Source organism: Diadema setosum, chromosome 2, assembly GCF_964275005.1.
Source record: "Diadema setosum chromosome 2, eeDiaSeto1, whole genome shotgun sequence".
NCBI lineage: Eukaryota > Metazoa > Echinodermata > Echinoidea > Diadematoida > Diadematidae > Diadema > Diadema setosum.
In genome coordinates, this window is record NC_092686.1 from 13987120 (window position 1) to 14059208 (window position 72089).

Genomic DNA, 72089 nt, shown 5'->3' on the forward strand with positions numbered 1-72089 from the left:
CTCATTTGTACCACAATTATGTTATTGTATCTTCTCCCTCTGTATCGTAAAAAGGAGAAATCCAATTCGCTGTTCACGTAACACCCTCTGTTGTATCTATTAATGCTAATGGCAATCAATGTCATATAACATGTTGCTTTCAGACAAAAGGAGATATACTTATTGAGAGACGAATAGAGTCAAAATGAAAATTAAAAGCCTGCGTTATTAGCAAACGAGATGTTTGGCTAAAATTGAGGCAAACATAATTCCTACCCACAAACATAACCTAATCCTAATCCCAATCCTCAGATCAAACGAAACCTAAAACCCTACCACAACCCTAAGTCCTTGATGAGAATAAGACCGGAGTGCTGTCGCTGAAAAAACTGGCGTGTCACCGCATCCGCCACTTAACGGACGTCTAAATAAACCCAAATTAGATGATGAATATTGAAATTCCAGTCCAAGTTCAATTTATTCTCGTTGGCGATATTGATATAGCTAGATATCATCGTTATGAATTAACTATCTACAACTTCTATAAAGGAAACAAGTATTATGACAAAAAGTATGGAAGTTATACACTGACATGATTGTGTATACCAAAAATGCGTAGAACTGCAGTTTGATAGCAACACTAAAACAGAAAAAAAAAAGAAATGCATAGTACGCAGATTATGATAGGGGCCAAAAAGAAGAACAATGTAATTTTAAAACGCTAACACTGTCCGGTTTGAGATACATAGTTACATCTGTCGTTAAGAAAGAAAGGAGAAAAGAGAGAGAAAAATAAAGAGGAAAATCTAAGGGTATACTTCAGAGGGAAAGTTACCAAAAGATAGTGGATGACTGAATTCAATGGTACTTCTAAAGCTCTTGAGCTTATGTTTTAGGAGAAAGTGTTGGTTACGCCATAGCTAGGCGCTAAATGAGAAGACTACAACCATTCGTTACCGAAGGATACGGACAAAAAGAAAATGTCCCCAAAAATATAGAAATTCAAGTTATTTCAACCTTTCTAACACGATGAAAGAACACTTGACTGGCCTCTTTGAGAAAAAAGAAAAGGTATAACAATGATAATAGTGCCATGTTAGCATGTTTTTATTAGTAACTAGTAGTGAACCTTGAAATCCTTTCTTTTTTATAAAAAGTACAATGAATTTTTCTTTATTTCAATTGCAAATGTATATTTGCAACATTGGAGTTGATATGTGTAAACATTATGTTAAAGGTGCATTTTTACCAACCATAAATTAAACCAAGCATTATAAAGACAGTCAACTATAGTTGACTGTCTTTATAAATATATATATATTTTTTTTTTATAAATATATATTTTTTTTTTTGAGGAATTATGATCATGAAACTGTATAAAAACGCGGTCATTCGTCTGTAGAATTAACTAGGCAGTCAACAGGCTTTCAGTCCCTATTCCCTTCATATCGTACCTTTTGGGAGTATTGTCAGTTCTGTTCGTATGAACAGTTTGGAATTTCAACCATGTTGACGGTTGACGAAACAAGAAAGAACCATATTTGTTTTGCAGAGGACCACCCATTCTCCTTTGTTGTCTGACACAATGACACTATTTCACTAGGAGGGTAATAAAAGGTTTACCATTGTATGGGATTATAAAACGTACACTGATAGTAAATGTTCGATATATGTATTTGGTGGATCAGCAGGTAAATAAAAAACGAGAGCTGCTATAGAAGGGTCCAGATAGTCTATTGCGTGACAGGTAGCAGAAGACCACGAAGACACTTGCCTAAAAAAAAGTCTCTGATCTATCACTCGCTGAAAAAAAAAAAAAAAAAAAATGAAGAACATTTGGATTGCGTGCCTAGTCCTTCTGGTTGCCGGATCTCTGTTCGTGAAGGAAAGCGGTAGGTAGAATAGATTTATTTCATTCTAATGAATCTCACAGATCGTTTTATGTAGTAACAATACCTTCAATATAGTCAGTTTAAAGTCTCAAATATGAGTATCAATGCAATCTCACGACACATACATTTTAGTCTCCACCAACCGTAAATAGAAACACACACACACACTCACACACACAAACACACTCACACACTTTTGAGGTGAATTGTTTCATTGCATTATTTCATGACGTTGTATAAACAATTTTTAAGCGCGGTGTACGTACTTAAAGATGAAAAAGGCACTGATTTCATTTGTTGCTCCATTATTGTAGATTCATAAAACCTATTTTCGTGTCATCTTTTGAAGATTATAAAGTATTTCTGTGATAATTGGGTTGTTACGTGGAGACTTTCCCTTTCTAAACCCTTTCTAAGATTCACCACTCCTCTATTTTAACTCAAGGAAACACGACTATGGAGAATTCTGTAAAATGTCCATAACATTCACTCCTGTTTTGATATTCTTGTTCTCCTCCTCATTCAACAGATGCACAACGAGGTAAGTTAGTGTTATTAACTTTCATAATGTATTAGTATTTCACAGCAACTTCACAAAACTCATTATTTCAACGTTACCCTCTAATGTTACTTAATGTTTTTGTTGCTCGCAAATTCCTTTACTTATAAAGTCTTAATATTCTTATTTGATAGTCTAATGGATTTTCGACAATCTTCAAGTCAGACACATACGAAACGTAACGTGCAGGACAACGAAAACATGCATGGAACTCTGACCATAGACTATTTTCTTGTGGTAATTCTCTTGTGGATCCATAAAAGCTTAGAACAAATGTAAAACAGAGACCATACTATCAACTTACTGAACTGAGGGGCTGTTCATCTAAGCACCAATGTGGGTAAAATCAATGACTATTTCCTTTCTCTTTTTTTCCCTTTGGTCAGCTTTCACTGACTGACTCAATAAACATGGCACCGTATAAACGCATGTATTCTGTGGGAAGATTGGGTTTGGGTAAATGATTGAATGAAATTCGTTGAATCGTCTTGTAGGCTACAAGTTTTGGGTTATTTATGAGGACTGATGTTAGCACTACTGATGTTTGTACTTCATCATATATTTGTATCAACTCGTTTTTCCGGAACTTAAGTATAGATTATCATTATTGACGAAAATATTACGATAGTTATTGAGAAACATTCATTCTTTAGGGTGAATACATGCCTTTGAGTGACAAATTGCCCTTCGACGTAAATAAGCACTGAATTGATCAGTGTTTTAATAGTGGCCATGATAAAAGAAATCATGGGCGTACATACTCGAGCACGATTCGAACCTGGAACCTCCTGATCCTGATCATGCTTATTTACGTCGATATAGGGCAATTTGTCAATCAGTTGCTCAAGTCGTGTGTGGCCACATCGTTTCTTAATGGCATACAGTACTCACAGCCTTTTCTTCTTTCTTGGGCAATAAATGTCATTTGTCACTAAAATATTGATGGGAATTTCCATAAGTGATAAGAGAGTACACAGTAGTTAGAATATGGTAGTATAAGACTATTATAAAAGCAAGGTATGTAGAATAAAGTATGGGTGCTATGAAAAACAATGATATTCAAAGATATAATTTTACAACAGTCAGTCGCATGATATTCTCTGGCAATAAGGGTTTTACCAGGGAGGTGAGAGGATTTTGTCTCACCTCCCTGGTTTTACCAATCACATAGATACCAAGAAGTGTAGTTAACTAACAGAGTTTCTAATGAATTGTTAAAGATCATGAAGATAGTATTTTGCGGATTGAGACATAATTTGCTGGCTCGTATCCACTGAGTGACATGTAACTTGTAACTTGTTATTGATAACGTGAAGAGGAATTTAGGGGTCTCTATGAGAATAGAAAGGCTAGAGTCATGGCAAATAAAGGGAGAGAGAGATTTTAACACAACATCTATGAAAATTGTTGATGTAAATAACATGTAAATGTTGGAATAACACCAAAACCATTGTCATTCATCGTGGATGCGTATTGTCATTAGATACAAAATATTGTCTGCTTGTTAGGTAATTCCTGGACCACTCCAAACCCATTCCAACGAGGCCGTAATGCTGTGACTTTTTTAGCAAGATCTCATGGTTGATTATATCAACGGCTGTGGAAAAGTCCAGGGATATACAAATCGAACGTGAAAATTTGCTTTAGGAAGTGGTCACCTTTTCAATAGAAGTAAGACATGAGTGGTATTGAAAGTCAGATTAAAAATAGATTAAAAAACACGACTTAAGAACCTATGTTACTCTTTAAAAAAATTTTCAAGTTTAAATTGAAATTGGGTTATATACAATTACATAAGCATTTTCTTTGTATTAGAATAACTTTCGCAATATTTGTGACAGAGGGCACCACGTCAGACATGCACTCTATGAAAAATACGTTAAACTTTGCATGTTAAAAGGTCGGATCTATGAAAGTGCAAGTTGCACTTTCAAAGATGTTCCCATTGTGACACTGGTGCAAAGTAGCACCTGGGTGTGACATTGGAAAAGGTACAAAGTTGAACCAATTTTTCTTACATTGTAAGTGACAGACTATCTATTAGTTTATGCACAAGAGGGTTCATAATACAATCAATTATAAGTCTCACTAAATGATTTCCACTACGATCATAATCCATGCTCTTTTTATCTGTTAATTTTGAAACAATATCTATAATCAAACAATATTCATTCTATAATATTGAAAAATATATAGAGTTCGGGCTTGGTATTCGCAAAATATTAAAGGGATTTCTAATTTACATGCTTATTTTCTTTATGTATAACTCTCTAGGTGGTGGAGGTGGTCATGGAATTCAACGGCTGTTAGGATCACCGAAAGGCGGTAGGTCATATTATCCTTTAATTTTTCTAATCATGCGTGCTGGCAGGATTTCATACCTTATCTACATAAAACATGCGAAAATTGCCGTTTGAAGTACTTTTTTCCAGAATTCCCAGATATTGTAAGCGCTCACCATAATTTCACACAGTCTATCGGGAGTTGTGTTTCTTCCATTCTAAATCTACAAATGGACAAGTTTAGATCAATCAGAAACTCTATTATATACCAATTGAATTGTACTGACTGTATAACAAAACAAGAACCAACTCTTGTTTCATACAATGTAATCAAGTTGGTTCATAGTGTATTAGTTATTGAGAAACAATTATTCTTTAGAGTAAATACTTACTTTTGAGTAACGTAAAACACTTTTTTTTTGGCATTAAATGCATTTTGCAACTCAAATATCAATGGGTGTTTCCCCAAACATGTACAACTTGATGCCATGATAATTCCATGAACTTTACTGTTTACATGAACTACACCGAATTTAGTAAATGACAGCATTTTAATCGGAGTGTCATCAAGTACAACATTACCTGACCGTACTTTCAATTAGATTGTTAAAAAGCATAAATGTAGTACTTTGCACACCAAGAGATAGCTTCCTAGCTCACATCCACAAGTAGCTTTATTGTAACATGAAATTTAAGAATGGAAAAATTTTGGGGTCTTCATGAGACCTAAAAATAGAGGTATTGGCAAATACAAGGAGAGAGAGCTTAACAGTAGATACATGGATATCGTTGACCTGAATTACAGAGAGTGTAGAATGTAGCATGATAGGCTATATTAGGATACACTTCAAACAGTTGTCACGCATAACACTTGCATAATGAATGCGTTTGATGATAGTATAACGAGTTTTAGATCTACGACGCTAATTAGGAATATTTTATTGCTTCTGCGCACGAAACGTTAACGGCGTCCAACCCTGACTATTTTCCGCAGAAACAAATTGTTTTCTATAGATGAAGTAATTCTTCTGAACAATTCCAGAGCCTTTCCCCCTCAATCAGCAATGCTGTGACTTTTGATATTGAGCAGTATGTCATAGTTGATTTGGTCAAAGGCCTTGGAGAATTGAGGAAATACATTAATTTAGTTAAGTGGTTATGATTATCTGTGTAAGTATTCTCTAAAGAATGGTCATTTCGATATATAGGCTGAAGATCGAGCTTCGGAGATTTATATTAGCCTTTTTAAAACTTTAAAAAAAAAATAGAATGGATGACCTACAATTACATATACATCTCATAAATATTTCATACCCGCATATTGAGATTAAAAAAATATATATTATCCAAAGTAAAAAGAAAGTTGCTCACATGTGCTCATAGTGTGCCATTGGAAAATGGGCAAAGCTGAATAAATTTTCTTCAGAGTTTATTACAGTGATTGATTGAGTATAAGCTTTTATACAGGGTGATCTTTACGAATGACACTTTTCTCATAATATAACGTGACTTCAGTGCCATAAATATAAGTATAATGTAATATTCGACTGTACATAGATATGAAAGTATCATGCCAGATTCGGAAAGAGAAAAAGATTGCTGAAAAATATATTCTCGATAAGGGTGGCAGGTTGGTCACTTTAATACACCGGGAAATAATGAAGAAAACGAACTGTACAATTGATGGTGTTATAATAATGTCACCTATGAAATGCGTGTGGCACGTTATGGGAGCCGGGGGAGTGTTTTGCTGTGTTATGAATACATCGTCCTTGCTGCCCTTTCTTCGGATTGTTAATAAAAGTTTTATTCATCAATTCTCTGCTCTAGGTGGACATCGTGGAGGTATTCAACGGCTGTGGGGCATTCCTGGTCCAAGTATTATTATTATTATTATTATTATTATTATTATTATTATTATTGTTATTGTTATTATAATCATATAATTCATCTATACATACGTGCTGGCAGGTTTTCGTGCATTGTCTACTTGTCAATTTCTGGTTTGAAATATTTTTACATAATTTCCAGGGTTGTTGTTTTTTGTTGTTGTTTTTTGTAACCGTTCCCCTTATCTTTACCCAGATTTTTGGAAGTTTTGTTATTGCAATATTAAATGTTAACCCGTTAAAGAATTTAGTCCCGAATACACTCGGGCAGGTGGGAAAAGCGTGTTGTAAGAAGATCAGCCCGTCCTCAATGGGTTTAAAAAATATGCTCTTAATACATCATTCACAAAATCTGCTGCTGCGAATAGGGCCTATACATGTATTACATCCCGTCACCGCCGTCATGATTTGTCACCTACTGGTCAACAAGGGACTAAAGAGCATGAATTATTATGAAAATTACAGTGATGATAATGAAACACTATAGACGGAGAAACAAAAATCGAAAATGGTGACAGATTCATCACTATAAACACTAGGAAGGAAATGAATTGTATATATGATGATTCTACAATGCAACCAATAGGTAGGTATTGCACCATTTTTCATAGTGTTTTTGCTGTATTGTGAATATATCCACTATGCTGTTCTTACTTTTGATGATAATTAATCAAATTTCACCGATTCTCTTCTCTAGCTCCTCCCCAAGATATTCGATCTTCTGAAGGCGGTAGGTGATATTATCATATCATTTTCCTATAAATACGTGTTGACTGTTGTTTTTTTTTTTTTTTTTTTTTTTGGGGGGGGGTTACCCTGACTTGTGGCCAAAATTATTGTTTGAAGTTACTTTTCCAAAATTTACAGATATTATAAGCACTCCCGATAGCTCTACCCTTTGAAATAAACTCCCTCTTCATATTCAGAATGCCTTATCTATTTAATCATTTAAAATCCTCAGAACTAATTTGATAAATCAGTTGTATTTTTTTTTTCTAGAGCCGCACACAGTCAGTTATTTATGATTCTATCACTGAATCACATATATTGTTTTTTTCTTTTTCTTCTTTTGTGACTGTAATTTTGGTTTTTCATTGTTCTAATGTCGTAGTGTTTTCTAGTCTTTTTGTATGAATAGCAACAGTGCCCTTGTAATTATTATTTTCATTATTGCTATTATTATTATCACCCAGTCTACTCGGAGTTGTGTATTTTCAAGTTTTCCTATTAGCTACATTAATCAGAAAATCTGCTACTGAGTTTCTAAGATGGCAAAAAGCAATACCAATACAACGTCTATCGGACGTGAATTTGCCCTACGTCGCGCAACTGATAAAGAATTATTTTGTCATGTGTTAATTTACACTTAACGCACACAAGCACTCTCACACACTTTGACGGCTTGTACACATGTCATAATGATCTTGCTACATCATCAACGACGTTTATCGCTCATGACATCACAACGGCTTTCAATGAAAAAGCAAATAGAGTGTGATAACATTTCTGATCTGCCTTGTTGCTCTTCTGGTTGTCTCTTGTAGTGCGAATGCAAGACATCATGAAACGAGAAGTGCATGATGCTCCGGAGATGTCGAAAGTGAAGAATGCCGACATCTCCATGCGTGACGTCAGCGATGTGGGCAATGACTGAGGTGACGTCTCCGTTGCACATTGGGCTTGAACAGCGTTGCGAAGCCCGCCACTGCAGTCATGCTTTGTCTCCTACTGGCCAACTGGGGCCTATACTTACAGCATGAATTATTATGGAAATTACAGTGATACTCATTCAACACTACAGACAACCGGTACTGAACATAAGAAGTAGGGGCCTACATAACTTTTTTTTTATGAATTACTTCATGTTTTTGTTACTTATATCAATAAACGAAAGCAAACTGTAATACTTGTCCTTCGGTTTTCTTTCTTCGTGTGGCGTATTGTTTGTTTTTTTCTTTCTTATGCCATGCAGTGTTATATTGTCTCATTTTATATTATTTTTATCATCTTCCTGTGAACTGTTAAAAAAAAAGAGAGAGAGAGATCAATTCTCTGTTCACGTAACATCCGCTGTTGTATTTTTGAATGGTAAGGGCAACCAGTGTCATATAACAGGCTGCTTTGGTGACAAAAGGGGCTATTGAGAGACGAATAGAGTCAAAAGGAAAATAAAAGGGAGCATGACGAGTCTGTGTTTAATAGCAAACGAGATGTTTAGCTAAAATTGAGCCAAACATACAATTTATTCCCACCCAGGCATGGGCGTAAATCCTGAGGGAATGGGGGATGCACCCCCCCCCCCCCCCTCTGAAATGGAGGAGGGGGGATGGCCTGTACAATCACCCCCCCCCCCTGACATTTTTTTTTTTTGGGGGGGAATGGAGGAAGCAGAAATGTGATTGTGTCAATTTTGGCATGTTGCATGACGTTCGTACGCCCGCCTTCAGACAGGTAACAGAGCTGAACAGTATTCTATCCTGTAAGATAGTGGATAATGTATACATAATTTTCTCAAGCGCTCGCTCGCTACGCTCGCTCGCGAAGTCAGTAATATCGACATAAGGCATAGTCCAGACGTTGACAACGTCAAATAGTATAGACCTACATGTAAGCATGCTATGCCGCGAGCAACTCAGGACCATCTGCAAATTATGTATGAAAATAAACAAACAAACATAACAAAAACCACACAGCCATATTGAACCCCCCCCCCCTTCATTTCCTGAATCATTTCTGAAAAGATGATGACTCTGATGACTCAGTCAGGATACATCTATGGGCATACCCAGGGATGATCAGGGAAGTCGAATCTATCTGGGGGGGGGGGGGGCAAAGGGGCATTTACCCCGCCCCTACGGAAATGTTGGGGGCAGACAAATCATTTGTCCCCCAAGCAATTCCCGAGATGACGTCAAATCTCGAACTTTCTTTTTGGAAAATTGTCCACATACAGCCAGAACTATGCACCGGATCGTTGAATTGCAATCATAAACATGCAAAATCTCCGCTACCGGATCCCTTTCGATAGACTTTGTAAACTTTTGAGATTGACGTATTTCCTTATATTTTATCAAAGAGTGTGCAGCAGATCTTTCACTTACAAAAGCTCCCTCATATGCAGAGGCGTCGATGGGGTGGGGGTGGTTCCTCCATAAAAGTATTGGGGACAAACATATCATTTTGCTCCTCCTCGTAACTCCAGAGATGTGGAAATGTTCTTAATTTTTTGATAGAAAACTGTATAAATATTTCACCCAAAGATGGCTGAATTTCAATTCTGAAAATACAAAATCTCCCGCACGAAAGAGGGGGATAGGCCGAACCCCTTCCATACCCTCCCTGTTCAGTCCTTTTTACTTAATACACTTTAAATTGACAGATTTTAAAATGTTTCACCTAAAGTGTGCACCAGGTCTGTTACTTCAGTTTAAAAAAAAAAAATGCAAAAGTTCCATTGGTGGGAGGAGATATCTAGATACTTTCAATTAACGGAGGGTTCCCCCCCCCCCCCCCACCAAAAAAAAAAAAAAAAGTATACACTTCTGGGATTGAAATTTTCCCAGATTACATCTTAAATGTGTTTACGAGATATTTTCATCTGAATTCTAAAAATGCAAAACCACCCTCGTATGCAGGGGCGTCGATCCTGGAGGAGGGGGGGGGGGCGGACGCGGGAGGGGGAGGAGCAAGCATATCATTTTGATCCCCAATGATTCCCGAAATGTGGAAAATTTTCTTGCGTTTTGTGAAAGAAAACTGTCCAAATATCTTATCCAAAGTGTGCACCAGATTGCAGAATTTCAACTCTGAAAATACAAAAAAAAAAGTCTCTCTCGCGTGGGAAGGGGATACCCCATCCCCCTTTCAATCCTTTTCCTTTTTTCTTTTTAGATTGACAGATTCCCAAATGTTTTATCTTAAGTGTGCACCATCAGGTCTGTCACGTCAATTACAAAAAAGAACACAAAAGATGCACCGCGGATGGGAGGGGATAATCTTCTTTCAATCAACCCTTTCCCCGCTTTGTTTCCCGTTAAAAACTTTAGTACACTTTGGGGATCGACAGCTTTCCAAATTTTCCATCAAAACTTTTATTTGTATTTGTATTCTAAGCATGCAAAAGCCCAATCGTATGCAGGGACGTCGATTCTGGAGGACTAGGGGGAGGGGCAAACATGTCATTTTGTCCCCAAATAATTCCCGAAATGAGGAAAATTTGCTTGCGTTTTGTCCAAATATCTTATCCAAAGTGTGCACCAAATTGCTGGATTTTGATTCAATAAAATGCAAAATCTCTCGTGTTTTGGAGGGGGATAACCCCCCCCCCCCCCCGTGCCCCTTTCCATAGCCTTAGGACATTTTTCAGATTTACCAAAAAAAAAAAAAAAAAAGAATTCTGAATGATTCTGAGTGCACAAGACTTATCACTTATATTCCGAAAACTCGAAAGTGAAAGTCGAAAGGGAATAGCCCTTTTAATCAACTCTTTCCTCGCTCACTTCCCCCATCAGAGATCAGTTATTTGGGGGGGGTTTCCCAAATATTCCATCAAATATGCGTAAATATATTGCTGCCTTAAACAAGTGGGACTGTTTCAAGACGTCAAAACGCGCAAAAACATGCATCAAATTGCACCATGTTCAACATTAAAATGCAAAAAGTTCCCACCGTGGGAGGGGGAAACCCCCTTCCAGCCCCCACCCGCTCGCTCCGCTCGCTCGCGTTCATGATGTTCAGCGTAATAATTAATACAAGAAGTTTATTTAAATGATACCATTTTATAACAAAATTGTTTTATAAAATCGACATCAAAATATATTGCTACCTTAAACAAGTGGGATTGTTTCAAGTCGACAAAACGCGCAAAAACATGCATCAAATAGCACCATGTACAACATCAAAATGCAAAAAGTTCTCACCGTGGGAGGGGGAACACCCCTTCTCACACCCTCTCCCTCTCCCCCCCCCCCTGCCTCCCTCGCTCGCTCCGCTCGCTCGGGTTCAATCGCGTTCATCATAGTTATTATTCAGTGTAATAGTTAATACAAGAAGCTTATTTAAATGATACCATTTTATAGCCAAATTGTTTTATAAAAATCGACATCAAAATATATTGCTACCTTGAACAAGTGGGACTGTTTCAAGTCGACAAAACGCGCAAAAATATGCATCAAATTGCACCATGAACAACATCAAAATGTAAAGAGGTCTCACCGTGGGAGGGGGAATCTCCCTTCCAGCCCCCCCCCCCCCCCCCCCCAAGGCTGCGCCGGTCCGGTTATGGGCTTGTAATATTGGTAATGGTGACTATCGCCGATCATCCCCCCCCCCCCACTCCTCAGTACGGATTTACGCAGTTGCCACCCACAAACGTAACCTAATCCTAATCCTCAGATCAAACTAAACCTAAAACCCTACCACAACTCTAATCCTAACCATAAGTCCTTGGAGAGAATAAGACCTGAGCACTGTCGATGAAAAATGGCGTGTCGCCGCATCCGCCACTTAATGGAAGTCTAAATAAACCCAAATGATATGGTGAGTATTGAAATTCAAGTCCAAGTTCAGTTTATTCCCATTAGTCATATAAATAAACTAGATATCATCGTTATGAACTAACTATGTATAGGCAAATAGGTATTATAACAAAAATGGAGCATGATGAGCCTGTGTTATTAGCAATCGAGATGTTTTGCTATCAATTGAGCCAAACATAATTCCTACCCACAAGCATACTAGTAACCTAATCCTAATCCTCAGATCAAACAAAACTTAAAACCCTACCACAACTCTAATCTAAACCCTAAGGCCTTGGAAAGAATAAGACTGGAGCACTGTCGCTGAAAAATGGCGTGTCAGGTCCAAGTTCAGTTTATTCCCATTAGTCATATAAATAAAGCTAGATATCATCGTTACGAATTAACTATGAATAGACAACTTTTGCAGAGGAAACAAGTATTATGACAACAAGTATATAGGTCATACACTGATATGAGTTTGTATACCAAAAAAGCTTACAACTGCAGTTTGATAGCAAACACTTAAACAGAGAAACAAAAAAGGCATATTACATGCGATTATGACAGGGGCCAACAAGAAGAACAATGGACTTTGTAAAACGATAACACTGTTTGTTTATACACACTTATATCTGTTGTTAGGAAAGAAAGGAGAAAAAAGAGAAAAATGACAAGGAAAATCGAATGGCATATTTCAGGGGGAAAGTTATAAAAAAGATAGTGGATGACTGAATGCAGCAGTACTACTAAAGCACTTCAGCTGATGTTTCAGGGAAAAGTGTCGGTTACGCCATGGCTATACACGCTCAATGAGGAGTCTGCAACCATTCTTTACTGGAGGACATGGACAAAAAGAAAATGTCTCCAAAAATATTGAAATTCAAGGTATTTCAACCTTTCTTTAACACCATGGAAGAGCACTTGACTAGCTTCTTTGAGAAAGAAAAGAGGTACAACAATGATAATACTGCCCCGTTAGCATGCTTATGTTAGTAACAAGTAGAGATCCTTCTAATTTTTATTTTTAAAAAAAGGAAAGATTTCATGAATTTGTCTTTATTTCAATTGCTAATGTATAGTTGCAACAGAGGAGGTGTACATCTGTTAAACTTAAGTAAAAGGTGGATTTTTTTACCAATCATGAATAAAAACAAAATTATAAAGACAGTCAAAGTTTTTTTTATTTTTATTTTTCAAGAATTATGATTATGAAACTGTAACGCGGTCATTCGTCTGTAGTTATTAACTAGGCAGTCAACAGGCTTTCAGTCCCTATTCCTTTTATATTTTTCTTTTGGGACAATTGTAAGCGCTGTTTGTATGAGTAGTTTGAAATTTCAACCACGTTGTCCGGTTGACTAAACATGAAAGCTCCATATTTGTTTTGCACAGGACCGCCCTTCTGCTATATAATTTGTTGTCCGGCACAATGACACTATTTCACTAGGAGGGAAATAAAAGGCTCATCATTGTATGGGCTTATAAAAAGTGCACGGATAGTAAATCCTCAATAGATGTATTTGGTGGATCAGCAGGTAAGTGAAACCGAGAGCTGCTAAGAAGGGTCCAGAGAGTCTACCGTGACAGATAGCAGAAGACACTTGCCTTCAAAAAAGTCTCGGATCTATCACTCGCCAAGAAAAATGAAGAACTTTCGGATTGCGTGCCTAGTCCTTCTAGTTGTCGGATCTCTGCTCGTGAAGGAAAGCGGTAGGTAGAATGGATTTATCGATTATGTCCTCTTTATTTCTTTGTCATGAATGAATAATTTCACAGATCGTTTTATGTGGTATTATTACCTTCAATAATATAGTGGCTGTAAAATTTCAAGTAAGCGTATCATTGCAATCTTACGCCACATACATTTTAATCTCCACCAACCGCAAATAAAACACACACACACACACACACTTACGTTTTTGAGGTGAATTGTTTCATTGCATTCTTTCATGGCATTGTATAGTTTTAAGCGCGGTGAACTTCAACATCATTAAGGCACTGTTTTAATTAGTTGATCCATTATTGTCCATTCTTTAAACCTATTTTCCGTGTCATCCTCTGAAGATTTAGTGTTTCAGTGACAATGGGTTGTTACGTTGAGTCTTTTCCTGTCTTAATTCTGCCCGCTTGTATAAAGATTCACCACTCCTCTAGTTTTGCTCAGGAAAACACGAATTTGGAGAAATCTGTAAAATGTCCATTACATCCGATCCTATTTTGATATTCTTGTTCTCCTCCTTTTTCAACAGATGCACAAGGCAGAGGTGGTAGAGGTATGTTAGTTCTATCAACTTTCATAGTGTATTCGTTTTACACAGCAACATCACAAACTCATTATTTTAACGTTACTCTCTGATGAAGCTTTTTACTTAATGTTTGTGCTGCTCACAAATTCCTTATTTATTGTAATGGATTTTCGACAATCTTCAAGTCAGACACAACGTGTAGGACAACGAAAGCATGTATGGAACTCTGACCATAGACTGTTTTCTTGTGGTAATTCTCATGTGGATCCATAAAAGCTCAGAACAAAATGTAAAACAGAGACCATACTATCAACTTAATGAACCTAGGGGCTGTTCATCCAAGCACCTATGTGGGTCTACTTGATTTGGGATGCTGCGGCATCAGCTCGCATAATTCAATTCACAAAGTTCGATCTAACGGAGTTAATTTCAGTTAATAAAGGATGCAAGAGCCCAATTTCCGATTCAGTTACTGTACGTTAACATGGTAAAACATTCAAATGATTTCCAGCATTCGCGTAAAATCAACGACTATTTTCTTTCTCTTTCTTTCCCTTTGGTCAACTCTCAATGATTGACTCCATGACCTTGGTACTGTATAAACGCATGTATTCTGTGAGAAGATTGTGTTGGGAAAATGATTGAATGAAATTCGTTGAATCGTCTTGTAGCCTACAAGTTGTAGTGGTATTTATGAAAGCTGATGTTTGTACTTCATCGTATATTTGTGTCAACTCGTTTTTCCAAAAATTAAATATAGATTATCATTATTGACTAAAATATTACGATAGTTGCAACTGATTGACAATGATAGTTACTGAGAAACAATTGTTCTTTGGAGTGAATACATGTCTTTGAGTGACAAATTGCCCTACATCGACGTAAATAAGCACTGAATTGATCAGTGTTTCAGTAGTGGCCATGATAAAAGAAATCATGGGTGTACATTGTACGCAGGATTCGAACAGACGACCTCCTGATCATTTCAGTGCTTATTTACGTCGATGTAGGGCAATTTGTCAATCAGTTGCTCAAGTCGTATGTGGCCACATTGTTTCCAGATGGCATACAGTACTCATAGGCTTTTCTTTTTTCTTTGGCAATGAATGTAATTTGTTACTAAAATATTGATGGGAATTTACCAAAGAGAGACACAGTAGTTCAAATAACGGTAATAATTATAAGACTATTTTAAAAGCAAGGTATGTAGAATAAAGAATGGGTGCTGTAAAAAACAGCTGTAATTCACAGGTATAATCTTACAACAGTCAGTCACATGACATTCTCTGACAATAAGGGATTTACTAATCATATAGATACCAAGAAGTGTAGTCAATGAAAACATTTCAAGCGGAGTGCATTAACTAACAGCGTTTCTAGTGAATTGCTAAAGAGCATGAAGATTATTATTTTGCAGATTGAGAGATAATTTGCCGGCTCGCATCCACTTACTAACATCTTGTAACTTTTCATTGATAACATGAACAGGAATTGGGGTTTCTATGAGAATAGAAAAGTAAGAGTCATCCGCTAAAAATAGGGAGAGAAAGAGAGAGCGCTTTCAACACAACATCTATTAAAATCGCTGATGTAAATAACATGTAAAAAAAAAATGGCATAACAGACTATACCTTAATGATACATCAAAAACAAAACATGGTTAGGTAATTCCTAACGTACAAATCGGACGTAAAACAATTGCTTAAAGAAGTGGTTACCTTTTCAATAAAAGTAAGAAATGGGTGGTACTGAAAGTCAGATTGAAGATCGATCAACAACAAAAAAAAAAACGATTTCAGAACCTATATTACTCTTAAACAAAATGAGAAAAAAAAAGTTTAAGTTGAAATTGGCTTATATACAATTACATAAGCTTTTTCTTTGCATTAGAATAACTTTTGCAATTTTTGTGACAGAGGGCACCACATAAGACATGCACTCTACGGAAAATAAGTGAAACTTTGCATGTTAAAAGGTCGGATCTATGAAAGTGCAAGTTGCACCTTCAAAGATGTTCCGATTGTGACAATGGTCGTAAAGGTGCAAAGTAGCACTTGGGTGTGACATTGGTAAAGGTGGAAAGTTGAACCAATTTTTTGAGATTGTAAGTGACAGACTATGTATTAGTTTTTGCACAAGTGGGTTCACAATACAATCATTATTCTCACTAAATGATTTCCACTACGATCATAAGTCCATGTTCTTTTTTTTTATCTGTTAATCTTGAAACAATATCTATAGTCAAACAATATCTATTCTATAATATAGAAAACAATATGACTCTCGGGCTTGGTATTCGCAAAATATTAAAGGGATTTCTAATTTACATTCTGTTGATATCAATACTATCAATCTCTAGGTGGTGGCGGTGGTCTAGGAATTCAACGGCTGTTAGGACCACCGCAAGGCGGTAGGTGATATTATTCTTTAATTTCTCTAATCATGCGTGTTGGCAGGATTACATACCTTGTCCACATAAAACATGCGAAAATTGCCGTTTGAAGTACTTCTCCAGAATTCCCAGATAGTGTAAGCGCTCACCATATCTTCCCCAGTCTGTCTGGAGTAGAGTTTCTTTCATTTTAAATCTACATATGGACAAGTTTAGATCAATCAGAAACTCTAGTATATAATAACTGAATTGTACTGACTATATAGCAAGACAAGATTCGACTCTCATTCCATACAATGCAATGCTAATCGAAAACAGATGTCATTTTGCCCTACATCGCGCAAGTGGTATAGAATTTGTTTTCTTACGTGTTTAATTAAACTTTCGTAAATATATTATGCTCTCTCACACGCTTTGATATGCTTGTGCACACATATATATGAATGATGTCATGTCTCTCACGGCACCACATCGGCTTTCACTGAAAAGGCAAAGAGAGCCTAGTAACATTTCGGATTCTGTCTTGTTGCTCTTTTCTTGCCTCTGCAGTGCGAATGCAGGACATCGTGAAACGTGAAGTGAAGGATGCTGCGGAGGTTTCGAAGATGGAGAATGTCGATCTCACCAAACGTGACGTCAGTGATGTGGGCAATGAGTGAGGTGACGTCTCCGGTGCAGATGAAGTTTGAACCGTGTTTGGGAGTTTGGAAGCCCGCCACAACCGTCATGCTTTTCTCCTACTGGCCAACTAGGGCCTACCTACAGTATAAATCATTATGAAAATCACAGTGATAACGATTAAACACTTCAACTGAAAATAATAAATACGGCCTATAACTTTTCATATAAATTACTTCTGTTTTTTGGTACTTATATCAATAAACGTAAGCAAATTGTAAAACTTCTCCTTCGGTTTTCTTCCTTCGTGTGGCGAGTTGTGTTTTTTTTTTTTTTCTTATGACGTGCAGTGTGAAATTGTCTCATTTGTATCACAAGTATGTTGGGGTTTTTTTATCCTCTCCCTGTGTATCGTAAAAATGAGAAATCAAATTCGCTGTTCACGTAACATCCCTTGTTGTATTATATATTAACACTAAGGGCAACCAGTGTCATATAACATGTTGCTTTGGTGACAAAAGGAGCTATTGAGAGATGAATAGAGTCAAAATGAAAATAAAAGGGAGCATGATTAGTCTGTGTTATTAGTAAAAGACATGTTTTGCTATTAATTGGGCCAAACATAATTCCTTTAACGGCGCTAGTCGTTAAAAGGGGTTTACACTCGCTCACTGACTTGTTTTCTGCCTTTGAGGGCGTTCGGCGCTAGTCGGAGCCTGAGAGCAGGCGGCATACGCAAAGAGCGCCGCCGGAAAAAAATGAACTAGTGATCTCCTTTGATGGTTCCCGATGGCGCAACCGCATTAGTACGCTTAGCAGTGCGCGTGGGATAGCTGAACATTTAGCGTGGGAAAGTTTAGCAGTTAATGTGAGAAGGGATCATTCTGTACGTGGATTTCACGGAGAGAGCATCAATTTCGGGCCCTCGCTTGAATTATTCTACAGAGCTATTCATTGGGATACAAAATCGTCAACTCTTGCTACGATCAGAGGCAGTGGAATTTCCAAGATGTAAAGCACAGGCCAAGACATTCGCAGCGGAAAACTTCACGGGCTGCAGCAGCATCGGCCAGCGCTCCTCCGGTACCGACAAGAGCAAGGAGGATTGCTCGGAATGCTCCCGCACCCAGTGCACGCCGGGAAGGAACGACTACTCCCCCTCCAGTGTCCTCGCGATCCGCGGGGACGACGGCCCAGCAGACGAACATGATACCAGCCGGGGCCCCGGCGCAAGTACCGCTGTTAGGCAGCCGGACTACAGGGTGCAGACGGAGGACCGTGCTAGCTACGGGGCAGGCGGCCGGGAGAGCTCATGTGACGGCCCAGCCTGAGCAGGACATGGGTGGCGCGGTCGGCAATAACGGTGAGTACCCAAATGACGGGCTACTAGTGCCTTGGCCTACGTTGACCTAACTATACACAGCCCAGTCGCTGTACATGGTACGTCGCGACATAGCGTAACAGTGTCTGGTCGGGCTAACGTTGACCGTACATTACTGTAAGGTTAATGAAATGCCCGTGATCGAGGACGATGAACAGGGTCAGTCGTTAGACACTGGATTCCCGAAGCCTCCCCTGATGTCGACACTTAGGGAAGAGCTAGGTTCAACGGTTCCCATATCGATCAAAGAAAAGATATGGAAGGGCGAGTTTGTAGATTTGGGTTGTTTACTCAAGAATGCCCCGATTCAAAGTGATCAAATCCCTATGGTTTTAACATACTCAGGTGCTGCACTACAACTACAGCAGCAGCGCAAAGTCCCACGAATTACCACCATAGAGCAGTGGACTAGTGCCTTCACTGTATACGCATCAGTGTATACCGAGAGACACGGTTCCCGGGCGAGAGAGTTGTTCAAGTATGGACGTCGTTAGATTTGCTGCCCGTTTTCCCGGCTATGGCTGGCGCACATATGTGACCCTGCACCTCAAAACAAACAAAAAGTCGCCAGACACGAATTTTTAGTTAAGACCATATTCTGAAAGAGCAGACTTTAAGCTTTAAAATGATGTATAACTCAAATCAAATGGACTCTCCTAACCTATCTAATTATTGGAAAGAAAGCACAAACTCAGGAAAAGTGTGAACTGAGAAAAGAGGCTCTGAAGTACACGTATAGTGTCTATTCAAGCGCTTAATCTTTACCAAACCGTGCTGGCTGTGCGATGAATGGGACAAAAAACAGGAAGTAAACCACCAGAGTAACAACAATGAAGGGATTATCAGATTAAACTGAAATTAAGCATGCCTCATTAACACATTCTGTCCATAATTAATGCCAACTTTCAAAGCAGTAGCACTATCTTTTCAAAAGTTATTAGAGTTGAAATTGAAGAGTGTGGACAAGGTTTTTCAGAAATGAAAAAGGGATTCTAAAGACACACCTATAATCACACTATTCTACTAGCCCGACCAGACCCCGTGCGCTAAGCTAGCACGTTGTCTGACGGTGTGTGATACACATATCTACGGAACCCCATACACATATCTACTAAACCCCTCGAACACGACCACACAACAACAAAACTATTGAAAATTTCTACACTCTTTTCACAAATTTTACGAATCACTCACGTGAATTGAGATACTTGGACTATGAGCATGGTATTTCAGTCCATAGTGAGCCCTCACGCAACATACACTGAGCAAAAAGTCCAATCTTAACCCGGAATGCTGTGATCATCGCGGGGCCATTCAAAATATACCTTTCCCGGCTTTGAACGATGCAAATTGCGCTGCTAGAGTTTGTACGCCCGCGAAGTCGACAGCGCCCTCTTTGCCCAGTGCTGCGCCGACATTTCGAATCATTTCTGCAATTTCTACGATTTCTGCGGCGTACAGGATTAAAAAAGGTGCAATTTTTGGTAAGTTATAAAATGAGTATATCAATATCAATAGCTGAAAACGGTAGGTAAATAGATAAAGTTTTCACCTTATGTAGTCTTAGTAACAAATATGGTGCAGTAAATTCAAAATCGCGTCGGCGCCCCGGAATACAGAGATTACGGAGTGTCCACACCGTACAGCCCTGTCGCGACTTACACTTGTGTACAGCGACAGGGCTGTGTATAGTTAACTATTCTACCAAAAATGTTCGAGATAAACTGCTAAAAAAAAACACACTTTCCTGCCCGTTTTATGATACCAAATTTTAGCATAATCTAAAAGAAGACCCGCTCTTTCAGAAAATATGAAAAAGTCAAGTTCGGCTAGGTTGAGCCATTTCACTTATTTTCAGTCCTCACGCAAAATCAGTGTGTACGACTTTATGTTCGTTTTGCGGTGCACGGTCACATATGATACCCAGTTTCGCTTGAGGCAAGAACGCGAACCCACTAGGTCATGGGCGGTGCTAACCCCGTCGCGGGGCGCTGTAACACAGTAACAGCGCCCCGAAGCATCGCATGCGATTTTTAGGAAGTACTGCGACGCGTACAATTCTGTCACAAACTCACCGTTCAAAACGACACATGGATTCGCAACAAAAAGCCACATTTTGTAATACCATAATGTTGAATATTATAGCCGACTATGTATTACTCACCATTACCTCCGAAAACAAGAGAAATCGCCATCATCTTTGCTGGAACCCCACTCGACACTATCGACACTGCCGCTCGCCATTTTGAAAATATCACGTAAGTAAATTGATCTGGGCATGCGCAAATGAATATTCATGTTTACGTCATCTGCCATATATGTACATGTACAATGTTGCTCGTAGTTCTCGGACCATTCATAGCTATCAGTATCATCATCATGGAGTTCAAAGATGCTCTCAAGGAATTAGAGGAGGAGGCTGGAATTAAGTTTAAAGAGGAGCAGGTAGAAATAATGGAAAGCACAGTCAAACAGAAGGACACCTTAATGATATTGCCAACTGGGTTTGGCAAGAGCGTTTGTTTTGGTTTCCATCACCAAATCTTGGATAAAGTGAGTATACAATGGCATCAATAAGTACAGTGAAAGTAGCAAACTGAAGCCATACAGGGTACTAGTAATGACTAGATATTTCAAATCATGATAATAATAATCATTATATCATTATCATAATCTTATATAATTTATCAAGCAAGGCAGGTTGTGATGACATATTAATAATATTAAAATATTGATCAATTAAAGCAAGCATGGTTATGAGATAAGGAAAAATGATTATTGATTGAACACGAATAGAAAGGCTTAAAAAAGCCATTGCCGGATCAAGCAAGACAGCATCAAAGGAATAAAAATGTGTGAATGGGGTCTACAATTTATCTTTCATAGCAATAGGCCTACTGATTAGACATTTATCATCTTACAGTTTAACAATTTGACAAGTTTAACTATTCAACAAAATTCTGTTAATCCTTTTAATCTAGTTCTATTTGTAGGATAGTGAGATATGTAGGCCCTATATTTTGATCAGTAAATTGTTATTTATGATAATCAGCTAAGTTTTTATTTTCAGAATAGATATGTCATGTTAGGCCCCATACAGAAATTGAGTATGCAACAACTACACTTTATGACAGATTGAGGCAAGATCATACACTATGAATAATATGAAGAAATAGACATGAAAGACTGAATTTAAAATTATCAATGCAGAAACACTTCAGGAGACACACTGTAACTTCTCATAATTTATTCAGACGTTATCGTCTTTGTATCCCCTAGCAAAATACAATTCTTCTAATGTACAACTGAAAACTTCGTATAGCTCGAAGTTATATGTAGAATACAGCTGTCTATATATTCACATCTACAAATGTACATTTATGTCCTTTTCAATAGATACATCCCAAAAAGCGCCACATGACAATAGTTGTTACTCCGCTGAAGAGCTTGATCATCAATCAAGTGATGTAGTGGCGAGAGGAGGGAGTGTGTGCAGTAGCTCTTTTGCCTGCAAGGGAGATGACTGGAGCTGACACTGAAGGTGAAAAGTCTGCTTATAACAACAACAGCATCCTGCATAGAAATTTGATGGTCTGAAGCAGTATAAAATCTCATCTTTTTATAAATAAATGAGAAATAGACTTTTCATGCAGAATACACACTTTGATGGGAAACAAGGGGACCTGAGGTGAAACATCACATGCCAGACTTACACAATGATAAAAAATAGCTGAAATTCACAGATGACTTGTAGATCAGTATTCGGCTGTAATAAGGCAAAACAACGTAACTCAGAATATTATGTTCTGAGAAAAACGAGTTTGAAAATTCAATTGGTTCCCATTTTTCCGTCATAGGAGTAAAACACTTTTGAAGCAGCGAAGTTTCTTAGGCATTAATAAAGAATATCTCGATAAAATTTCAGTAAAATAGGACTTCCCGTTTTAGAGTAATTGCCATGTTTAGAATAGATACAGCATTTTAGCGAATCACAGCACTGTGCTGATGAGTAAGTCTAGTTTGCCAAAAGAGCGTATCCTTACTTACGTTGTGCGAGAATCCTCACGCGGCAACATATCAATTAGGCAAAAGAACGTATCCTGACTTACGGCGCGTAAGCATTCTCCCGCGAAGCCACTTCAGTACGCCAAAAGAACGTATCTCGACTTACAAATATCTGCGCCTTAACCCTTTCATCAATGTAATTAGGCAGAATGACGTATCCCGACTCAATGGCAACAATCTCTATCATTTATTTATTTGACAATTTTGTTAACTGGATAATAAAAGTCCCGTTATATGTGTTTAAATATATATTAAGAATAGTAAAACACAATAGCTTGCAAAATTATCGATGCAAGAGAACATTTTCATTTTTTTTTTCCTGAAAACTTACCGAGTATGTGCTAAAATGTAATTAGTTGTTATTTACCAATTACCTTTAATTTTTGTTTTACTTCATTTGCATATACAGTTTATAGTTTATTGAGATGTCCATTCTTTTTTATTATCTTTAAGTGTATGTTTTTTATCCCTTGATGTAAGTTTTTCATTGGGAACATAATTATATTTGGTTTATCATTCATGTTATTTTAACAAAAACATGGATTTGGATTAATATCGACAACTAAAGTACGAGTTTGGGTAAAGTCTGTAAAATGGACTGTTTGAGAACTGGCAAAAAAAAAATAAAATGAGTATAAAAAAATTGTATAGACATCTGTACATACACTTCGTTTCAAAGAGACATACACGCATTTAATGTGGTAATATTGAGACTCCTATTTTAATTTCTATCTTTTTTTTGATTTATTTAACGATTTCCATTGAGATGAAAGGATTTGAACAGAAAGAATGATATTGTGTACTTTGTTTATCGTTATAAGTTGTTAATGTTTGGTTGATAGCATGAATTGTATCCGTAAGGTTAAAACTTCTAATGATAATATGCCTCAATTCTTTGAACAACAACAATAATAACAATGCTTTATCAGGTAATCATGAATCCAGGTTTTAATGTTTTTAGGTGTAACTTGACCACTCACACACACACACGCACACACACACGCACACACACAACCAAGCAAGTACAAAAACACACACACACACACCTCAGACTTGTCAGATTTGCAAACATTCTCTCAGTAGAATAACTTTGAGAAAGACATGACAGAAATGTAGATGCAGAGACTGATTTACATCTTCTGAAAGGTTTATAGGGAAAAAATGTGTGTACATCTGTTTCTCAAAGATAACAGCATTACAAAAATCATTCGATTATTTGCAAGTTCTAAAAATATGACATAGATATCTACGCTTTCTTCTTAAAATTTAAGAGAGACTTTGATATGCCATTATGCTTTTACCACATTGAAAGCAAATCAGCAGTAACTAAACATTATCATGATGGTTAATTAGAAATAGAAAAAAATGTCATTTACTTCCCGAGTAAAGTTATTAGCTTACATACGTACCACAGTTGAACAAAACCTTGGGAACAAAATTTTCAACAGAACATAATTGTTGTTTTTTGTTTTTTTTTTCTGGAGATTAGTTATACTATTACCATATCAGACCTTCGCATCAATTTTTACCTTGGAAGATCAGAACATCTACAAATTACAAATTGTAAATAGCACACATAACATTTTAATCCTTACTGTTGTTGAAGATCAAGTGTAGTAAGAAGTAAATACTTGGGTAAAGAACAATTATTAGGCAGCTTAAACGAAGGGAAAATTTGCAACAGTATTCACTTTAAACACATTTCAATAAACGTCTTATCACAACAGCGATTTGCAGTGCTGCAATTTACATCTGCGTTGTCTGAGAGCTCCCGGAGGGATTAGGTTCAAAATAAAATATGAAAATTTTGCAGGAAATAAGGTTACTATTTCCCTGGTTTTCTGAAATAAGTTGACATTTTTCAATCGACATGATATTGATTTTGAGGGCAAGCATTTACAACAATATTTGATATGAACAAGTGATAGTTTTACCGAAAATTGATAGTCATCATTTCAAAGGGCAATAAACCCTCATCATATTTTTTTTTCGAAATAGAACCTTTAGTTTCATATCAATAAAAAAAAAAATCTTTCTTGTGCCTTCATAACGTGAGAATAGTCATTAATACTTCACAGTTGAGTTTTAGGAATTCTTAATCTAACTGTGAACGATTTACCTGATCCTATATATAAACAATCCGAGTGTTATTATTTTTCTTCTAGAGTTGACTGATCTACTGCACAATCCACTCCATCTTTCATGAGATTCTGACGGGCGTGCACAGCTGTTCTGAAATCTGTATAGTTGCTCTTTTCTCTGCTTTCGAACTGCTCGGTAGACCACTGCAGGAAAATGTAAAAGAAATGGAAGAGAATAATTAACACAAAATAAGGCACTCTTTCCATAAAAGACAGCTAGCGAATTTCAACTCTGCTTTAGTTATATCATGTGATTAAATTCTTCATTAGACATGGCTGTGTGTAACAAATCCTCTCACGGAACCCCTTCCCCTCCAAAAAAAAAAAAAAAAAGCAAAGGAAATGAGAATGAGGATTTAATATCGAAATACACTCACACTATATTTTATTCAACATCATACAAATACCCCTTGAGGATATACAAGGCTGTGTGTTTATTTTTGAGAGAGAATGGTGACTATTTCGTCAGTTTTCATTTTTTTTTTCATTGCTAAGGAATGAACTGTGAAATGTGGTATTCTCAAATTATCAGAGAGTCATCATCATGGAGTTGCCTCCTTTTATTTTTTTCTTTTATAATTTTTCCAAATGCCGGCTTGTGTCGCCAGTGATAATGACAAAGGTGGGATTCATTTCTTCCCCCTTCTTCTACTTTTGTTGTATGAATTAATAGGTGATTATTCAACTTGTACCTTTTATTGTACTTGATACGCTGCATTCCTTTTCTGTGCTGGTCTAGGCTGGCTGTTGGTGTGGACACTGAAAAGAGAGACATGCAAATATGTATTTCAACACGAATGTTAATATCATCTAAAGTAGACGATTGGGTCTGAATATTTGAACTTTCCATAGTATTTAAAACCACGTAACTTAAGAATAGATATTTGAATTCCATGAGCTTTTGCCCTCAACATTGTTATGGGGAGGGGTGGAACGTATAACATGTATAGGATCTACCATGGCTACAATGCATTTTTTTTTTTTTTTTGTATCGAAATGAAAAAAAAATGTTTTAAAGAATATGTACAGCTGACTAAAATTGCACCAAGAATACAAAAAAAAAAAGAAGATAAATCAGGCTTCCATAGTTTAATATGACTTTATTTTTTTTAGGCTTATTTTAAGTGGATTAATTCCTGTATGTATGAAAACACCACAATCACATTCTTCATCCTTTCAAGAAATAACAAACAAGATCTAAGACTACTTCAGAACTTGTGTTTAACCAAAGATGTAGACCAAACATTATTTATTGTCCTTACTTTTCTCGTCAAAGTAATGATATTAATGTCATTATTAGAACATATCGTCTTCCATCAGTTCATGTTGCCACTGAAGACTAAATGGAATTCATCAGTATCAAGCTTTATTGTCATTAGCTTGAAGTCGAGTCTACTGTTTACTATAAAGCTGTTACTTTTTTAGACTTTTAGACGAAAACTGAATTTGAGGTAGAAGACGTCAAGGCGATGATCATAACAGTATATTAGGGTCCACTCAATTCATTTGCGCATAGGTAAATTTCTTTTGAGAATCACTACTTCTACTAGACCACTAGTAGTAGTACTACTACAAGTATCCTACATTTACATAGTCATTATTACATTGTTAGAACCACAACCACAACCACACCAATGAGCCACGTTTTGGCAAGCCCACCGAAAGGAAAGGCTGTCATACTCATAGCTCTAAGTTTGCTCTTTATTTTCATAGCTTGCTGTGTTTTTTGTTTATTTTTTTTTACTCATCGAGTTCTTAAATCTTAGTGAAAACTATTATCGAAGGTACTGGACCCTACTAGCAAAGCGTACTGTCGTCCAGTCTGTACAGCCCAATCGCCGTACTTCGCACGGCGTCTGGTCGGGCTAGATCAAACTTAGACCTGACAAAAAACCCATAAAACTTACCGGTGTTATCGCTGATTTTCTTTGTGGTAGCATTAGCTGGTCAGGAGAATATCCATTCCATGACTGCAAAACAGAACAATGGGCATGACTTCATGGCTCACACTGCAGCAAAGCTTGCCTGCCAGTCAACCAGTCGGTGTAACTCTGCTTAAAGGGTGTGTACAGTTCTGGTCGAGGTGTAGATTTAGCTTTTAACATTTTGCGAGATATTCAGAAACCACTCTATGAGATGTCAAAGAGCATGCAGCTCTAAGGGGTATCAAAAGTTTATTCGATGACAATCGGTTTTGAAATGGCTGAGATATCCAAAAACAAGGTGAGACAAAGAGATCCTAATAAAGTTGGGGCATGTCGCCTTTTATTATTAGCACTTTTTTGGATATCTCAGCCATTTGAAAACCAATTTTCATCCAATAAACGTTGAATCCTTCTTAAAATTACATGCTCTTTCATATTTCATAAGAGATTTTTCATTATCTCACTTAGGAATGTTCAAAACATGAATCCCTACCTCAACCAGTACTGTACAGTCCCTTTAAGCTAGCTGTTGTCGCAGCGGCGGCACTACAATACACTCACTGCCGCGGCTGAAATGGATCTGCTAGTGTGCAGCATGTACTCCCGTAGGTCTTACACATAGAGTTATGCAGTGTAGCGTGTGTTGTGATGGCCACGATGTTGATACGTTGTTTTGCCGTGTTGACTGTAGCGCGCATGGCCCTGATTTTACAGAGCAAAGCGCTGTATGATGACATACGTTCTTTTGGCGTCGCAATTTCCTTCTTTTTTCTTGAGAAACCACCCTGAGAAAACAGTGTATGTAAAGATACGTTCATTTGCCGTAACAGCGAAAATGCTTTCTTTGTCATTTCTATACGTATCTCAGGTTACGTTGTTTTGCCTAGCTGGAAACGGCAAAGTTGTGAAAAAGGTGTGTAAGATACGCTTTTTATCTCTGAAATGGTAAACATTTGAGAATTGAGACATTCACCATTAAAAAGAGCGCATTTTATTTAGGAGCCATATGCTCATAACACAAAATGCCCAAATTTTGAGTTACGTTCCTTTGCCTTATCACGGCCGCATTGGCTTCCTGCAGGAAAAGAGCTGCACAGAAGAAGAAGAAACTATATGGTTCCCAAACAAGTCATACACATAATTTCAAGTGAGAAAATATGGCTTCATAATAAACTTATTTGCAACACATCGATTCTACACTTTTTGTTTCACATTTCAAAATGATGCTGATGTATGAATAAAAGCTATGAAAATAGAAAGAATCTTTGATAGATTATTGAAACTGTCTATTTAGACCACTCAGTTAAACTCTCTGTTAAACTTTCTCTGTCTAAAATATTCTCAGGTATGAACAAGGCACATTTCCAGTTGATTTTTGCTTCACCGGAGACCATTACTTCTGGCGTCTGGTGGGAGTGGCTCAAGAAACATCGCCAGAACATCTCTCTTGTGGCAGTGGATGAGGTACACTGCCTTTCCAAGTGGTGAGATAAAGTCCTCTTAATTTCAGACCTACCGAGTATATGAAATTCACAGATAGAATTATCAGATACTGACTGCAAGCAAAGCAAGACAAGTTCACATACGCTTTCATGTTCATGTATACGCCCCCATATCAAAACAACTGTTTCCCATTTCCTGCATTACCCAGGTAGATGATCCTTGGCTAACTGATGCCCGTGTCTGTCAACCATTATTACAAGAGCAATAAACAGGGCAAACAATGGCAATAAAGAGATATTCTTGGAGTGCCAATCACCCCCCCCCCCAGCATGCCTATGAGTGGAATACCTTTCATATTACACTAGTTACATTATTCAAAATTAATTTGTAGTCCACTAGTATTACATAGAATCACTAGGGGGGGGGGGGGAGGAGTGATTGACACCTTCAGACCCATTGAAAAGTTTATACTTGTCAAACATGCAAACATATTTCACATGCAAAAACAAAAAATTTCCATGGTCTCAGGAGGGAAAAGGGAAAACAACCCCTCCCAGACCCTCCCCTTGTCAGCTGATGAAACCCTAAAGTGGCAGCAGAAGTTGCACTGAACGCCCCCCCCCCTTTTTTTTTTTTTTGCTTGTTAGCTGGTGAGACCCCGAAGTGGAACCAGAAATGAACTACCCCTCCCCCATTTTTAAAAACGTGGCGGCAAACCGTCAAAACGCACACCCTCCCCATCCCACTCCCCTTGATTAAAGCTGGTGATGATCCTGCTTACCAATCTATCTACTTGATTTGGTTAAAGAGTATGTACATGTACATTTATTTACTCAGGTAATACAACAGGTGTTAAAGCTTTTATATGTATATATATAGATAATTAATTCATAATATTTTGTTTTTATGATTCTAACTAAATCAAGGGGAAAAAGCTTCAGACCAGACTATCTGAGAGTAGAGAGGTTGCGCAGTATCTTGATGTGTCCATGGATGCTGATTACAGCTACTGCAACAGACCATATGGTTGAAGATATCCTAGAGCTTCTCCACATGAAAAGATCACGGATCAACATTTCTGCAACAGTTCCTGACAGGTACACAAATAATTGCTGCTCAATCAATATGCTGAATAATGAGAAAGTATCAGTCAAAGAAGATTGATCACAGTATTGCATTGAAAAGTGATAATACAGTCATGTATAGTGAGGAGCATACATCCTATGTCAGTATGTAGATATTTTTGACAATGTCTATCTACAGTGCATGCGCATGTATTTCCCTGACAAAAATAGTAAAGGAGAAGCGTATATGTGTAGCTCATAGTGTCGTACATTACAAACAAAGTGATGTTTTGTTAGCACATTTTATACGATGCCATATTAGGATTAATGCAACTTTTTGATCACGGGTAATAAGCACACAATTCCATTTACATTTAATTGCACAATTATATCTGATATATATATATGATTGCACATCTGATCAGTGGCATTGAGATCTTGGTGGTTGTCAATTCGAGTTAACATGTAATATGTATAACTCATTTACCTGCATTTCCTCCCTAAATATATGGTTTACATCAGCAAAAACTGGTACCAGACTACTGATAATCTGATTCATGAGATAGAAGTTGATCAAAATGCTTCTGCAGCTACAGTCACTAGAGTCACTACAGTGCTGACTCTTACAAAACCTTTTGCAACCACTGACAACTAGGCATCCATTAGGCATATATATGTTATCAGCAGTCATCTACCAGCTTGAAACCAGTTTCGGATTATGTGTGACCATATACATGTATTTAAGAACATAAATCTGCTTGATCATGAGGACACACCTGATAACAAGTATTTAATTCATGTTAATTGCAGGCCAAACATCCACTTGGCTATCCACAACTGCAGCTCCAGAGACTTCACAGAATACCTCTACTGGTATTTAGAACTCCTCAAGGCAAACCAAGAACGGACACCCAAAGCAATCATCTATGCACGGTACAGCATATCTCATGAATGACACTTTCACTTTTCGGTGATCTGGGTATGGAGACTTATGTTATATTATGACACTGGTGTGGAGTAATCCTGTCCATTCCTAAAATTCTTTCTGACGATTCTCATGAGATTAATACACATATTAAAAAAAGGAATGTCCGGCATCATCTGCAGGGTAATGAACCTCCTATTAGCAAAACCAAAATCAAGTAATCTACATGACCTGCTTCAAAACGGTCAAGATTCTGCAAAGAATTTTGCTCAAAATAATAGAAGACCTTCATGATATATTCCTTTATCATGGTGAAATTTAACCACATGACAGCATATCAACACCATACAGATCTATAACGCTGATATGCAATACTCTTTACAATTGAACTCCTTGTTCTACTTCATATTTCATGATTCTCGAGAGTTCAATCATTTAGGTTGTGACCATCTTGAATGACTTTATCTAATGGTGAAAGGCCATCACACACTATTTGACTTCTAGTCCCACGACTGACTGACTTTGGATATGAAATTAACAAGCATGTTTATTCTGAGGCTATATACTGTGATTTATTTAAGATCCAGAGTTTGTCAGTCATAGGACCAAAAACATATATAGTGTGCCATGGCCTTAATATGCACATTTCAAATTATCTTACAGCAACATCGACCACGTGGCAGAAATATGGGCATGGATCAACGTGGAGATGGGGTGCAAAGATGCTGATGAGAGAATCTGCGAAATGTACCACGGAAGTTCCGACACAAACAGTCAGCTTCGCATCACTGAATCATTCAGAGGCATCAATAGCAGGATCCGGTGTGTTGTCGCAACAGTGGCATTTAGGTATCAACGTTCCGGATGTTGAGTTTGTGCTACACTTTGGCGTTCCGTCTGACATCTTGTCTTATTGGCAAGAAGTGGGACGTGCCGGGAGGGATGGGAGGACAAGTCAAGCTCACATGTACATTTTCCCAGGTGCCCTGAATTCGAGATGGACGGATGAGCAATTTATTGACTTGATCAATGCTGTCTTGAAGAAGACAAAGTGCTTCAGGAAGGGAATCTTGGAGTATCTCACTGTTAAAGAAATGCGTGAGAGCATTCAGTCTGGCCCTGCTCACTCATGTTGCAGTGTCTGAGAGGGTAGATTCATGCCTTCTTGGATGAAGACGTAATGTTTTTCCACATGTCCAATTTTACCGAAAGACTCTGCAACTTTTCACCCAATTTCTTTGGATTTTGCATCATACATCTTCCTTCGAATGCCCCAAAGCCTGAGTGTTCCCTGCCTGGGATATAGTCCAAAAGGGCATCAGCCTGATATTCTTCAGTGAAGCGTCGTATGTCAGCGTCATACAAATCTGTCCTCTTGCCTCGAGTACTATCTCCCATGTCAACTATGCCTGCACCTGTAAAGAGGGCATCAAGTTCCTTTCCAAAGGGCCCACTCATTTGTGCGCATCTTGACAGTTGTTGTGGTGTAGTACTTCCCCCGGATGACTTTACCATTCCTGTGAAAATTAAGAGAGCAATGTTTGTCATGAGGTTAATTTATCGTATTGAAATTTAATAAGTGAGGTTTTCATGCCTCTGCCGCAAGAGACACACTATTTTCAGGTTCTTCAGCCATACTTCTGTCCAGCTGTCTGTCCATCATTCTGTCTGTTCGTCCTTTGCCCATAATCTATTTTGTGGACAGCAAAACTTAACCATTTGAAGTATTTTAATAAGATGTTATATGAGTGGGCAATGTAGTGGTTATCAACTTTTCAGTGCCCCTGCTCAAGGTCGGAGATCTAGGTCATATTCTTACATTTCTTCTCAAGACGTATTGTAAGAAACATGTAAGTTGTAGGCATACAAGTCGCAATAGTAGCATTTCTGATTGTTATTGTTTATATTGAAACAAATTTTTACCCTTGAATACAATAGACAATAAGTATGTTTTAGCTAAAGTAAGTTGTGAATCAATACTTAAACTTGAAGCCAATACTAAAAGGTATTATTTCTTCCAGAAATTCCTAAGCATTGGCCCATTAATCAATTGTGAACAATTTATTATGATATTGTGTGTTGTTTCATATTTACTGTATGCTTAATGCAAAGTGTATAAGAAATCACATGCAGTTGGATTGATCATGTGCTTGAACAAGACCCCTAAAATGTCCGTAACTTATTTATGCCTCCCCCATGAAGTGTCCCTGGAGGCATTGTGTTTTCAAGTTGTCTGTCCTTCTTTTCGTTATTCTAAAACCATTGAGGTATCCGATGATATGTCTATGTCACTTTTATGTGAAGATGCTCAAGGTCAGAGGTCAAGGACAAATGCTCAAAATTTCAGTTTCCAATGTATCTATTCCATGTCTGAACATATTTTCTAAAAACTTAGTGTATACATATACTACCCAATGAAGATTCACTTGAGAGAGATTTGGGTAAAGAGGTCAAAGGTCAAGTGAAAATATCAACATTTCATTTTTTTCTCCATATCTCGGAAATGGTTGGAGGTATGATACTTACAGCTGCATGGAACTTAGCACACATGCATGTATTGACTGGCAGTGACTTTCCGGGGAATTTTCAATGTATTGTAAAACAGAAATGTTGCTATGGCTATATAGTAGCCATAGCTACATTTCTATTTAAAATACACTGAACATGATTTCTGATAAGTTTCGGTTTGATGGGTTTGAAATTATGTCCTTCTTTTATGTTTTTGGTGCATTTAAATTCAAGAGCTCCTTTTCATCAGAATGATAGCAGGATTGTAGGTCCCTATAGGAGATATAATTTGATTACAGTTCAACCAAATTAAAAAAGTGTGACCCTTCTTTCTTTGTTGATTATGTGCTAAGTCAGTGGTGTGGTAGACATAGTGTATTTTTCCAGGCAATGAAGTGACTAAGGACTCCAATCCATACAGGCACCTGGTAGAAGATAGTGCATTTCCATTATAATAAACATGGTTATAACAAAATTCCGGTTGCAAGGAAGTAAAAAAATTCAGGCAATAGCATCATCCACTCTATGTTTTTTTCAGTGCTTTTTGTTCTGTTACAATGAAATTTGGATGTAACAAAAAGAAAACCGGTGATTCCAAGGACTTTGTTATAATGAGGGGTCCACTGATGTATGTGCCAATTCTCTGTCACCTTTCAATAACTTTAGAAAAAAAGCTTTTGACAGCAATACAAAAGAACTGGCTGTAATTACCTTCTACATCTGAAGAGAAAATTAAAAGTTTGTGGAGTATAAATCAAGAATTATGATATTCACCCGCATAATCCAAGTTCATGAATTCATTCACGAGATCCAGTCCAATGTTTCCTCCACGTCTCCCTTTGGGGTTTGCCACTCTATTCCACACAAAGCTTAGCTGAAGCTTTGGATCAGCAAACCCTCCAACGCCTAATTAGCAATCAAAACACAATCAATCACAGAAAGGGCTCAAGTTTCCATAATGATCTGTAGAGAAGAAACAATGAAGTGAAGCAACTGGTGGGGTAGTTTGTGGTATTGCCAGCCCTTTTTTGTTACCTTGTTGTATTACTAAGTACATTATAAAACTGAAGATAAAAGAAGAATGACATGGGGGCACGTGCTCTCCTTCACATTATTTTATGTTTAAATAGTGTGCATGTACACTGATCAATTATATCAAGAGCAAGAATGAAAGAACAAACATTAAGCTGCATTAGCATCATATTGGACTCTGTCAAAAAGTTTGTCAATCATAGACCAGTACATGTGTTCATGTTAGGTTGAAAGGAGTAACATTTTTCTCATTTGAAATGCATTGACAAGATATTGACTTAATTTGATAGCATGAATCAATGCAGCAGCATCCAATCATACCCATAAAAAAGTTCCATTTCTGTATTTCATTATTACGATAAGTATCACATTCAATGAAAAAACAATTCCAAAAGCATGTACAGGTTTATCATAAACTTGTCATTCAATGAAACACTGTCTAAAACTCAGAAAGTAATGCCCATTTATGAGATACTTTGGATGATTCTTCAGATGGAAGTCAATCATATCTGCTTTCCAGTCATCTGTCATGGCTGGTCCATCACCTTCTCTGACTGCTTGTCGTCTGACAAGGTGGCAAAGTCCTTCATACATGAGAGCTTTGGTGTGGTTAAGTATGTAGTCATCATTTTCAGCCCCAAGACTGCATTCATCTGAACAGTACCACTTATCTGGAAATGAATACAAAACAGAGAATAAAAAGAAAATGAGAATGTAGAGTGTGTTATGCATTTTTACTCTGTTGAATGATAGTACTTGGAGTAATTGTGAAGAGAACTTGTATGCCTGCCATACAAAGATTTGAATTTGCATTTGCTTGGGTACCTTCAATTGTTGAGCCTCCTTGCTCCCCTCTGGTAGAAGGACCACCATCATTTGAAGTTGGCCCTCTGTGTTTCTATATTTGTAGTGGTATTTGCGTTTTATATCTAACATGGTCTTACTTTTTCCACACATGATAATACAACACTATTTATGTATCGAGGCTTCACCACATTTTGAAGGGTCATATAGTATATTTTGGATGGATTATCAAGTTAATATTGATATCTGCATAGAATATTTTCTGAATCCATGGCTTATTTAAGGACAGGATATGTTATCTCCCATCTCCACCCCATATCGGAACAGTTGTACTACACTTGTACATGTAAATATAGACATGCAGGAATGCCACAAAAACTAAGTGTTGCTACAACTCCTTACATAAAAGTTGGTATCTGAGTTCCCTCTGTTAGTCATGAATATATACATGCATATACAATTGTATTTCAATTTCTGTATTTGAGGGTTTTTTTTTCTGTTGGATTTAAATCTTGCCCCTCTACACAATAATAACTTCAACTTTGACTGTGTATCTTGACATGTATGAGCTTTTATACAGGCATGCACAACAGCTTTCTGATTCTATCAGCATACTCCTGTTTCACTGCAGCCCCTCACCCAAGATATGCATGCACACACACACACACACACACACACACGAATTTGACATTTATCCTCATTACCTGCTACAGGGTCATCTTTGCTGATGTCGACACAGGACTTGTGATACCATTCATGCTTTTTACAGTGCTCTGCTAGGTGGCATTGCACCATCCCCTCATCTCTAGTCTGACACTTCTTATGGCAGAAGCAGTAGATGTACGAGTCACTGTCTTTACACCCTTGAGAGCAGTACCAGTCTTCGTCAGAATCTGGTGCCTCTTGGAGTCCCACACAGCTTAAATGGAACCATGCATGTCTACATGTCTTAGAGCAGCACATGACCATTTCATCTGACTTCTCTGTTGGTATATAAGCAAACATACAATGGCAAATAAAAAAAAAACACTTTAGGGTTATAAAGTGTTTATAGTAACTATGTGTACAGTTGTATGTGAACTGAATTCATCTTGGTATTATCAGATCTTAATATTTACATTTGAAATCATGTCAGCTGTGAATGCTTCAGTAAAATGTTTCATTTTGTTTGGAGAGTGCCACATCACTGCAGTGAGCTTTAATGCCTCGTAAGACAAATATAATAGATTTTAAGTTATTGATATGTAGATTAACAATGAAAATCCTCCCATAAATAATTCATAACACACTAGTATATACTGTGGACATGGAAGCTGTGTTATCAACCCTTTTTCCCATTAGGCCCATTTCAGTATCTAGGGTAATGAATGGAGTGTCAACAGTAGGCATTTATGCAATCTGTCGCAATACAAAATGTCACTTCCAATTCCTTCAAGAGCCAGGTCCATTCTTGCATCACAGAATATGTTTCTACTCGCAGACATGGTAACTAGACAATGATGAGTCACATTGTCATGGCTATCATTTCAAAAGAGATGTTCATGAATTTCATACCATCATATAAGATCTTTCTAGCCAAACATCAACCATTACACGAATATTCAGATTGAAGTTACCTTTTGTGTTGCAGAAACAGTACCGTAGAGCGTCATCAGGAACATCTCTTAATTTCTGATCAAAACCTGCTGCAGCTACCTGCACATCTCCTCGATCTGGCGGAGCCCAGCAGAAGTCTACCGCCCGCTGTGATAGATTAGATAGCCACTTGAGCTGTGCTTCTACATCCTGCTCAGTTGGCAATCCTTTTGGCTGATCCTCTAGTGATGATACTCCGCATAGTTTCATTGCACACAGAACGATGTGTGATTCTGTCACAAACTAAAACGTTGAATGAGAGATTAAGAAATCGCTGAAACATGGTCCATTGAGAGTGAAACCAAGTAAATGTTATTTAGGATGGAAGGGGCAGGAATGATGAGTTAAGTAGCTGAATATCACCCAACGTCCACACATAAAAAAGTGACATAGCCAATCCAAATGCAGTAATTATTTTTTTTTTCATGAACTGAAATCGTCACAATTTCATTTATGTTGCAATTATCAGTTGTATGAGATTACTTAAAAACAACCAAAACTCAGTTGCAGTGAGCATCAACAAATAAAGAATTAGTAGTTCACACAAAGTCTATCATGGATTTATTACCTACACCAAGGAAGGAGGTTATGCTTTTGTCTGTTTTGATTTGTCAGAGTGCAAAATAACTCAAGTTGTCTACAGATTTGATGAAACTTTACTCACAGAAAAAGTTGAGAATGTCACAAAAAAACGCTGAAGAGGTAATCACATTTCAGCATTTTTTTGTATATTTTTACTTACCTATCATTGGGAGTTATATGTGTATAAGTGGAAATGAATTGCTTTGAAGAGGTCTATGCTCTCTGATTCCTTTTCTTGTTTTTGTATTTTCATAAAAAAGTTTATATACACTTATATATACCTTATACAGATCCCAGACATGCTGAAAGTTTTCAACTGTATCTCTCTTGAATGACCTGTGATTGAACTCATTCTTCAGTTGAGCAATGGTTCCCCTGTCAGCCAGGCTGGATGCTTGGAAGAACTTGTTATTTGAATCCTGTTGGTATGATAATGATTATGCATAGTTCATATAATAGGCACAGCTAGGATTGGGTGTGTAGGTGTTTTAATGTTAGTGACTTTGCCTCCCCAACACACTTTACACGTACAATAAAAGGGAGGCACCCGTGTTGGAAACTGTCACCCCAATGCAGAGTGTTCAAATCAGATTGCAATTGAACTGAATGTTTAATTATTTCGTATTCATGAATGAACTACCTGTACGTGAGGCCCTTTATTTTTACATTTGGCCTTTGGAAATCTACCATAAGTTTCAGAATGAAAGAAAAAAATCCTTTACTTTCAAAAAACATACCATTACTGCCGTTGTCAAATTGAGCCAATATTTTTTTTCTTGTTTTTTTTTATTAAAGGCAGGTTGTGAATACAAAAGAAATTTTTTGCACACATATTTCTGACTATCTGCATCACTACCTCCATCCCCAAAATTATCAGTTGCTTTTTTTTTTCACCAAACATTATAAACATAACATACACATAACATACACAAGTTACCAGAATGGTATATCATTACCTGCACATGGAGGATTTCCTTGTGGAACTCTTGCGGGCAAGCGTAAAATGCCTCCAAACGGTCATCCCACTTTGCTCCATTACTCCTAGCCCGCTGTGCGTGGAGAATGCGCTCAATGGTGAGGCCATCACCACTCAGGAGACATGGTTTGGGATGATCATCCACAACAGGAACATATTTCTGCAAATGCTCCATCACTGAGATCATACCCTGAGTGGAGCCTGGATCAGCGTCAACAACTCCCAGAGTGACCTATATTTCAAAAAAGAAAGGAAGGGAGGAACGAAGAAAGAAAGAAAGAGAAATTGAAGTAATGTTTCTTGTAAAAGTGATGTATTTAATACTATGATTGCAGACCACAGGCAAGCAACATATGGGAGGGTTAATTTTTGGGCAGACTAGGTATTACAATGTATCTCTTTTCTCAGAGTGCTTCCTACCCCAGTGGCGGATCCAGAGGGGGCGCAACCGGCACACGCCCCCCCCCCCTTTAATTTTCGTTAGAAACAAAGAAAATAAAAAGGATAAAATGAAATGAAACCCGGAAGTGGCAACAGTAATATTAGTCACGCCCCCCCCCCCCCTTTACAGAATTCCTGGATCCGCCCCTGCTACCCTCCCCTTCTTTAAAATTGCATTCAAACCTACCATATCCCCACAATGATTACTTTAACCCCTCCTTATGATAGAATAGGAATAAACTACAAAAACATGATTCAAGGAAGACAAGCACTCCTATTTAGTGCACATGCATTGAATAAAAACAATTGTGTTACCATGTTAAATAAAAACTTACACATTGAGATTTCTCATCCATTTCAGTAGTATGAGAATGAAGGATTCTGGAGGGAATCTTGTTATGTAGATGCTTAAGTTGCGTCATGTGCTTGGGTAGCAGGGACTGTACCAGAAAAATTGCTCTTGCTCTCTGTCGCTCAAACACATCAGGAGAGGGAAGGAACGTGTATGGATCAAGACTTGCTGCTGGTACTTGTAGAATTGCTGATCCCTCTTTGACTCGATCTTTGACAGCAAAACACATCGTTTACAGGAGGAACTTGTTTCCATGTCCTTTCCTCTGATGTTTGGCTTCAGTTCCAACCTGTATGTTGTCAATACAGAAGCCATAGCTGTATCCGCCGGTGTCCTTGATCGTCTGCTGAGTTTCTGGTTTTTCCTAATAAGCAGAAAGAGGGGAAAAAGTTTGTCTTTCTTTAACCCGATAAAGCCCAAGCTATTTTGACCCCTTCCAGGGGGGGGGGGGGGGGTGGGGGCACACATTGTGCTCTATATAATCTTTTTATTATATGATGTATGACTGTCATATTTGGCACTTCATATCAATCATTTTCATTTGCCACAAGTGAAAAGCAAGTAAACCTTCACTATGTTTGCAATGGTTGAAATTTATTAAGGTCAACATGTGGGGGCGCTATTCATTACAATGTCTTTAAAATAATGCATAAGACCGACGCTGAATTGCTTGGGATAGTTTTAGATATTTGTATCACATTTCATATTTCCATAGTATTGATATTCTTTTGCAGATTTATAATATGATAAACAAATGATGTTAAAGGCAAAGCACATAATAATAGGGTAATGTTTAGAAAATGCTGCATTTTCAATTATTTCCATTATATTTCTTGTTTGATGGCTATGTCATATAAAAATATAGGTATTAATAAGACGACCATTGTAGGGTAATTCACAACCATAATTACTTCACTTTTTGGTCCTTCAGCAAATTACAGCCAAGAAAACCCCATTTTATCTATATATTATCATAATTGTTAACTGAAATTGGAACAGAAAATCATGCAAAATCTGATGAACATGGTTGTCAGTTTATGGTTGCCATGGCAGCTAGTAATACCTGACATAGTTAAATTATATATCAAACTGTTTGACATAAGATTTTAGGAAAAGTCACCAAATATTGTTGAAATCAGGTAAAGGGTGTCGGAGTGGCGAACAAAAACATTGTGCCCCCCCCCCCCCCCCTTGGGCTTTATAGGGTTAAAGTGTGCGGATAACAGGGGGACATGACATTTTCATCTCTTGCTTCTCATCTACAGATGTGTTTATTGGGTGTAGACACTAGAGATTCAAAATAATTTTCTTAAAATATTAGTTCTGCAGATCAAGTACATTTTCCAAGCTTTCTAACAAAATAACCCTTTGAGTAGCATTCTACAACTTTTCACTGAAATAAGTTTGCCCACCTGAGATTCTTTCCACTTCCACAGTTCATCATCATGTTTCTTCCCAATGATGTCCACATTTCGTCTGGCTGTGTCCGCACTTTGAGATATCCCCATGTGGTTCAATGTGGTGAATACCTTGTGGCTCACTCGTTGTCTCCAGAGCTCTATCCCAATGCAGGATTGCACATATTTGTAGATCCTACATTTTGTGTAGAGGACAATTGCAAGTATTTGACCAGCCTTTCGAGCCAGATCACTGCAAAGAAGATTTATTATATCATTTATAACATCTGTATTACCATTCATGACATAACTTTTATTACATCACTGTAATTTATGAAAAATGTGTTTGGTCTTGGTCACTTGTTGCTTGTTCCCAGTAATATTATAGGAAAAGGGAAAAGGATGTGTTTTAAGAATATTAGGCCTATCATTATGAACTGTTCAAACTGGTTATTTTTGTGTTTCATTTTGATATATATGTATGAAAACAGTTGATTGTTACCCGTTGAGACGAAAGAGGAACTTCAGTTTTTTTCTTTTGTTAACCAAATACATTTCATACAAAAATAGAACATTCTTTTTCACAGAATCTGTTAGCCATCATTTGTGAATATATTTTGATTTGATTTGATGTATTTTCCACTTTCAATCAGATACAAATTGAAAACAAATTTCAAAAGCACAAAGACAAAGAACAGCAAGTGCAGTGATATTTAACAATGTAGTGTACAAACAGATACAAATAAGCAATTGCATTAAGCAGTATATGTGTATACATACACACAAAAACATATTTTTTCAGTAAATAACAGAGATAATTGAATGCAGGAGACTGCCATCATAAGCGATTTAACTTGAAATGGATGGGGCCTCATTAAACTATCCAGTGACACAACTCTAAGATGAAAGTTAGTGCTCAGGTGGATCCAGTTACTGTATATAATTTATTCACTCATAATATGTTATATATGCACACATCTCTATTATATTGACATTATGTTCAATTATTATGTCTTGTTATGCTGCTATTATGTAGGGCCTACCCATAAACAGCCCTCAGGGTTCTCTCCGCAGTTCATAGGTAATTGTCAATAGTGTTGATTTTATCTTACATTATATTTGCCTTCTGTTTTCTCCATTTTTCTTGACTGGCATCATTGCCCAGATGCAGCTTACTGTGGCTGGCATGCTCTGCTCTGCCTCCTCCAAGGCTTTTTCCCAGGAAAATACAGCAACTGTAGTGTGGTTCACTTCTTGCTGAAACGCTTCCAGCTTTGGTTGTGCTTTCATCTGACATTGAAGATGAAAAAAAAATATAGAGATGTTGGGAAAATGGTGGACTTGTAGTATAACCTTGACCTCTAAGATCATTGCCTCTGATAGGCACAGCATATTAGTGCACTCATACAGCAGTGTGCATGCAAGTGACACTGGGCTTGCATTATTGTCACCTTCCCTCCCCAGGTATATAGTATCACGATCATGAGAATGAGTACTAGGGACATGACATAATAATTTAGTGCTTATTTTATTCCTAATGCGAATGAGAAGGAAGAGAATAAGTGTATGAATATGCTTGTACATTACCGTCACTAATACACAAAAGGTGTAATTACACACTCGTATGTATAAATAACAATATCAATATGAAGCTATAATTGAGTGTATAGTGTTATTAGATATAGTGTCGATAATAGTGCAAAAAAAAAGACACTAAATGTTTTGAAAATGACATAGGGAGCAGTGGAATACAATCCCCATGACCATATGGATGGATCTGAAAGGGTTAATTTCTAGTTTTTCATTAACCAATCCATCATACCTTTAAGATGAAAGCCAGTCTAAAACTTCATCTATATTTCATGAGAATGAAAAAAAAATCCAGGAGAACACTGCAAAAATGATAAAATCATATTTAAAAAAAAGGAAGTTATGACATTCTGATATAAAAATTTCGGAAGACACTTCTTGTCCCGTTGCTATGAATGAATGAATGAATGAATGAAGAAAATGAAGGACTACTCAGAGTCAACTTTATTGATCTGTATATCACAGTACATAGAAATTTAGCTTCCAGTTCATCCAACTTGTTACACACAAATAATCATTAAACACACATGCGTGCAGACACACACACACAATCAAACAGCAAGTGAAATGCCCGAAAGAAAAAGACAGGAAAGGATTCCCATACGGTGGAAGTCTTTAAAAAAAGAAAGGTCTCTTTAATAAATAATCAAACAATCCTGAAACATTGAAAATAAACAAGACATGTATGTAACAGAAGTGTATTCAAATCAAATCACAGCAGATAATAAACATGAAGCAAAAATGAATATGAGTCCCCAAGAAGCAGAGCTTGTGAGTGGAGCCCATTGTGAATGTACAACATTTTACAGTGTGAAAGGAAACTTGATTTATAGATGAGACATCTGGGACATTGCCCCTGCAGACTGGGAAAAAACAAACAAAGAAACAAACAAAGAAACATACCCTCTATCATGAAAATCACCTGTTATTTTCTTAATCCGTCATATCTCCAGATGTTCATTATGTGTGCATTGCAAATAAATAATGAACCACACATTCGAAATGTGCTTTAAAAACGAAATTAATAAGTGCCGGTAGGCCCGATAGTAAATGCATTCTTTTTTGTAACGTCTCATGAATATTCATTTCAGTTCTCAGCGAGCCGTCCGGTTTTTTTTCCACACGCATACATTGCGTATTATAGTATGTGCTACGTTTTATGCATATTCGCGCATGCGCTGTGTAAGTCGTACCACAATACGAAATGCGGTAGGACTATAAAAACCCTCGGATAAACTCTTTCACTGGGCTCTCAAAACAGATCATATTGTAAATCGACTTCGCCTGCTGTGATTGTAAGTATCTTATCTAAGAGTAAGGCTACTATATTCAGTGTAAAACCCTGTATTTTTGTCTCTGGTCACCGAAATGCTAAGCCATATCAGGTGCTTCTGTGACAGGTATAGGCTTGCTGTGCGACCCCTTTACGGTACATATTTGTCCGTATGGGGTCGCTGCTGCGGTTAGGGCGGTGCTGGATAGCGAGCTGTGGCTGATGACGGCTGCCGCACCGTACACGATGCAGCCTATTGCTCACGACAGTGTTGGCTTTCGCCGGACCAATTTTCGTTTCGCCGGGCAATCAGATCGCAGTGGGAGCCGACCAGGAGGTCGCCGCTACTGTTTCGGTTTCAATGGCGGGCAGTGTGTCAGAGAGCAATGTCCATTTGTCCACGCATGCGAGCGATGTGGACAAAGCTCCCATGGCAGGTTCCGATGTCCACAGGGGCGAACTGGGAAAAAGAACACTAGCAACAACGCCGATTAATTTGAACCGTATGACCCCCTTTTTTGCCCTCTTATAATTATACTCAAGATGCACAATTTTTGCATGAAGGCTTTGTTAAAGGGTTTCGTATTGGTTACACAGGTCAACGGGTAGCGATTAGAACTCATAATTTGCAATCGGCTTACGAACATAAAGAAATTTTGCGTAATAAATTGCAAAAAGAGATAGAAAGAGGTCGTATCGAGGGGCCCTTTGAACGTCCTCCTTTTCATAATTTCCGGTGTTCCCCAGTAGGGCTCGTGCCCAAGAAGACTCCTGGAGAGTTTCGGATGATCCACAACCTTTCAGCTCCAAAATCTAACTCGGTCAACGGTCAAATAGATCAGGCTAATTGTTCAGTAGTGTATGCAAGTTTTGATGATGCCATAGCACTTGTGCAAAAGGTGGGCATTGGCTCATGGAAGGCTGATGTAAAATCAGCCTTCCGCCTGTTGCCTGGTGCATCCAGACGATTTTGATTTACTAGGTATGAGTATTGATGGTAAATTCTACTTTGATAAGTGTATGCCTATGGGGTGTTCAATTGCATGTTCAGTATTTGAGAAGTTCAGTTCATTTGTGGAATATTGTTGTCAGATAGTTGCAAGTTCTAATGGGGCGCTGGGTGACAGATAGACCCCGTTTACAGTGCGAGGCTCGGCCGCGGCTCGGCCGCGGCCGTGCCCAGCCCCGCTTCAGTGTAAACGCGCAAAAGGCCAAATGCGAGGCCAAAATTGGCCTCGCATTTGGCCTCGCTCTGGAGGTGGTCTCGGCCTTTTCTTGGTGTAAACACAAACTGGGCCAAATGCGCGGCCAATTGCGCGGCCAATTTTAGTCTGGCTGCCAAACCCTCTGCATGTATATTTCGCTATTCAGGATATTAATCCCCTCAACGTCGAAAACTAGTATAGTTTAAGGTGGTTTTGTCCTGCAAAGGATTCTTTCCTTCGGCAAAGGCCTTTGCCCGAACGGCGACTTCGTCGCCACGGAATTCATTTGGCGAAGGGTCTGAAAACCAGACAATACCAAATTGCATTTGTTTATAAGCAGAGCGCCACCACGACAAAATATTGAAAGGTTTGAATCAAAAGCGCGGCCGAGCCCGGCAGTGTAAACGGACAAAATTGCGGGGCCCGGCCTCGCAATTGAGGCTGGGCTCGGCCGCGGCTCGGCCCAGCCCCGCACTGTAAACGGGGTCTGACACATAAACGTTACATTCGCATAAATTTGGTAGAGGCAGAATAGTCCCTTGCATGTTGGGGATAGTTATGTTCGTAGATTCATGTTGCTATAGTTACTAGAATAGTGGAGATGTTTTTGTTATGTTGGTATATACTGTGGTATGCTGAGGAACGAGGGTCTTGCTCGCTATAAAATTCAGTTTGAGCACATAAACTTTTGTAAATTAACATATTAGATTATAGACCAGTTCAAGTATGATTAACCCAGTTTAGTAGGGTTAATCCAGCTTAGAAATTGTGAATTATGTCGAAAAGTATGGACAATTTTACTGTATACAAATGCTGGGGCACATAGAGCAAATATTTGGTTGAGCTAGACGCTGCCGGGTGATAGTTTCTTTGTTTTGTAGGCAGGCGAGGCCGGCGTATGATCCTGTTAGTTGGGGACTCAATAGCGTACTGGGCCGGGAGATTCGCCAGTCGAGAGGGAGTCTAAGCAATGAGGCAGCGGGCTCCAGTCCAATGGAGAGAATATAGGGGGCTTCGACTCGGCCAGGTTCATAGCAGGCTGGAATCGATTCTTTCGTCTCAGCACTTCTGCAACTTGTCACACGTCATCATCCACGCGGGTACAAACGACATCGGGTTTTTTCCGAAGAAAGCACTGATGGAGCTGGTCTCAGAGACAATGTTTAAAGTGCAGCAACTTCTTCCAGAAGCAATAATTGTTTGGTCGGAAATCCTGCCAAGGAGGAAATACGCCCGTTTTGCGGATTCCCACCAGAATCGGGCTGATAGGATTCGCCTTGCTATGAACAAGCGAGCGCGCGTATGTTGTCTGCATCAGGGGCTCTTGTTATTACGCATCAAGCCATCCGACATCATGACGCCACTCTTTACCGACAGGACGGCATACACTTATCCGATGTTGGCATAGCACTATTTCTAAAATACCTCAGAAGCGGGATAGCCAACATGATATGAGCTAGGTGTGGTTTGCTTTTGTTTTGTTTTGTTTTTGTCTTTTCTTTTTTTTTAATGTGTCAGTTGCCTCTCACTCGCACTAACGTGGGCACACCAATAATGATGTACCACACTGACTTTGGCAAAACCTATAACGACTGTTTAATGAGCTAGGAGTGATTTGTTTTTGTTGCCCTTTTCACTCACAATAACGTGGGCACATCAATACCTACCACAATGTTTGATTGATGCATGTACTGAGAATTTTGTTAAACAATAGCAACTATGTCTAAGTTGTTAAAAAAGAAATAGACACGGGTAGTGAGGTTGGTAATGAAAGATGTTCATTAGATTGATAAGGGAGTCTATGAAGTCGTTTTTAGTTCGATATAAACTCCCAAGTTTGGCAGTAAAAGTTTTGTAATGTTTTCTGGGGCTAGAGATAGTCATAAAATGCCTTTACTAGGATGTAAACTAGCTCTTGTTCCGATGTGTGCTTTCTAGATTAACGTTTTTGTATAGCAAAACAACAACAAAATATGTGTAACGTGGATCTTTATTGCGTCCCCCCTTTTACCGCTGTACCGCTCTCCTGCGCATTGGCGGCGGCCTGTGCCCGTATGGCGGAAATTGTTCATTTCTGGGCCTCTGCGCAGATGTAGTTTATACAGTACATGAAATGTTTTCCACTTGTTATGTCAAACTCGTAGGGAAGGGTGTATTTCGGAATGTTTGTTTTATTAACAATTGTTATTGTGGCCATTTATGCATCAAGAGGCACCGTGAGGAAAGCCGGCGGGTCACGGACGCGCCCGCCTGTGACTAGTGCCGAGCACTTTTCTGATGCAGGGGGCTTTTGTATTTGGGTCTGTACGCGCTTGTGGGTTCCAAGTTGAGTGGGCTCGCCTGTCAGTCAGAGAAGTCCATTGTAGTTATACTCAATGGGGATACTTCTCGGATTACCATGCAGGGAGTCCTCCGACAATGGCCTAAGAGGCAAGGCGGGATCCGGGGTGCTTGTCTGTAGGTGGCCCGTACGCAGAGAGCGCTGCCATATATATGTTGTTCTATTCCACGGTGCAGATGCTCGTCATGATATGAATACAAATTTGCGGAGAGAAAACCCGGGTCCTTCCAGAGTTAGACATAGCAGTGGCGTGTTTGAAAGCATTTACTACTTGGATAATATTTCTGTTTGTCGATGTAAAATTACCGAATCCTTAAACCGGAAAGTATAATTATGTATAACAAGCATTGGTATGATCATGTTTTTACTTTCTCGTCTATAAAGTGTACAACCCTATCATGTTATCATGAGTAACTATGTTATGTAATGTGGTAAGCACTTTTTGTTTTGGTAAACTTGTACTCTCCAATAAATCCACGAACATGCATACGCCATTCTCGGTTTGTATTTATGTCGGAGGTGCAGTGAGTGTAATCCCTAGCCACAAGCATAACCTTATACTAATCCTTAGATCAAACAAACTCTAATCCTAACCCCAAGTCCTTGGACAGAATAAGACCGGAGTACTATCGCTGAAAAATGGCCTGTCGCCGCATCCTCAGCCTAATGGAAGTCAAAATAAACCCAAATTATATGGTGAGTATCGAAATTCAAGTCCAAGTTCAGTTTATTCTAATTAGTCATATAAATATAGCAGGGCCGGCGCAGTGTTTTCAAAAGTGTGGGGGCCCACTTCCGGGTTTCATGAGCTAACAAGCAAAAAAAAAAAAAAAGAAAAAAAAGGCTCATCTGTTCTCCCCGTCCACTTCCGGGTTTCTTCAGCTGACAAGCAAACCTTACCGCCGCCATACTTCAAGATCCCTATCTATTTTTATTTTAGCGCCACTTACGTACTTCCGGGTTAAAAAAAAAAGTGTGGGGGCCCAAAGTGATGACACCTTATGTATCCCTTTGTATAGTGTACAAAAAGTGGGGGGCCCGAGCCCCCACGGCTGCGCCGGCCATGTATAGGTAGATATCATCATTATGAATTAATCATGAATACAAATCTTCTGCAGAGAAAACAAGTATTATGACAAAAAGTATAGAAGTTTTAAACTGATATGATTTTGTACACCCCCAAAAAAAAAAAAGAAGCTTACAACTGCATTTTAATAGCAAGCACTAAAACAGTACAACAAGAAAGGCATAGTACATAATGCGATCATGATAGGGGCCAACAAGAAGAACGATGGACATTGCAAAACAATAACACTGTTCGGTTATATATAGTTGTATCTGTTGTTAGGAAAGAAAGGTGAAAAGATAGGAAAAATAAAGAGGAAAATTGAATGACATATTTCAGGTGGAAGTTACAAAAAAAAAAGATAGTGGATGACTGAATGCAGCGGTACTGCTAAAGCACTTCAGCTGATTTGGGGGAAAAGTGTCTGTTACGTCATCGCTAGACGCTCAATGAGAAGACGCAACTATTCGCTACTGCAGGACATGCACACACACAAAAAAAAATGTCTCCAAAAATATTGAAATTCAAGGTATTTCAACCTTTCTAATGCAATGAAAGAGCACTCGACTGGCCTCTTTGAGAAAAAAAAAATGAAAAGGTATAACAATGATACTACTGCCCTGTTAGCATGCTTATGTTAGTAACAAGTAGGGAATCTTGTACTTTTTATCAAAAAAAAACACAAATTGATTTGATTTACGTTATTTAAATTACTAATGAATAGTTTCAGCAGAGGAGGGGTATATGTGTTAAACTTATGAAAAAGGTGGATTTTTATCAACAATAGATAAAAACAAAATTATAAAGACAGTCAAAGTTTTATATACATTTATTTTTTTTTGAAGAATTATCATGAAACTGTAACGCGGTCATTAGAATTAGCTAGGCAGTCAACAGACATTCAGTACATATATTCCTTTCATATTTTCTTTTTGGGAGAATTGTCAGTGCTGTTTGTATGAGTAGTTTGGAATTTCAACCACGTTGTTGGTTGACGAAACATAAAAGCAATCTGTTTTGCAGAGGACCAACCCATTTTCCTTTGTTGTCTGACGCTATCAAACTAGTTTCCTAGGAGGAAAATAAAAGGCTCATCATTGTCTGGGCTTACAAAAGGTGTACTGATAGCATATTTTCAATAGAGGTATCTAGTAGATCACCAGGTATATGAAACCGAGAGCTACTAAAAAGGGTCCAAAGAGTCTACCGTTGCAGATAGTAGAAGACACTTGCCTAAAAAAAGGGGGGGGGGTTTGATCTATCACTCGCCGAGAAAAATGAAGAACATTCGGATTGCGTGCCTAGTCCTTCTGGTTGCCGGATATCTGCTTGTGAAGGAAAGCGGTAGGTAGAATGGATTTATTTATTTCTAAAATCAATGTATCATTTCATAGATCGTTGTATGTGGTAATAATACCGTCAATATAATCAGTGTAAAATTTCAAATGTGCGTGTCAATGCAATTTTACGACACATACATTTTAATCTCCTCCAACAGTAAATAGAAAACACACACACACACACACACACTTTTGAGGTGAATTGTTTCATTGCATATTTTCATGGCGTTGTACAAATAGTTTAAAGCGCGGTGTACTTAAACATCATTAAACGGACGGTACAGTATTGGTGGAGATGAGAATTGGGCTTTTAACTTTTTGTGAGATACCAAGAAAACACTTATGATATATGATATAGTACAGAGCATACCATTTTAAGAGGAATTCAAAGTTTATTTGATGAAAATCGGGTTTGGAATGACGGAAACATGCAAAAAACAAAGTAAACTAAAGCAAATCGTAATAAAGTGTGGGTCCCACACTTTATTAGAATTGTTCTCTTTTTTGATATCTCAGCCATTTTAAAACCAATTTTCATCATATAAAAATGTTGAATTCCTCATAAAATTACATGCTCTGTCATATTTCATAAGATGTTTCACATTATCTCACACACAAAAAAAAAATGTTAGATTCTAAACCTGAAATTAGGTCTCGACCAAAACTATTAACACGATTAAGGCACTGATTTGATTAGTTGATATTCTTTGAAGCTAGTTTTCATGTCATCTTTTGAAGATTGTAAAGTGTTTTTGTGATAATTTGCTTGTTACGTGGAGACTTTTCCTGTCTTAATTCTGCCCGCTCGTAACTTGATTCACCACTCCTCTGCTTTAGCTCAGGGAATCACGACTTCGGAGAATTCTGTGAAATGTCCATTACATTCACTCCTATTCTGATATTTTTGTTCTCCTCCTTTTCAACAGATGCACAAATTGGTGGCGATGGAGGTAAGTTAGTGTTATCAATTTTCATAGTGCATCCTTCATACACAGGAACTTCACAAACTCACTATTTAAAGTTAAAATCTGATAAAGCTCAGTGACGGATCTAGAGCGGATCACACCAGGCGTGCTCTTCTTTTTTTTTTTTTGTTAAAACAAAATAAATTTAAAAAATGGGGCGCGTGCACCCCTTTAATTTTGTAAAGGCGCCTCCCCTTTACGGAATTCATGGATCAGCTTCTGAAGGTTGTTACTAAATGTTTTTTGCTCCGCACAAATTGAGCCTTTACTTTTAAGGTCTTATTTTTTCTTTTTTATTCAAATGGACTTCGACAATCTTCAAATTAGACACATAAGCGGAACGCGTAGGACAACATGCATGAAACTCGGACCATAGACTGTTTTCTTGTGGTTATTCTCATGTGGACGAATGCTTATAAAGTGGAGCACTTACTATGTGTAAGTGTGCTGAACTTAAGGGCTCTTCATCCAAACACCAATGTAGGTCTATTTATTTGTGGGATGCTGTCGCCGCTGCGGCAATACAGGTTGTATAATACACTTGACAAAGTTCGATCTTACGGAGTCCATTTAAAGGCATAATTTACCATTTTCAGATAAAACAATTAGTCAGCTATAGTGCTTCAAAATAGTTGTAAAATATGAGCTCGGGATAAAGACGACCAATGTGAGAAATTTGAATCAGTATAACTAGAGTTAAGTAATGTTATATACACAAAATATGAACATTAGCTATATTATGAAAATAGTTCTGTACTGCCTAACTAAAGTTGAGATTTTAATAGTGAGAAAATAATAATATCACCTTTTATTTAAGGTTTTATTGTGAAAATTTTACATGATAGGATGTGTTGTGATGCAACTCATCAACACATATGCATCGAATATGATATCTCAACATTTTTATAAATCACCGATTTCAATGCTTAACAGGACCTATAAGTTATTTAAGAGTGCAAAAGTCCAGTTTGCTGTTTATTTATGTTTTCATAGTAAAGCATTCATATGATTTCCGACACATAAGTACTTCAGTAATTTCATTGACCAGTTTCTTTCTCTTCCCTTCCTTTTGGTCAGCTTTCAATGATTGACCCCCATAAACTTGGTACTGTATAAGCGCATGCATTCTGTTGGAAAATTGTGCTGGGTAAGGGATTTAATGAAATTCGCTAGATCGTCTTGTAGGGTATTTATGGAGACTGATGTTTGCTCTACTGATGCTTGTACAAATACTTCATCAAATGTTTGTATCAACTCGTTTTTTCCAGATATCAGATATGAATTATCTTAATGGACTATAAAACATTACAATAGACTTTGAGGAACATATGTATTGTCTTTAGGTTGTGCATGGAGAAAAAATAATCGAGTTCCATTCTCTACTTCAATTGGCTTGTCAAAAAGTATCCAATGATGAGTTTGCATCACAATTATCTTAAACGGAAGACCGAACAGTTCGTGTATGTGAGTTTTTAGTAAATAGGTCTTTGCGAACGACACTATTCTTGTAATATGACGTGACTTTATTCGGTGCCATGAATAGTTAATATCATTTTCATTAATTAATTCTCTGCTCTATAGGTGAACATCATGGAGGCATTGAATGGCAGTGGGGCATTCTTGGTATTATTATTATTATTATTATAATCATTCAATTTATCTATACATACGTGTTGGCAGGTTGTTATACATTTTCTACTCAGGAGCGGATCCACGAATTCCGTAAAGGAAAGGCGCCTTTACAAAATCAAAGGGGGCGCACGCCCCCCCCCCCCTTCTGGATCCGCCACTGCTACTTGTCAATTTCCTATTGGAAGAACTTAAACACAATTTCCATTAATGGGGGACCGTTTCCCCTATCTCTATCCACATTCTTGGGAGTTTCGTTATTGCGATAATAATGTTAACCCGTTAAAGGTATTAGTCCCGAATATACTCGGGCAAGTAGGAAAAGCGTGTTTTACGAAAATCAGCCCGTCTTTAGTGGGTTTAAGAAATATGCTCTTCATACATTAATCAGAAAATCACAGTATATGGCCTATTTCATGTATAACATCCCGCCACCGCCGTCATGATTTGTCACCTACTGGTCAACTAGTGCAATGACTAAAGAGCATGTTATTATTAACATTACAGTGATAATAATTAAACACTATAGCTGGAGATGACAAATAGTCCTGCATAACCTTGCTTTCAAAAACGGTGGCAGATTCATCGCTATAAAAGAGAGGAAGGAAATAAATTGTATATTAGGTTGTATAATGTAATTAACAGCTATGTGCTGCACAATTTTAGGTAGTGTTTTGCTGTATTTGTATACATCCACCATGTTACTCTTACTTTTGACTATTTCATTAATCAAATTTCACCCATTTTCTTATCTAGGTGCTCCCCGGGTATTCGACGGCAGTTGGAATCTTATGAAGGCGGTAGGTGATATTATCATTTCATGTTCCTGTAAATGAACACATGTTGACAGGGGTTTTAAAACTTGACTGGTGACTAACATTGTTATTTGAAGTACTTTTCCACAATTTCGAGATATTGTAAGCGCCCACAATATCTCTACTCAGTCTTTTCGGATTTTTGCATTTCAAGCTTTTCAGACTAGTTACATCAATCAGAAAATCTGCTACTAAGTTTCTAAAATACCGATATTTGTTCCACCTAATTCAACGCTTATCGCACGTGAATTTGGCCTACATCGCGCGACTACTGTAGAATTTGTTTTGTCCCATGTTACACTTAACACACTTTCACAGTTTGTACACATCGACATATCGTTCTGTATATCAATGACGCTATATCTCTCATGACTCCACGACGACTTTCAGTGAAAAAAAAAAAACAAACGAAGAGAGTCTGGTAACATTCCGGATTCTGCCTTGTTCTTCTTCTTAACTCTTGTAGTACGAATGCAAAGCATCATGAAACGTGAAGTGAAGGATGCTCCTGAGTTGTCGAAGATGGAGAATGCTGATCTCACCAACGTCAGTGATGTGAACAATGACTGAGGAGACGTCTCCGGTGCAGATGAAGTTTGAACCGTATTTGGGGGTTTGGAAGCCCGCCAGAACCGTCATGCTTTGTCTCTTACTGGCCAACTGGGGCCTTTATACTTACAGCATGAATTATTATTGAAAATACAGTGATACTCATTAAAGACTATAGCCAACTGGTACTGAACATAGGAAGTAGGGCCTACATTACGTTTTTAATGAATTATTTCATGTTTTTGTTACTTATATGAATAAATAAATAAGCAAACTGTAAAACTTGTCCTTCTGTTTTCTTTCTTCGTGTGCCGCATTGTGTTTTTTTTTTCCTTATAACGTGGAGTATGAAATTGTCTTCTCCCTCTGTATCGTAAAAAGGAGAAATCCAATTCGCTGTTCACGTCACACCCTCTGTTGTATCTATTAATGCTAAGGGCAATCAATGTCATATCACATGTTGCTTCAGACAAAAGGAGCTATACTTATTGAGAGATGAATAGAGTAAAAATGAAAATTAAAAGCCTGTGTTATTAGCAAACGAGATGTTTTTCTCAAATTGAGCCAAACATAATTCCTACCCACACACATAACCTATAATCCTAATCCTCAGATCAAACTAAACCTAAAACCCTATACAACAACCCTACGTCCTTGGGAGAATAAGACCGGAGTACTGTCGCTGAAAAATGGCGTGTCACAGCATCCGCCACTCAACGGACGTCTAAATAAACCCAAATTAGATGATGAATTTTGAAATTCCAGTCCAAGTTCAATTTATTCTCATTGGTGATATTAATATAGCTAGATATCATCGTTATGAATTAACTATGAATAGACAACTTCTATAAAGGAAACAAGTATTATGACAAAAAGTATGGAAGTTATACACTGACATGATTGTGTATACCAAAAAGGCTTACAACTGCAGTTTGATAGCAAACACTAAAACAGAAAAAAGAAAAGAAAGGCATAGTACACGGATTATGATAGGGGCCAAAAAGAAGAACAAGGTACTTTTTAAAACGATAACATTGTCCGGTTAAAGATAGTTACATCTGTCGTTAAGAAAGAAAGGAGAATAGAGAGAAAAAAATATAGAGGAAAATCTAAGGGTATACTTCAGAAGGAAAGTTACCAAAAGATAGTGGATGACTGAATCCAGTGGTACTTCTAAAGCACTTAAGCTTATGTTTTAGGCGAAAGTGTCGGTTACGCCATAGCTAGGCGCTAAATGAGAAGACTACAACCATTCGTTACCGGAGGACACGGACAAAAAGAAAATGTCTCCAGAAATATAGAAATTCAACTAGGCAGTCAACAGGCTTTCAGTCCCTATTCCTTTCATATTTTCCTTTTGGGAGTATTGTCAGTTCTGTTTGTATGAACAGTTTGGAATTTCAACCATATTGACGGTTGACGAAACAAGAAAGAACCATATTTATTTTGCAGAGGACCACCCATTCCCCTTTGTTGTCTGACACAGTGACACTATTTCACTAGGAGGGTAATAAAAGGGATACCATTGTATGGGATTATAAAACGTACACTGATAGTAAATTTTCGATAGATGTAGTTGGTGGATCAGCAGGTAAATGAAAAGCGAGAGCTGCTATAGAAGGGTCCAGATAGTCTACTGCGTGACAAATAGCAGAAGACCACGAAGACACTTGCCTGAAAAAAGTCTCTGATCTATTACTCGGTGAGAAAAAAATGAAGAACTTTTGGATTGCGTGCCTAGTCCTTCTGGTTGCCGGATCTCTGCTCGTGAAGGAAAGCGGTAGGTAGAGTAAAATCTTTCTAATGAATTTCACAGATCGTTTTATGTAGTAACAATACCTTCAATATAGTCAGTGTAAAATTTCAAATATGCGTATCAATGCAATCTTACGACACATACATTTTAATCTCCATCAACCGTAAATAGAAACACGTATACACACACACACTCACACACTTTTGAGGTGAATTGTTTCATTGCATTATTTCATGGCATTGTATAAATAATTTTTAAGCGCGGTGTACGTACTTAAACATGAATAAGACCCTGATTTCATTTGTTGATCCATTATTCATGTTATTGTAGATTCAACCTATTTTCATGCCATCTTTTGAAGATTGTAAAGTATTTCTGTGATAATTGGGTTGTTACGTGGAGACTTTCCCATCTTTAACCCTGCCCGCTCGTAACTTATAAGATTCACCACTCCTCTATTTCTACTCAGGAAAACACGACTATGGAGAATTCTGTAAAATGTCCATAACATTCACTCCTGTTTTGATATTCTTGTTCTCCTCCTTTTTCAACAGATGCACAACGAGGTAAGTTAGTGTTATTAACTTTCATAGTGTGTTAGTTTTTCACAGCAACTTCACAAACTCATTATTTTAACGTTACCCTCTGATGTTACTTAATGTTTTTGTTGCTCGCAAATTCCTTTACTTATAAAGTCCTCATGAATTTGAATCTTAATATTCTTATTAAGTCTAATGGATTTTCGACATTCGTCAAGTCAGGCACATACGAAACGTAACGTGTAAGACAATGAAAAAACATGCATGGCACTCTGACCACAGACTGTTTTCTTGTGGTAGGCCCCAGTCACATAATGCTCTGCGTCCGGAGTTACGTCCAAAAAAGTCATTTTTCTTGCAGACTCTCGCGGATCCCTTGCCGTCACAAGAATTCTTTTACAAAAGAATACGGAAAAAATGCAGGCGATACGGACAGATACGATCAGATGCGGACACCTGCGTCCACTTACGGATAATCTTTCGAATTGACAACTTATTTGTTTTTTCGACTTGCGTAACCTTCCGAATACTTCTGAATACTTGCGGAGAGTTACGCATAGTTACAGATTGTTATGAATAATTATGGAAAATGTGTTTTTCTCTGACGATCCCTGCTCAGTATATTATGACAACAAGGTTATCACTTATCGGACTGTCTTATATTGTACATTAGGGAAAAGCTGAACTTATATCACGTACACCTTGTGAAGACTTTTTCGTATTCCTTTAATTTGCTTTACAGCAATAGAGGAAAATGAAATTTTGAACTGTAAGTTTGAATTGATTTTGTGCAACTCAAATATGACTATATACATCATCAATGTCCAGTATACATAGCATATTATTATACCATAAATAAGATGTAATATAGATCGATAAGTTAAACAATAGAGTAGGAACAAATAAATTACAGTCATGGAATAGACAAGCTTTGCTTTAGCTGTCATGGCTGTAATTGTGCATCGATACTCATGACCTACTGCGTTATGTTAAAGGCACAATTTACCATTTGCAGATGAAACAAAAACCCAGCATTAGTGCTTTAAAATAGTTCTAAAATGTGAGTTAGGGATAAAAACAACCACTGTAAAAATTTGAATCCGTATAATGGATGTTAAGTGTTGTTAAATACACAAAATGTGAACAATAGTTATAATAAAAATGTTTCTGGACTAAACCGTCTACAGTTACGGTTTATTGAGAAAAACACTGATATCTCCTTATATTTTAGGCTTTATTGCAAAAATTTTATATGGTAGGATGTTTTGTGATATAACAGACCTACATATATGCATCAAATATGATATTTTGAACATTTTTGAAATCACTGCTCCCAAAGGTAAACTGGACCTTTAAGGAGACTGATATAATAAAGTTACCGTAATGCTTGATAAGTTTCCAGATATAAAGAATAAACATCTGGACTTTAGAATACCCCTCCATTTCCAAAATATAAGATAAAAAATGTGATACACATTCCATGGAGTGTAACGTGGTTAAAGGGGATGTGTGAAAATTATTTGCTTCAGAATGGCCTGATATTCAAGTAATGTGCAGTTCAATGTTTCCAGGTTAGCATGCCTGTACAGTGACGGGGCGATCGTTAAAGGCCCGTTAACTATCGCCCCGACACTGTACAGGCATGCACATTACTTGAATATGAGACCATTCTGAAGCAAATAATTTTCACACAACAATATATATAATAATAATGTACTCTTAAATGAATCCCACAAGGATTAGAACAATCATCTCCAGCATTCCCACTGATTCCCACTGATCAGTTACTAGCCATTCCCTTTAAGACTTTTTAGAAATACAGTCGTTTTCATTTTAAATAGTTTATCGCTGCCCCACATCCTCCCTGGCCAGAAAAGTAAATAATATGCTGCAACCCCATTCCCTACCCAAAATATTGACCTTTTTCGAATAACATGCAAGAAAAATAAGTGCAGCAACAAGGGTCAACAATGTCATCTGTATATGGGTGCCACCTAAAATGACCATATTTTGCGGGAGAAATTTCATAACGACCATGCAGCCGTTCTGCCACTCCACCGCTCCGACTGAGTTGCAGTATTCCTTCAGATACAATGCGCTGCAGCTTAGCAACACGGGTGGCGTACTAGTAGATTACCATGAGTCTCTATTCCCATGGGAGAGGAAAATGGAAAACGCCAAAGGACGCAATTGTCCGCAGCATCCGTAACTGTCCGTAAATGTCCGTAAGCGATCGTAAGTGTTGTGATACGTTAACTTGCGGCAATATGCCCCAGTCATACAGTGCCTTACGATGGGTTACGTCCGCCGCGGATAGATACGGATGAGTGGACGCAGGGGGACGCAGCGTGGACGCATGCATCCGCAAATAAGTTTACCTCCCGTCCATTTGCGTTTATTCCCGTCCACCATAAGTATCCGAAATTAACCGGAAGTTAACGTATCACAACACCTACGATCGCTTACGGACATTTACGGACAGTTTCGGATGCTGCGGACAATTGCGTCCTTTGGCATTTTCCATTTCCTCTCCCATGGGAATAGAGACTCATGGTAACCTACTAGTACACCACCTGTGTTGCTAAGCTGCAGCGCATTGTATCTGAAGGAATACTGCAACTCAGTCGGAGCGGTGGAGTGGCAGAACGGCTGCATGGTCAAGTTATGAAATTTCTCCCACAAATGGTCATTTTAGGTGGCACCCATAATACATACAGGTGACATTGTTGACCCTTGGTGCTGAGCTCATTTTTCTTGCACTCTCTGAATGTATGTTATTCGAAAAAGGTCAATATTTTGGGTAGGGAATGGGGTTACAGCATATTATTTACTTTTCTGGCCGGGGAGGATGTGGGGCAGCGATAAACTATATAAAATGAGAACGACTGTATTTCTATAAAGTCTTAAAGGGGATGGCCATTCCCTGATCAATGGGAATCAGTGGGAATGCTAGGGGATGATTGTTCAAATTCTTGTAGGATCCATTTAAGAGTATATTATATATCTCTTGTTGTGTGAAAATTATTTGCTTCAGAATGGTCTCATATTCAAGTAATGTGCATGCCTGTACAGTGTCGGGGCGATAGTTAATGGGCCTTTAACGATCGCCCCGTCACTGTACAGGCATGCTAACCTGGAAACATTGAACTGCACGCTACTTGAATATGAGGCCATTCTGAAGCAAATACATTTCACACAACAAGAGATATATAATGCACTCTGAAATGAATCCCACAATGATTTGAACAATCATCCCCCAGCATTCCCACTGATTCCCACTGATCAGGTACTAGCCAGCCCATTCTCAGTAAAAGCGTTCAAATACGGAATTTTGGTGTCGCCGACATTCCATGACAGTTTGCGGTTCCCTGAAACCTATTAGATACTATTTAAATGTTTATAATATATCACGAGGACTTTATTTGTTAAAAATAAACACGATCAAATGCGGTTGTCTGCCTTTTTGTATAAAATTTTGCTGTTAAACTTCGTTAAGACCCCCAAAACGCAGTGTCGCCGGCTATTTCAGAATTATGTTTTATTGCTCCTCTCCGTCCACAAACACACTTTCCAAATATCATGTTCATGGACGATGAGCATATCATATGTGCTAATCACAATACTCAAAAAGTTCCAAAATTTTTATTGACTTCTTTTTTTATAGCCTTTTGAAACCTGTCGCCAAATTCACCGCCAGATACGTTACCAGTTTCTTTAGTGTTACAGCATTGCGAAAATAACAAGACTATGCAATGACCCTGTGTATATGAAACCCTGAGGATATACTTCATACACTGCAAGTACTTAGATTTTTTGTGCAACAGCTCTTTATTGAGAATACGGTACAATGTTTGAAATATCGGTTTTCTACACTTTTATTTGGACAGATACGTTACATAACTTTCACGCCACCCACTGCCACAGATATTGCAATGTCAGACAAATTGTATATAAAAACATTACTCCTCGGAATGACGCATCGATTCAACATTAAAGTTTAGTACAAGTGAGAAATATTTGGTAGATATCGCTCTCATAATAATATGATCGACCATATACGTTACCACAGATACGTTACCCCAGATACGTGACTAAATTTTGCTCATTGGTCTTGTGCTTTCTGGGGATCAAATCTGGTCAAAATTCATCCCTACACATTACATGCTTCGTTTTGTTGGACCTCAGGACTATATTCTTACACCAAAAGGACAGAGAGGTGAAAAAGAGCAACACTTCCACATGATTTTTCTTTGTGCGTCAGTGTCTCACCACTTAATGCCAAGTTTTCCGACAGATACGTTACCACATAATCAAAATGCTGAAAAGAAATTGTAAATGTTTTTACAAACAAATCGTTGTGTGCTCATAAACTCCAAAGTTCTATTCTATAAAACCCAACCACTTTCATATTCTATGCAACAACTTTGAAGGTTTATTTTACAAGACGAAGCTAAGATTCAGCATATCAGTTTTTTGCTTTTCAGATTTAGCAGATACGTTACGTATAATTCAGGGCACCCACAGTGACAAATAATGTTATGTAAAACAAAGTGTTCATAAAACAATTCTGCATAGAATGACGCTTCCATAAAAAATTAAAGTTATGTTCAAATGAAGAATATTCAGTAGAAATTGCTCTGTAACTTCACCGACAGATTCATTTACGGTACGCCAGATACGTTACCAAACTTTGAAAGAGTAAAAAGTAGTTTATGAAACGCTTCCGAGAAAAGTTTCAGTGTTCTGTTGCATATTTATTTTAGTGTTTTTCAACATATGAAGAACTACTCAAGATTCATTGATAAGTTGAACAATTATTTATTCATTTTCATTAAAAGGGATGAGCCAAACACGTTACCATAGGTCAAACAACTGTTTAGCATATCGAGTTCATAGAGACTGTACCTACTTCCTTCTAAGTGCCTGCAAAAATATATTTTTTAAACCTTGTTTGCATTATCCATCAAAACTTAATGAATATTTATAGTCAGATGGATAAATACATTGTTTGTTTGTTTGTTTGTTTTATTTTATTTTATTTAATCACGGGATAAAATGCCCTCGATCAGCCAGATGAGGCTGTTTTTCAGAGAGGCCGTGAGTACAGTGTTACAGCAACAACAAAAACAACACAACAGTTAACAAATCAATCAAAGTAGATTAACAATAAAAAAACAACATAGAAAACAACAAGCATAACATAATGAAATACATTACAATATAGCAGAAACTAGATACCAAGAACAAAAAAAAGAAAAGAAAAGAGGAATATAAACGTAACCACTAAACACAAACGCTACAAAAGAGGGTGACACAAACAAGTTCACGTAAATTCAGACAAATTAGCTCAATCATAGTTATGAAATCCACACTATAACACATACTCTAACATTCTTTCAAAAGCCTTCAAATTACTTAGTATTCTTACATTTTCGGGGAGGCTATTGAATATTTTAACACTGGAATAAATGCATCCAAATTTCATGAAATTTGTTCTGGGTTTTGGAAGTATAATGATATTACGTGAATTACGTAAATTATATCTATCTATTTTGATAACTACTTTTTTACAGATAAATAATGGCAATAACTGGTGTAATAATTTAAAGATAAATATTGCCGCGTGTTTTTCCCAACGATTCATAATTGCTTCTACGCCAGATAATTCATATAAGGCTCGACTACTGAAACGATTATCTACTAATAGAATGGTGCGGAGAGCCCTCTTCTGCAAAACACTTATTTGATTTACTAAACTTTTACTGGCGTTCCTCCACACAATTGAACAATAATCCAAATGGGGCTGAATAAGGAACCCTTTGTATAAAATAAGGGCGGTGTCTTGCGGAATATATGGCCTTATTCTCTTGAAGCAGTACAACGCAGAAGAGAGTTTGGCCTTTACATTGGCAATGTGATTGTTCCACGTCAGGGTGTCGTTTAAGGTCACACCTAAATACTTACAGGAGCTTTTTTGTTGCACGCTAAAATCATTCACCGTAACCTTAACGTTATCAAAGAGGTGTTTTTTCCGCATAGGTGTGACAATCATGTATTCACACTTTTTCTCGTTTAGCAGTAGTCCATTGTACCTCAGCCAGTTCGTTATCGCCCTTAAATCATGATTTACACACTTTTCTAAGTCATGGGGATTGTTTGATGCGTAGTTAAGGCAAGTGTCATCAGCGTACAAAGAGACAGTACAATGTTGTACAACTTCAACAATGTCATTGATAGTTATCACGAACAGAAGCGGTCCGAGGATACTCCCCTGGGGAACGCCACACGTAACGAGACGTTGTTCAGACATATTTCCGTTAACAACTGTGACTTGCTTCCTAAACGCCAGATAATCTTTGAACCAGGCTAAACTGTCGGATTCTACACCGTATTTTCGCAGCTTCTCAATTATCACATCATGAGGTATTAAATCGAAGGCTTTTTTCAAGTCAAGTGTAATGAGTGCAACTACACGCCCTTAATTCATCTAAAGCCTTCCGGATATTTTCTGTAATTGTTACAAGAGCAAGCAAAGTTGAATACTTAGGGAGAAATCCAAATTGATTATTTGTTAAAAGATTATTTTCATTGAAATACTTGTATAATTGCTTAAAAACAACCTTCTCGAGGACTTTCGAAAGGACTGGAAGGACCGAGATGGGTCGATAACTTTGTGGGTCGGTCATGTCGCCTCCTTTGAAAATTGGCGAAACTCGAGCTAGTTTCCAGGCTTCTGGTATTCTACCCTGAGCCAGAGACAAGTTTAATACATGACATAATGGTTTCACGATCACAGGCAGAGTATCTTTCAACACACTTGTTGGTAAATTATCTAAACCGGCTGCCTTGTTTCTCGGAATTGTATCAAAAGATTTCATGATTTCACATTCGGTGACAGGATCAAATGAAAATTTGCAGGTTACTTGTTTAATGTACTGAGCGGAACTGCGATAATCTTCTTTCGGCAAACTAGACTTAAGACGTTTTGGCGCATCCACAAACAAATTATTTATAACATTGGCTATTTCTTTGTAGTTGTGAACGTCCTTTCCTTCGGATTTGACATGGTACAATACATGTCCCTTTCTCCTAGGTAACAGTGTATGAAGAAGCTTCCAGAGAACGGACGAGTCACCCTTATTTTTCAAAATACTTTCATTTATATATTTTCTTTTACATTTACGAATCAAAGAAGTTACATGATTTCTCAATTGCTTATATCTATTCCAATCAGATATCTGTTTGGTCTTCAATGCTATCTTTTTACTCTTATCTCTTTCAAACATAAGCGACTTAATGTCATCATTCATCCATGGGGCTGATTTCTGCTTAACCCTTCTGCGTTTCATTGGAGCAAATTTATCTAATACAGTCACATATTTAGAAACCATCATCTCGTAGGCGGTATTGATGTCTACTTCACAAAACACCTCATCCCAACATTCACTGCGTAGCTCATTACAAAATGTGTGAAAATCCAAAGTTGCTAAATTGCGAGAGTTAACATATTTATGATTTGATGTGGCTGTTTTCACTCTACCAATAGCTGATACCACCATATAATGATCACTGAGTGTGATTGGTGCCACGTCACAATACTGCATATGTTCATGGTTAGATGAGAACAGTACATGTAAGTCAATGGTTGTGGCAGAGAGTGGTGTAATTCTAGTGGGCTTGATTACAAATTGTTTCAGACCATAATCCGAGGCAATGTTTAACAGCTTCCTACTATGATTAGATAACACAGGCTTCGTTACATCACAATTCAAATCACCGATCACAATATAATCAAACGGTTTAGCATCTAAACACTGAAGAATATTTTCAAATTCTTCAAAACATTTCACTGGAGCATCTGGGGGTCTATACCACACCACAATACACAGTGGCTTCTGCCTAAGAGTAACTTTTATACATAGAAGCTCGATATCACAAACGATTTCTGTATAAATCGTATATATGCTATTGAATCTCGTACATATATAAGTATACCCCCTCCTTGTCTATTCCTATCACGACGTATTACATTATAACCGGCTATCTCTATCTCAGTGTCAGATATAGACCCATCAAGTCTGGTCTCGCACAAGGTAAATATATCAAAATGATTATTGGTCAGTAAATTTTCTACTTCTTCTAAGTTCTTCATAAGAGAACACACATTTAAATGACAAAGTTTTAAACCACGGTGTGATTTGAGATTGCGAAATATTGTCTCGCAGTCATCATATTGAAATGTGTTAGTCGATAAGGACAATGCTGTCTGCGTGGGTTCATTTGGCTCAGGCAAGTTATTGAAAGGCAATTCGGTGAAGATGCACTTACTACATAACCAGTCAGCTGTTGAATGACAGAAATCGTCGTCCACGTTTGAGCATGAGAGATGAATCCAGTTGTGGCATGAAACACATAATATAGCGTTGTGATTAGATTTGACGGGCTTTGAACATTGAATACATGGGAACTTGTGTAACATAACGGATGATCCCGCTGTTTGCGATACTCAGTGTTGACAAAACTGAGCTAGAGCTTTTCAAGGTCATGCTCACTGTTGATTTTCACCTTCCTGTTGTCTATTGTGAGGGCGGTGATTTTGAAGTCGCTTGTCCATGCTTTTCTGACGCTTCGGCTGCTCCGAACTTTGCCGAACAGGGCTTGACGGTCTCTCGTGAGGTGTTCGTTGACGAAGATACTGGTCCCTCGCAGCTTGCTCCGAGCACGGTAGATCTTGTCCCTCATGTTGTATCTCGTAAACTTGACTAGCAGGGGGCTGGGACCACGAGATCCCTCTGTGTGCTTGACCTGCAGACGATGTGAGCGATCGATGTCTTCTGGGGTGAGTTCGATCCCCAGCTTTTCTTTGACGAGATCCATGACAACTGCATCGGTGTCCTCGTTTGCGGATTCGGCAAGTCCGTAGATCCTCAAACAGTTCCGACGACTGTAGAGTTCAAGATCTTTCATCTCATCGGCAACTTTGGACAGCTTGTGCTCGAGATTACCGATGTGTTTTTCGAGGTCCTGGATCATTTTGAGTTTTGCCTGGAGGTCATGGTCCAGTGACGCATACACTCGCTGCGTGACAGAGTCCAAGATGGCGTCCGATACCGCTTTTGTTATGACGTCTACTACTTCAGCGGTACACAATGCTTCCACAATGCGTTTTTGAAGGGTGCCATTGAACTCTTCCATAGAAAGGCCAGGGGGCACAACGCTCGAATGACCAGCAGCAGTGGCCGCAGCTTCATCGGAATTCGTCAACGGGGAAGCTTGCCCAGGGTCCATCGACTGGGGTGCGTTGGTGTCTTCGGCGTTTTCTGCCTTCTTTTTGGCAGACTTGCCACCGTTTCTGGGGGCCATTTCCAAGAACGGGATATCATCCAGGAGAACGAGCCAGGGTATTTGTAGCAACAGTTCCGTAACAATATGATGAAAATGTCAAGAACTCGCTAAATTTCGGAAATTTTATCAACTAAATGAGAGAGCGATTCATAAGATGTGTTACGTCGTTGGTGGCGCTATAAGGCGCATTCAGACGTAAGATGAGAATATTCTGTGAATGAAGAACTCAGCTTTCACATTTAGGGCTCTTTTCCACTACATTTCATAGTTTAAATATTACGTACAATGTTTAAAATTGTTAATTTGGGCTTACATCATTCATTTTTACATCAATTCATGAGGTAAATAATTAAACAGGTGATAATTATTAATTCATACACAACTAAAATTATTACTTCCACTTTACCAGATACGTTACCAAAGGTGATTCGATGTTTTTCAATAGTTATTTCCCCAGGAAAGCAATTCATATTTGTTTCCTGTGGAAATTCCAGATTGGATCGTTCCCTTCGCATGATTTGTGGGATTCGAAACTTTATTTGTACGCGAAATTTGCTAAAAATACAAAGTGAATCTTAAGGTTATATTTCATTTCAGCAAAAAGCATATTTCAACCTACCACACAGAAATAACTTCTACCAATTCCAAAGGGATGACAACATCTTTACCTCTTGAAAAACCCCAATATCTTTAAGGGGGACAGATGTCTTTTCCTGAACAGAAATTGGATCAAAACAATAAATTTAATTCAGAGTTGGGAGTCCATTACAACATGTAAATTTGCGGTAACGTATCTGATTGGTGATCAAAAATCATATATGATGCTCTATTTCAATTCATTTTTACTCAATGAATGGCCATCATTTAGAATGTTCCACTTTTTGTTTCGTATTTGACCGGTTTTGAAGTTTCCGAAAACACATCTTTGAATGTATTACTTTGTGGTTGATTTTTCGGTTTTACTCACATGGAATTGAACACTTAATCTGAGAATGACCCAGCCATCCCCTTTATCCACTTTACATTCCATGGAATGTGTATTACATTTTTTGTTTTATATTTTGGAAATGGAGGGGTGTTCTAAAGTCCAGATGTTTTTTTTTTTTTTTTTTTTTTCTGGAAACTTATCAACCATTACGGTAACTTTATTATATCAGTCTCCTTAACATAACGCAGTAAGTCATGACTATCGATGCACAATTACAGCTAAAGCAAAGTTTGTCTATTTCATGACTGTAATTTATTTGTTGTTACTCTATTGTTTAACTTATCGATCTATATTATATTTTATTTGTGGTATAATTATGCTATGTATACTGGACAATGATGATGTATATATTCATATTTGAGCTGCACAAAATCAATTCAAACTTAGAGTTCAAAATGTCATTTTTCCTCTATTGCTGTAAAACAAATTAAAGGAATGCGAAAAGTCGTCACAAGTTGTACGTGACATAACTTCAGCTTTTCCCTAGTGTACAATATAAGACAGTCCGATATGTGATAACCTTGCCATGATACACTAACTGAGCAGGGATCGTCAGAAAAAAAAAACCACATTGTCCATAATTATTCATAACAATCTGTAATTATGCGTAACTCTCCGCAAGTATTCAGAAGTATTCGGAAGTTTACGCAAGTCGAAAAAACAAATAAGATGTCAATTCGTAAGATTATCCGCAAGTGGACGCAGGTGTCCGCATCTGATCGTATCTGTCCGTATCGCCTGCATTTTTCCGTATTTTTTTGTAACAAATTCTTGTGACGGCAAGGGATCCGTGAGAGTCCGCAGGAAAAAAATGATTTTTTTTTTTGGACGTAACGCCGGACGCAGAGTATTATGTGACTGGGGCCATAGTGGGGATCCATAAAAGCTTAGAACAAAATGTAAAACTGAGACCAACTATCAACTTACTGAACTTAGGGGCTGTTCATCCAAGCACCAATGTGGGTCTACTTGATTTTGGATGCTGCGGCACCAGCTCGTATAACAATTCATAAAGTTCGATCTAACGGAGTTAATTTAAGTTAATAAAGAGTGCAATTGCCCATTCGCAATTCAGTTACGTTTACAGGGTAAAACATTCATATGATTTACGGCATTCGCGTAAAATCAACAACTATTTCCTTTCCCTTTCTTTCCCTTTGGTCAGCTCTCAATAACTGACTCAATGAACTTGGCACTGTATAAACACATGTATTCTGTGGGAAGATTTTGTTGGGTAAACGATTGAATGAAATTCGTTGAATCGTCTTGTAGTCTACAAGTTGTAGGGGTATTCAAGAAGTCTGATGTTTACACTACTGATGTTTGTACTTCATTACATACAGTATTTGTGTCAACTCGTTTTTCCAGAAATGAAATATATATTATCATTATTGACTAAAGTATTACGATAGATATTGAGAAATAAATTTTCTTTCCAGTGAATAAATGCTTTTGAGTGACAAATTACCCTACATCGACGTAAATAGATCAGTGTTTCAGTAGTGGCCATGATAAAAGAAATCATGGGCGTTCGCAGGATTCGAACCTACGAGCTCCTGATCAATTCAGTGCTTATTTACGTTGATGTAGGGCAATTTGCCAATCACTTGCTCAAGTCGTGTGTGGCCACATGGTTTCTAAATGGCCTACAGTACTCACAGCCTTTTCTTTTTTCTTGGGCAATGAATTTCATTTCTCACTAAATTATTGATGGGAATATACACAAGAGAGTAAAAAGTAGTTAGAATATAGTCCTGTAGAAGTATTATAAAGGCAAGGTTATGTGGAATAAAGGATGGGTGCTATATGAAAAACAACTATATTCAGATATATAATCTTACAACAGTCAGTCACACGATATGCTCTGACAATAAGGGATTTACTAATCCCATATACAATATAGATAGCAAGAAGTGCAGTCATTGAGAACGTTTAAAGCGGATTGCCGTCGAGGACAACATTATCTAACTGTTTTTCTAGTGAAATGCTAATGAACATAAAGATATAATTTTGGAGATTGAGAGATTATTTTCTGGCTCGTATCCACTATCTTGTAAATTTTATTGATAATGTGAAGAGGAATAGGGGGTTTCTATGGGAATAGAAAGGAAAGAGTCATCCGCAAAAAAGGGGGAGAGAGAGAGAGCTTTCAACATAACATGTATGAAAACCGTAGATGTAATTAATATGAAAAAATTGACATAACAGACTACCTTAAAGGGACTGTACAGTACTGGTTAAGGTAAGGGATTCATGTTTTGAACATTTCTAAGTGAGATAATGAGAAACCTCATGAAATATGAAAGAGCATGTAATTTCAAGAAGAATTCAACGTTTATTTGATGAGAATTGGTTTTCAAATGGCTGAGATATCCAAAAAAGTGATAATGATAAAAGGCTACAGGCCACAACTTTATTAGGATCTCTTTGTTTCACCTTGTTTTTGGATATCTCAGCCATTTCAAAACCGATTTTCATCAAATAAACTTTTGATACCCTTTAGAATTGCATGCTCCTTGACATCTCATATATAGAGTGGTTTCTGAATATCTCGCAAAACGTTAAAAGCTAAATCCTCACCTCGACCAGAACTGTACACACCCTTTAATGGTGTATCAAAAAAAAAATGGCATCCAAAGTGGATGCGTATTGTCAACAGTCACAAAATATTGTCTGTTGGTTAAGTAATTCCTGGACCACTCCAAAGCATTTCAACGAGGCTGTAATGCTGTGACTTTTTTTTAGCAAGAACTCATGGTTTATTATATCAACGGATGTGGAAAAGTTCAGATATTTACAAAATTTTCTTAAGGAAGTGGTTACCCTTTTAATAAAAGTAAGAAATGGGTGGTACTGAAAGTCAGGTTGAAGATCGATCAAAAAAAAAACAACGATTTAAGAACCAGTATTGCTCTTTAACAAAATGAAAAAAAAAGTTTAAATTGAAAACTTGGCGTATATACAATTACATAATCTTTGTATTAGAATAACTTTTGCGATCATTGTCCAGTGGGTACCACATCAGACATGCACTCTATATGGAAAATAAATGAAACTCTGCATGTTACAAGGTCGAATGTATGAAAGTGCAAGATGCACCTTCAAAGATGTTCAGATTGTGACACTGGTCGTAAAGGTGCAAAGTAGCACTTGGGTGTGATATTGCTCATGATGGAATGTTGAACCAATTTTTCTGAGATTGTAAGTGACAGACTATTAGTTTATGCACAAGAGGGTTCGCAATACAATCCATTATTCTCAATAAATGATTTCCACTACGATCATAGTCCATGCTCTTTTATCTGTTAATTTTGAAACAATATCTAATCAAATGATATTTTTTCTACAATAAAGAAAAATATGATTTCCGGGCTTGGTATTCACAAAATATTAAAGGGATCTCTAATTTACATTCTCCTGATATCATACTGCTCATTTTCTTTATATATTACTCTCTAGGTGGTAAGGGTCTAGGAATTCAACGGCTGTTAGGATCATCGAGAGGCGGTAGGTGATATTATCCTCATATTTTTCTAATCATGCGTGTTGGCAGGATTTCATACCTTGTCTACATAAAACACGCGAAAATTGCCGTTTGAAGTACTCTTCCAGAATTCCCAGATAGTGTAAGCGCTCACCATTTTACCGAGTCTCTCGGGAGTTGTGTTTCTTCTATTTTAAATCTGTATATGGACAAGTTTAGATCAATCAGAAACTCTACTATATACTAACTGAATTGTACTGACTGTATAACAAAACAAAAACCAACTCTTGTTTCATACAATATAATCAAGTTGGTTATAGTGTAGTTGTTATTAAGAAACAATATTATTCTCTATAGTAAATACATACTTTTGAGTGAGGTAAAATACTTGAGAGCCTTTTTTTTTTGGCATTAAATGCATTTTGTAACTCAAATATCAATGGGTGTTTCCCCAAATATGTACAACTTGATGCCATAATAATTCCATGAACTTTACTGTTTACATGAACTACAAGGAATTTAGTAAATGACAGCATTTTAATCGGAGTGTCATCAAGTACAATATTACCTGACCGTACTTTCAATTACATTGTTAAAAAAACATAAATTTAGTACTTTGCACACCAAGAGATAGCTTCCTAGGACACATCCACAAGTAGCATTATTGTAACATGAAATTAAAAAATTGAAGAATTTTGGGGTCTTCGTGAGACCGAAAAATAGAGGTATTGGCAAATACAAGGAGGAGCTTAACAGAAGACACATGGATATCGTTGACCTAAATTACAGATAGTGTAGAATGTAGCATGATAGGCTACATTGGGGTACACTACAAACAGTTGTCACGCGTAACACTTGCATAATGAATGCGTTTTATAATAGTATAGCGAGGAGTTTTACATCTACGACGCTAATTAGAAATATGTTATTGTCTTCTGCGCCTGACACGTTCACGGCGTCGAACGCTCACTATTTTCCGCAGAATCAAACTGTTGACTCGAAATTGTTGTTTCTTTAAAAAGAGTGTTTTGCTGCGTTATGAACACATTATCCTTGCTGTCCTTTCTTCGGATTGTTAATAAAAGTTTTATTCATCAATTCTCTGCTCTAGGTGGAAATCGTGGAGGTATTCAACGGCTTTTGGGCATTCCTGGTATTATTATTATTATTATCATATTATTCATATATACATGCGTGCTGGAAGGTTTTCATGCATTGTCTACTTGTCAATTTCTGGTTTGAAGTATTTTTACATAATTTCCAGGGGTTTTTTGTAACCGTTTCCCTTATCTTCACCCAGATTCTTGGGAGTTTTGTTATTGCAATATCAAATGTTAACCCGTTAAAGAATTTAGTCCCGAATATACTCGGGCAGGTGGGAAAAGCGTGTTGTAGGAAGATCAGCCCGTCCTCAATGGGTTTAAGAAATAAGGGTATTATGCTCTTAATACATCATTCACAAAATCTGCTACTGCGAGTAGGGCCTTTACATGTACTACATCCCGTCACCGCCGTCATGATTTGTCACCTTCTGGTCAACTGGGGACTAAAGAGCATGAATTATTATGAAAATTACAGTGATGATAATGAAACACAAAAACGGAGAAACAAAAATCGAAAATGGTGACAGATTCATCACTATAAACACTAGGAAGGAAATGAATTGTATATTTGATGATTCTACAATGCAACCAATAGGTAGGTATTGCACCATTTTTGATAGTGTTTTGCTGTATTGTGAATATATCCACTATCTGACTATGCTGTTCTTACTTTTGATGATTATCAATCACATTTCACCGATTCTCTTCTCTAACTGCTCCCCCAGGTATTCGACGGCAGTGGGAATCCTCTAAAGGCAGTAGGTGATAGTATCATATCATTTTCCTATAATACGTGTTGACTGGGGTTTTTATCCTGACTTGTGGCCAAAATTGTTGTTTGAAGTACTTTTCCACTATTTACAGATATTGCATTGAAAGCACTCTCGATATCTCTACCCTTTGGAATTAACTCCCTCTTCATATTCAGAATGCCTTATCTATTGAATAAAACTCATTTGTTCAATCAGTTGTATTTTTTTTTTTCTGGAGCCGCACACAGTTATTAATGATTGTAACACTGAATCACTGAATTTTGGTTTTGCATTGTCCAAATGTTGTTGTGTCTTCCAGTCTGTTCTGTATGAATAGCAACAGTGCGCTAGAAACACCAGTATAAAGCGCCACATAAATGTATTTATTATTATTATCATTATTAGTAGTAGTAGAAGTAGTAGTATTACTATTATCATTATTATTAGTAGTAGTAGTAGTAGTATCACCCAGTCTATTCAGAGTTGTGCATTTTCAGGTTTTCCTATTACCTACATCAATCAGAAAATCTGCTACTGAGTTTCTAAAATGGCAAAAAGCAATACCAATTCAACGTCTATCGCACGTGAATTTGCCCTACGTCGTGCAATTGATATAGAAATGATTTTGTCACGTGTTAATTTTCACTTAACGCACACAAGCGCTCTCACACACTTTGACAGCTTGTACACATGCACATAATTATCTTGCTACATCATCAACGACGTTTATCTCTCATGACACCACAACGTCTTTCAATGAAAAAGAGAAGAGTGTCCGGTAACATTTCGGATCTGTCTCGTTGCCCTCCTGTTCTCTTGTAGTGCGACTGCAAGACATCATGAAACGAGAAGTGCATGATGCTCCGTAGATGTCGAAAATGCAGAATGCCGACCTCACCAAACGTGACGTCAATGGTGTGGGCAATGACTGAGGTGACGTGTCCATTGCACATTGGGCTTGAACCGCGTTGCAAAGCCCGCCACCGCCGTTATGCCTTGTCTCCTCCTGATTAATTATGACTTACTAACAGCGTGAACAAAAAAAAAAAAAAATCACACAGTGTTGATTATTATAACTTTTCTTATGAATCATGTGATATTTTAGTACTTACGTAATCAATAAACGAAAGTAAACTGCAAAACTTGTACTTCTGTTTTGTTTCTTTGTGTAGCATGTTGTTTCATGTCATATGCAGCAGCTGAAGTGTGAGATCTTATCATTCGTATAAACACTCATATTATCTTATGCTCTCAGTGTGTTTCGTGAAAAGAGTATGAAGAAGAACATCCGATACTCTATCT

At 37.7% G+C, this 72089-nt stretch overlaps 2 protein-coding genes and 2 long non-coding RNA genes across 4 annotated transcripts; 3 read left to right on the forward strand and 1 right to left on the reverse strand.

Moving 5' to 3' along the window:
- The first annotated feature begins 18656 nt into the window (after nt 1-18656).
- Nucleotides 18657-53019, forward strand: LOC140240048 (uncharacterized). The gene is made up of 4 exons (XR_011902013.1): nt 18657-18739; nt 49789-49812; nt 52213-52256; nt 52738-53019. It is a non-coding gene; the product is annotated as an uncharacterized lncRNA (long non-coding RNA).
- LOC140246326 (ATP-dependent helicase wrn-1-like) lies at nt 21137-31465 on the forward strand. The gene is given in 8 exon segments (XM_072325799.1): nt 21137-21310; nt 22154-22219; nt 25703-25709; nt 28234-28372; nt 29258-29428; nt 30206-30328; nt 30984-31166; nt 31168-31465. Coding segments are annotated over 8 exon segments (1161 nt in total).
- Nucleotides 31476-41439, reverse strand: LOC140246327 (uncharacterized). Its single transcript, XM_072325801.1, is given in 10 exon segments — nt 31476-31837; nt 33603-33734; nt 34295-34531; nt 35369-35647; nt 36281-36542; nt 37163-37300; nt 37838-38089; nt 38634-39014; nt 40063-40300; nt 41171-41439. Coding segments are annotated over 10 exon segments (2550 nt in total).
- Nucleotides 53020-70042: 17023 nt separating the features above from the next.
- Nucleotides 70043-71709, forward strand: LOC140246104 (uncharacterized). The gene is made up of 3 exons (XR_011902426.1): nt 70043-70085; nt 70761-70793; nt 71610-71709. It is a non-coding gene; the product is annotated as an uncharacterized lncRNA (long non-coding RNA).
- The last annotated feature ends 380 nt before the right edge of the window (nt 71710-72089 follow it).